Here is a 70005-nt window from a genome sequence, read left to right as displayed (position 1 = left end):
AAAATTCAGGAGCAAACAAGAAATTGAAATCAAAGATGACTAAAAATGACCCTAGAATTTGTTACTTCTCCAAATCACAGACAAAAAAGTTTAATGCAACAATTTTTTATTGACCAATGCAAGTGAGAGAGGAGGAGACAATAAAGACTAGAAGTTAAATCAAAAGAAAATCTCAAGGCAAAGGTTGATTGTTAAATCTCCCTCCGTTTCTATTTACTTGTTAAATATTTTATAATTTAATTTTCCTTTTTATTTATCAATTTTGACAAATAAAGAAAAGATAATTTTTTTCTTCTTATTATATCCTCAATTTATTAACATTAAGTTAATCTCTTTAAAAAATATAGTGAGTAAATATATTTAAAATTCTATCAAGTTAAAATTTGACAATTAAAAAGAAATGAAGGGAGTACTTGCTAAATGCTCCTTTCATTTCATTTTACTTAACGCACTTAAAGGGAAGGATCAACAAAGCGGGAAGCTTGATGCTGCTTGGTGATCTTAGTTGAGAGAAAATAATATAATAAGGGAAAATGATTGCGTGAATAGGATTATCAAAGTTTGGGTATGATAATCATATAAAACATCTACATATTCAATTAAAACTCTGAGGTGATGGATGGAATGTGGAGTAATTCGTGAGATTATAAGTTGTTGGACTTTGAAAACTGTTATCTACTGTCTTCAGAATAGTAACCCAATAAGTTTGGAATACTTTTAGGATGGAAAGAAAAATATGTGAGATCATAAAATTTACGATTTGTCCTTAAAGAATTTAATTTTTTTACTGTATTTGAGATTGTGGATTATTTTTTCCCAAAATAAAAAGGATATACTTGTTAATTAAAGGAGTAGTAATACCTCAAACTTCAAAAACTTCAGCAAACTCAAAGTTAGCAATGAAATCACAAAGACTCGACTTTATTTGTTAGAAAATATTTGTAGAAGAAGAAGAAAATTTGATGTAGAAACTAAGAAAAAAACTCACTATTTATAGCCAACGATTTGGGTTGAATATATGCGAAATTACCTGTTCAGAACAGACTCATCTGTTTCGAACATGTATGATATCTATTGAAAGAAAATGTTTGTTCGGAAGGAATAAGTCATTTCCAAAATAATTTCGAGCGAATTTATTAATTCATAACTCGTGAATTAATATTAGGAAAAAAAATTAATTACTGAAACTGATAAATAAATTTTGGTTAAAAAATTATCAATTAATCATACTATTTACCATTTGCCGATAGACGACGACACAAGGGGCACTCTCCTAAAGCTAAAGAAAGTGTTTTGCTAATATAAGGATAAAACTTTTTCTCTATTTTATCAATGAGAGAGAAATATCTTTTTTATTTTTCTTCACATAATTCCCCATATTCCCCAATTCACAAATTCAAGTACATACTTTACTTAAATCAAAACATTTTAATATTATAAAATATTACCCCCTCTATTCCATATTAACAAAATTTCTAGAACTTTTTTCATTATTCAAAATAGTTGAATTATTCAAAGTTCAAGAGTAATGTTTGAATCTTTTTCCATGTTTACCCTTTTTCATTACTAAAGTTTTGTAATTTTCTATAAGTTAAAATACACTACTTACAAAGTTATACTCTAATAAGAGACTATTTGTATTTATGATTTTACATTTAATCATTTTATGAGATTGCTTAAATAAAAGGGTAATAGATGAAAATATAATTTAAATTTTGTCTTTGAATATTTTTTTTAATATGTATGTATTATCTTAGAAATTCAATTAATATGAAATGGAGAAAGTATATGAAGTGTCTCATTTATTTCATTACCCATTTTATTAGTGCTCTTCTAATCCCTAATACATTAATCATTTATGTTCTACCTTAGGTCATATAACTTCTAAGGCATAGGATTATGATCTATCCATTTTAATACTTTATTATATTCTCTCTTTTACTATCTAGGAGAATTGTTACATTTGTAAATAATGATGGTCTTACCTTGTGTTTATGGGCTAGAAAAATATAAAATGCATGAAAACATTTTACATATTTTAAAATTAAATAACGAGTATTTGTTTGGCCAAACAACCTATAAAGACTTTTAAATTTGATTATTTTAAAAAAACATTTTTCAAAAACAATATTTTTAAAGAGTAATAATTTGCGTTTAACTAATCAATTTAAATAATATTTTTGTCAATTTAAAGTAAGCAATTAAAAGTACTTCTGAAAAAAGATTACTATTACTACTCAAAACATTTTACCTTTTCCCCTAAAAATTTTGAACACTTTTTAGAAATTTGGCCAAAAAATCTATAAGAACGATTTCTTTATCTCTCCCAATAAAATTAAAGGAAAGAGTCTGATTATTGTTCAAAATTAAAAAGAAAATTTAATTTTTGAAGCAAAATTAACGGGTGAATACGATTTTCACCCAACAACATAAGATAACTAGGGTGAATGATCCCTATGACTGCAAAAAAAAGAAAGAAAGAAAAAGAATTAAGTTAGGAAATAAAAAGAAAAGAAAATGACTAATGATGGAGGAAAGAGAGATCACAAAGTCAAAACAACCATAAAGATATATGCACATCTCAAAGTAATCCAAAAGCTTTGGTTGTTGAGAACTCTTAATGGTGCATTTAGATCACGCATGAAATAAAAATACAAACACTCTTGAGAACCCTATGCCAATATTGATTCCTTTCACTATGCGGTAAGCACCAAAAAAAGAAAGAAGAAAAAAGTTACTACTTTACTCGAATTGCCATGTTTCGCTTTTTAAGAATCAAATTATACTATAGTTATTTTTAAAATATATTTTTTGAAAATGTTTAAGTTATATTATTTTTGTATAATTTTCAAATAACTTAATTTAATTAGCTTCAAAAATTAGTAAAATTAACTTTCGTCATGTGAAATGTTATAAATAAAAATGAACGGATTGACTAGTATTTATTTATCTTTACTTAATTTTCTTAGTTTCCATTTAATCATAAATTTTGAAGCTGAAACTTGAAATTTGAAAATTTAAATTTTAGAAGTTGTGATTTTGAAACTTGAAGCATATTTGAACAAGTATTTTATTTTGAAAAATAAAATAAGTGAAAGTAACATTTATGCCAAAAATTAACCTGAACCATTGATAATTAAATACTTCCTCCGTTCTCTTTTACTTGTCAATTTTTGACTTGGTATATCTATTAAGAAATCAATTATTGATATGGTGAGTTTATCATTTTACCCTTATTAATTAATCACTAAAGCCATTATTCAAATTTTAAAATATTTTAATATCAAAGATATTAACTCTCTCAATAAATTAAGGATAATTTGACAAATAAAAATAAAAATTAAATTAAAATTTTTTTTGACCAGTAAAAGAAAACGGGGGGAGTATTTATGACCAAACCTAAAAATGCCTCCTTAATAAAATTTGGTACACTCTCTCTCATAATTTGGATTTTTGGAACCTTTCGTTTAGTCAAAGCCTCCTAAAAAATGCCAAATTATTGAATTGTATATCCCAAAAGACTGCAAAATTGAGGAATAGAATAATCTTTTTGGTGCCTTTTTCCATGCGTTACAGTTCTAATGGGCCCAAAAAAGGTCTAATCTCCTTTTTCTTTGGTCAACTCTTCAATTAATTGTGTAATGAGAATTACACACTTTTGCCCTTTTCTCATTATTTATTATAAAAAGAAAGAAAGGGAAAATAAATATGGTCTATATTTAAACCATTGGGACCAATCAAGATAAAGTTGACCTATTTGTCAAGCAGGAAATTAATTTTGCAAAGGCCAAGTGAAAATAACTCCTCATAACACATTTTCCTTTCTTAATATTTTTTTAAAAGAAAAAGTCTACAATTTTTTAAATTTAGCACAAATACATACATGTCTTTTCAGATAAAAGGAACTCTTGATTTTTCAATTATTAGACAAATTAGATTTTATCAGTTTGTGTTGCTAACAAAAAGTAAAATTACCCAATTTTTGATTGATAAGTCAAAGCCTTAAAAGGCTAAGAAATTTTCACCTCATTAACCAAATCTTTCCCCTTTTTTTTAAGTCCAACATATTCATTAGGAATGTCATTGAATATAATTTTTTGACATTAATTGAATATCAATTTTTTAATAGACGATTGAGAACATATACACATAAAAAATTAAAGTTAAATTAAAAATATCTAATTAAAATATTTAATTAAAAGTTGAGAATTCAATTAAATTATGACTTTGTTTAAATGTCAAATGAAGTATTTTGATAAATTTATGAAGCTAATTATGTATAAAACCTTAACAATACAGATAAACTTCCACCTAAAGTACCCATGCTTTACTACTTGACATCATCATATCAAGCTCCACATAAACACATTAAAAAAATCTTTAATCCAGCACACATGGTTAGTTTTTTAATTTATTTTCTTTATTCTAATAGTACATTGTTGCAAATATGTAAATGTATAATCATTCACTTAATCTTTTTAATTGCCTCACCCTATACAGGACCAAGTAATTTTTTGTCCAATCACTACATATTTGAAAATAGCATTTAGAAATTATGTTAGTTTTAACTTCATTATTTATGGTTGCTTATATTTTTTTTATATATATTTTCATTTTTTTTTTCATATTTAGAAATTATTATTGCTCTCAAGTCTCAAATAGGTATCCAATTTGTCGTTTAGTGTTAAATTAATACGTTTAGACTTAATTAATTAAGCTAAAGAGGTAGGAAGAATGAGTATGAAAGAATTGAAGAGAAAAAAACGAATGGACAAGATTTAAGAATATGGATAATATAATCCGTCAAAGCTAAGGTTCCAGCATTTTCATGGCGGCTTCATAGAAAAAAATATAAAAAGCAAAAAACCGAACAAAAGAAAAAAACAAATATTGGAAAAAAAAAGAAAAAAATATTGAAAAAAGGGGAAAAAAAGTAGAGAAATTGTCAACACACAAAATCTTATAATTACCCAGTGAAAACCCCCTTCCCAGTTCTTTCTCTTCCAGCTTTTTCTTTACTTTCTTCTTCTTCTTCTTCAACGCGGATTCACTATAGAATATACCTATATTTTCTCCTTTTGCTTCTTTTGTCAATCCATACAATTTTTGTACAAATAATAAATACCCATTTCGTTCTTGGTCTTCAAACCTTTCTTGATAAAATTTGAAAACTAGAGAAAGGTAGAATCTTGGAGTTGTTTTACAGGTTTTTCTTATACCCATATAGAAATCTGACTGAAATATTGCACCAATAAGAACAAGAAAGCAATTTTCAGTGTGAAACAAGAAAAGGGTTGGAGAATACTGGAGTTGATTATTCAAGATTTTGGTGAAATTTGTTGTTGGGAAATTGATGGCATCTGCTGCAATTTTCTCATCGTTGAGGAGACAAAGGTCGCCGTCACTGGAAGCATTCTTGGCGCCGGTGGATCTGACAGATGTTGGGTTGTTGCAAACACTAACGGCGTTATCTTCTGAGCTGATTTCTGCATATTCAGGTAAAAGGGTGCCGTCTTATCAGCGGAAGAATTGTAAGTCTTTGCTAAGGAAAATTCAAGTCTTTTCTGTTCTCTTGGAATGTCTTCTTGAGAATAACAATAACAGAAGTAGGGGTTCTTCAGATTTGCCGTTTACAGCTTTTTTGTGCTTCAAGGAGTTGTATTTATTGCTTTACCGGTCGAAAATCTTGCTTGATTATTGCTCCCACTCCAGTAAGTTGTGGCTGTTGCTTCAAAACCATTCGATTTCAGGCCATTTCCATGATTTGAACCAAGAAATCTGGACCCTTTTGGATGTTTTCCCCTTAAAGGAATTGAAGACTTTACCTGCAGATGTTAGGGAACAGGTTGAGTTGTTGAAAAAACAGGCAAGAAAATCTCAGTTGTTTGTTGATAAACATGATGAGATGCTGAGGTTGAAACTGTTCTCTTTCTTGAATGAGTTTGAGAACGGAGGTGTTCCTGACTCTGCTCAGCTGTACTCTTTCTCTGTGGAAAAATTGGGGATTTGTAATCCTAGGAGTTGCAGGGTTGAGATTGAGTTTTTGGAGGAGCAGATTGTGAACCATGAAGGAGATATTGAGCCCACATCCTCAGTTCTCAATGGGTTTGTGGCGTTGATGCGATACTGCCGGTTTTTGCTATTTGGCTTTGAAGAGGATGATATGGGATTGAGATTGGGTAAGCATAAGAAGCCGAAGAAAGGGCTGATTAGTCAAGAGATTGCAGAGACATTCATTTCTGTACCAAAGGACTTCTGTTGCCCAATATCATTGGATTTGATGAGGGATCCAGTTATTGTGGCAACAGGGCAGACATATGGTCGAGCTTCCATATCAAGGTGGATGGAGGAAGGTCATTGTACTTGCCCAAAGACAGGGCAGTTGCTTGATCATACCCGCCTTGTGCCAAACAGGGCACTTAGGAATTTGATTATGCAGTGGTGTGCTGCTCATAAAATTCCCTATGACCCTCTGGAGAGTGGGGATCCATGTGTTGAATGTTTTCCAGCTGCTTCACCTAGCAGGGCTGCATTAGAAGCTAATAAAGCCACGGCAGCTCTTCTCATCAAGCAGCTAGAGAATGGGACACAGATTGCAAAAACTATTGCTGCTCGGGAGATAAGACTTTTAGCTAAAACTGGTAAGGAGAATCGTGCATACATAGCTGAGGCTGGTGCAATTCCACATTTGAAGAATTTGCTTTCATCTCCAGATGCTGTGGCACAAGAAAATTCCGTCACTGCAATGCTCAACTTATCGATTTTTGATAAGAATAAAGGCCGAATCATGGATGAAGTAGGGTGTCTGGCGTTGATAGTTGGAGTTTTGAGATTTGGGCACACCACAGAGGCACGGGAAAATGCTGCAGCAACATTGTTCAGTCTGTCTGCTGTTCATGACTATAAGAGGCAAATAGCAAAAGAAGATGGGGCAGTCGAGGCCTTAGCAGGTCTGTTGCGAGAAGGTTCTTCCAGAGGGAAGAAGGATGCAGTAACTGCTCTCTTTAATTTATCTACCCACACAGAAAATTGTGCGAGGATGATAGAGTCTGGAGCTGTTGCTGCTCTAGTTGGAGCTTTGGGAAGTGAAGGTGTTGCCGAAGAAGCTGCTGGTGCATTGGCGCTGATTGTTAGGCAGCCAATTGGTGCTACAGCTGTTGGCAATGAGGAAATGGCAGTAGCAGGACTCATTGCAGTGATGCGATGCGGGACACCTAGAGGGAAAGAGAATGCAGTTGCTGCATTGCTTGAATTATGCCGTGGTGGTGGAGCAGCTGCTACTGAAAGGGTCTTGAAGGCACCGTCATTAGCAAGTTTACTTCAGACGTTGCTCTTTACAGGAACAAAGCGCGCAAGGAGGAAAGCAGCATCGCTTGCCAGAGTATTCCAACGGTGTGAGCATGCATCAGTGCATTATAGCGGGTTTGGTGTAGGATATGCATTTGCGGGAAACTCAGCTGCAGCTAGGGATTCAACCTTTGCTGGTGATGTCTCAGTGTCCATGTCCATTTCCGTTCCAGTATTATAGGGTGTACTTATCACCATTCATCTTTTTCTTAGTTTTTCCTATAATATCCATAAATTCTTTCATTGAAATATAAACGCGACAAACAGAGAGAGAAATCATAGGAATACTGTAAAATTCATGTGTTCTTAGCATCTTGCAGAATTTATGTGTTTCAAGTCTGTCTGCGTTTCGCTTATCAGAGATGTTAGTGAATAATAGGTTGGTTGAATCATGAATCAAAACCTATGGGAAGAGTACAAGTCTAGAAAATGCAGTCTTGGCATATTGTCTTAGATACATTTTCTAAAAAAATTGAGATTATGAGCCAACTCAACTTTGTTTGCAAGGTTCAAAATCTGTTAAGTTAAATGGTCTGCTGAACATGATAGAGATGGTTCTCCAACTTGATAACTGAAACAAACCTTTGTAACTGAGTAAGATATTGAGTTTGTTACATTGTAACTTTCAAATATAGAAATTTTACCAAATTCCTAAAGAAATAGTACATGGACACCTTCCTTTTTAGTCAAATATGTTTTTCTTTGTTCAATGGATTGGTGTGTAAGAAGAGATAATGTATGACTTTGCTTATGCAAACAATTAGTGGTGTTCAAGTTCGGTTCAACTCTCTAACAGGATATCAATGTTGACTTTGAATAAATCCACTTGGAAAAGGGGGAGAAAAAAATGAGCGAACAAGGAAAAAAGCCCAAGAGAAAGGCACTAAGGGTAGGGTGGGCATGGTACTAGTATAGTATGGTATGGTATTTGAAACTTCGATATGATAATTTTGATATTTGATTTTAAAAAATATTATATCATTATCATATTAATTTAATTCGGTATGGTTTGGTATTTTATGATATGGTAAATCGGTAATCATAGTTTGTTCAACTTTGACTAATATATACTCGTATAATAGAGTATTAAGACTTCGACAATTCAAAAAAAGATTTCAATTGTATCATACTAACACATTACACATGTAGAAATATATATATTCAAAAGAAAGTACAAACGACTCATTTTCTTAATCAATTACATTTAATATACATTTTTACAAAATAGAGTAGTTAAAATTTCAACTTTTAAACATATAGTTTATACTAATATGAGATTGCATATTTGTTAGTATTTTAATAATATATATATATGTTATTTATGTAACTATATATTTCGGTATGCTACTCGGTATTTTGGTATATTAATTTTAAATATCAAAGACTGTACCGAATTCCCAAAAAAATTAAAAAGTATACCATCTATCATATCAAATACCATAATATCAAAATCATGGTATTAAAATTTTCCGTACAGTATAATAATTCGGTATATACCATACCATGCCCATCCCTACCCAAGGGAGACATAGCAGTCAATGAGATGAATGAAACCATATCGGATTCAGAATTTGAAGTATACAAGTTATTATAACCTCCTCAAGTTAATATATAATAATGAGTGAATTTACAGTCAAATATTTATAAATATTTGATGAATTTCTTAATACATATATACATGATTTGAAAAAAAACTATTGAATTCTTGAAAACTCATAGTTTGTGCTCTTAATTTGCCACCACTGTAAAATCATCCGGTGCCAGCACCTCTGTTGGATAGTGGTTAGGTAATATTTTATAACGTAATGTATTGTATTGTATAATAAATACAATGTTTGAATAGATTGTATCGTTTTTCATTTTTATATGATTACACATTTACAATTTAAATAATAAACCTACAAGAACAATAGGATACGTGATAGGGGAGGTAAAAAATACAACAAGATTATTAAATAATAAGTAAAGACAAAATGATAAGAAAATATAATATAACGACGTGATCACACCAGCAATAATCTAAACAAATATTCTATTTAAACTAACAATACAATATAATATATATATTTTGTGAAATTATAATATATATGCAAATTGGTCTACATATCATTGTAATCGAAGAAAAAAAGGAAGAACGACAGAGATAAGTGGTACGGAAAACCAAATGCGTTCGTCACCTGTAAATGGTTGAAAAAACAATGCAAAATTTCCATGGTAGAAATGATGGCTTGGCGCACCAAAAGAAATAATTGATTCTTCGTTCTTCTTTTGAGTTGTTTTCCAATACCTATTTCTTTATTTGGTTAGATGATGAATCCATTATTCCATTGCAATAATCTCATTAATTCATTTTGATACGTTGACCTATCATTATGCCTGTATTTGGAAAAGCCTCTACTTATAAAGAAACAACAAAAAAAATTTCTTAGAAATGATGTCTTACACTTCTAGTGGGATATGCTTAATTTTCATTATAGAATATGCACCTTTTTTTCTTTTATCTTTGTGGGGTTTTAAGAGGAAATTAGAGTTTGTGCTTTTCCTTTTTTTTTTTTTCCTAAACCATTGCTCTAAAAAACACTCTTTTGAAAAAAGAAAAAACTTCTCTTTTTTCAAAAATTATTTTTGCAGAATTGCTTTACAAAAAGTTTCCTTTTGAAAAAGCCCTTGGGACTTTGGTCTAGTAATAAGAGCACAGTGGATTATGCGCACGTCACAGATTTAAACTCTTGCTGCAAAGTTGGTATTTAAGTTGAAAAATGATAGAGAGCGGATCCATTTCATCGAATTTCGAACCGTTCCCCAATTGACCGTCAAAGATTTCTCTATTATCAAGAAAAGAAGTTCCATGTTAAAAAACAATGACACCATAAATTAAATGAAAGGGAGAAAAAGAGAAAAGTTATAGAAGAAGGAATATTCAACTTTTTAACAGTCCATTCCTAGTTCAAATTTTCAGGCAATACTTTTCCATATCACAGTTTGTCTTCTATTTAGAAAATTGACACTCAATCTTATCTACATTCAAAGATTACAGCTACATGGTTTAAGGAAATATCAGCTTACAAACAAATGTCTTTCTTTTCTAAGGACTTTCCTAATTAAAATATGTTCTTGTATTAAGTTAGAATTTCCATCCTTCATATTCCTCTTCTACATTCCAGCTTCTTTTCACTTTTAATGTTCTGAAGTTGAGGTCTTTGGTTAGTCAAGGGATTAGTAAGTCATTCATGAGAAATTTTTTCACTTAAAGTGAGGTCTGTGAATTGAAGTAAGTAAAAAAAAAAGTGATCTTTACTCTTTTAAGCACAAAAAATTCTTCAAGATATCAGGAATTGATGATCTTCATACAATATAGATGACATAATGAATATGGAACCTAACCTAATGATGGTTACTTAAGTTCTAAACACCGACTCGACGCCGAGCTTACTGCATTATTCTTGATGAGTGATGACTCCCAAAACTTGAGTAGCCTTGTGTGTTTTTATTCAATTTTATCAGTAAGGTCAGAAACTAATGGAGCGACAACTATGATAAAAGAGATGTTTTTTCCTAACTCATTTGTTGGAGTTCTTTACCCGAGTTAGGCAAAGTCCCAGTTATTGTCAATCTTAGTAAGGAGAAGAAAAGTCCTATGTTAAACATGAACAACTGGGACAAAGGGATAACATTCAAAATTTCAAATGTACTTCTCTTCCCATGCAAATCGAAATTGTCCACATAGAGCATACTAGTCAAATGCAATATTTTTTATTTGCAAAAGTAGGGAAATACTATTTCCAAAGTTTTCCAAGCACAGAAGAAAAGAAAATACAACATCAGCTTCAAAGTCATCCTTACCCTATCCAGACAAGTAGTTTAAGCAGATGGGAATAGATTCATTACGATGATCGTCAAGTCATTGATATAAAATTAGAGATTTCACAGATGAACTATTCGTACGTGTAAGGATTATTTTCCCTTGACATGTGTTTTTGGTCAAGGAAAATTTTAATTTTTTTTGTCTAAAAAGAATCATGGATTTACCCTCTGTCAAACATTTGTTGAAGCTTTTGATCATTGTGCTCCTTGAGAACCTTACTTTGGCTCAGTTTCCTGTATATCACACCGTGAAAACTCCCACAACCTGGATAAACAATAATGTTTCGTCTATCAATGTTACAAAGCCCTTTATATACCCCTTTTACTCATTCAATCAATCTTCTGGACCTTTCATGCGAATTCTGATGCTCAAAGAGATAGAGAAGGACATGGGATATGCTTGTGGTTTTGCTTCAAATGGAGAAGATGATTCCTTTGTGTTTTCCATTGGAATTGTACGTCTTCATCGGGACTATGAAGGAACTCAGCGCTGGACTGACCTTGAGCTGCTCTGGTTTGCAAACAGAAACCATCCAGTTCGTGAAAATGGAACGCTGCAATTGCTGCAAGATGGAGATTTAGTGTTAAAAGATGTGGATGGAACTCTTGTGTGGTCTACAGGCACTGCGAATAAGTTTGTCTCGGGCATCAAGATGATGGATACTGGAAACCTTGTGCTTCATGACATGTATAATCAGACTGTGTGGCAGTCTTTTGATCATCCAACAGATGCACTGCTTCCAGGCCAGAAATTAAGGGCTGGTCAAAGACTTGTGGCTAGAGTTTCTTCATCCAATTGGACTGAAGGTAAATACTATATCTCTGTAACCAATCAAGGCTTGTTTGCATTTTACATATCAGACAAGCCACAGATGTATTTTAAGTTTTTGGTTAGTGGAGACAGGGATAGCTTTGATGAAAGTTATGTCAAAGCAGTGAATGGGACTCTTGCCTTGTACATATCCTCAACTGAGCCGAATGAGCCAAATGCTGTGTTCTCAAGACCTTCTAGGATGAAATTTTTGAGATACGATTATGATGGACACCTTCAAGCCTACACCGAGGGAAATGATCATCCAAACGATCTTTTGGCAGATTTCATCGGTTTTTGTGATTACCCCACAGCTTGTGGCAGTTTGGAGCTTTGCGCAAATGGATTTTGTTCTTGTCCAGGTGCATTCATAAAAAGTAATGATCGACAAAACAATGGATGTGTGGAAGTTAGTCCGGTGGAATGCGATGGACAACATTCCCACAGAATGGAGCGTGTTTCGGATGTCTATTACTTTAACTATGTCGACACTGATGCAGCAGCTCTGAGAGGAACAGATGAGGAAAGGTGCCAAGAGATGTGCTTGAAGAACTGCTCTTGTAAAGTAGTTCTCTTCCGGTACTTCACTAACTTTTCAAGTGGTGACTGCTATCTACCCTCCCCTGTTCTGTCACTTATAAATGATGGAAAAGAAAGAAGTGTTTATGAGTCATCTGCATTCATCAAATTACCAAATAATGAAGAAAAAAGTAAGTCTACAGCTGCAAGAAGACATGGCATTATAGCTGGATCAACTGGTGCAATATTTATTCTGATAGCATTAACTGTTGGCATCTTGATTGCTTTCAACAGAAAACAAACATTACAAGAAAATAATGATGATTACTCAGGGGAGATATCTGGCCTTGTAAGATTTTCATATGAACAGCTGAAGATGGCAACTGGGAATTTCCAGAAAAAGCTTGGTCAGGGAGGTTTTGGCTCAGTTTATGAAGGAGTTCTTCAAGATGGTCAGAAAGTAGCAGTGAAGGTTCTTGATGGTTTTGGCCAAGGAAAGAAGGAATTCTTGGCAGAGATCCAGACCATAGGAAGCATCCATCATGTTAATCTTGTTAGACTAATTGGAGTTTGTGCTGAGAAAGAGCACACGCTATTAGTTTATGATTTCATGAGTAATGGATCATTGGATATATGGATTTTTGGCACAACCTCTACTCAATTTACTCTTGATTGGCAAATAAGAAGAAAAATCATCCATGATATCGCAAAAGGATTGGCTTATCTTCATGAAGAATGTATGCAGAGAATAGTCCACTTAGATGTTAAACCGCAGAACATTCTGTTGGATGACAATTTTTGTGCAAAGGTATCTGACTTTGGCCTGGCCAAGTTGGTTGATAAAGATCAGAGCCATATAGTGACCAGAATTAGGGGAACCCCTGGATACTTGGCTCCTGAATGGTGTGGCGCATTCATTACAGAAAAAGCAGATGTCTACAGCTTTGGAGTTGTTGCAATGGAGATCCTCTGTGGACGCAAGAACGTGGACTATTCACATTCACAGGAACATCCACATTTGCTTAGTTTGTTTATGACAAAAGCCAAAAACAATCAACTGATCGATGTGATCGGAAACTACAGCGATGATCCGCAATGCAATACATCAGAAGTCATCCGTATGATGAAGCTTGCTGTATGGTGCTTACAGAGTGATTTTACTCTGAGGCCTTCCATGTCCATGGTGGTTAAAGTAATAGAGGGGACAATGGACATTGAATCTTACTTGGACTATAGTGTTCCAAATTCACAAACAATTGCAGCAATCAAAAGAGTGGCAGCCACCACGACTACCTTGTTTCCTTCAATTCTTTCAGGACCTAGGTAAGGATCTCTAAGCATGATGAAGAATCAATAGAGAAAAAAAAATCCTCCCTCCTCTATCCTATTTCTTGTGTGATACCTATGATCATCATTGTTATGTAGCTATTTACTGGTTTCATTTGTGTTATTTTTCTGTGAATTAGTGAGATACTGCAATTAAGAACCATGGTTGGATTTCCAGTGTAAATCCAAACAAAAATGACTGCTTTAGTTCATCTAATATTCTAATTGTTTTCTTGAAATGTCAAACGGAGGCTGATTCAGAATGTCATAAATCACAAAAGTTTTAGAGATAGACTACTGCATAGATATTGATACTCTAATTAATTAGAGTTATGAAGCATAAGAAATTCCCATAATTTCCTATAACTAGTACAGTTTCCAGGTAAAACAATGTTAGATAAAGAAGACATCCAATACATTCTGGAACAATATTAGAACAGTCTGCATGGAGAACATAACTTTTCACATCAGCGGTAGTTCATCAGCATTTTTCTTTCTACCAAACCTGTAGGCGAAGTGCAAATTCGATTTAATAAGAAGATTACATTTTAAACATGTAGTAGAATTCATATTTTTGTATTTGATGGAAATATAGAAGCAAAAAGAATATACTATGTCCATAGTTGAAGATAAGCCTCCATCTCCTCCTCTAAACCAGCAGCAGCTCTTGCAATCAAAGCTTCTCCTTCCATAGCAATCTTGATCTCCACCATCTCCTCCATCCCTGCCATAGACTTTGAACGGTTCAGTGCTTGCTCTGCCTGTGCTCCTTCATTTTGAGTCTCTGAATCATCTTCAAACAGTTTTTTTCCAGAACCTCTTGTCATTTCTGGCATCTGGTGTCTGTTCAATCCCATCTGGGAAGAACCAGCCACACCACAATATTGCTTTTCCACCAACCGTGGATTTTTTCTGGTGTCATTGCTGCTAAGAATCTCCTCACTTTGAAGTTCTCAAGAATAGCTTCAAAATGCTAGACACTTTGCCATTGCTAAATTTTGCATCCTTGAAAACTAGGAAACTGAACCCTCATGTTTTGTTGTTTAACTTCTGAAGTTCTATTTTCACACTGATAAGATCATTCCTCAACTTCTCCGATTCCTCTTCCAGATTATCCTTCACTGGATCAACAGAAAGACTCTGAATTTCCATACTCACTTTGTAAGAACAGACCTTCCAAACTTTCACTTCAAACCAAGAAGGAAACCAAACAAACATCTTTCAAGAAATTTGCAAGGTTCCAATGATTGGCTATGGATGAAGGAACAATGAGGATATTGAAAAAGGTTCCAATACCTCAAGTTAGCTTAGCCCAGTTGGAAAAAAATTAACAAGGACAGACTCCAACTCAACATTTTAAGAAACTTGAAATTGTTTAGAATGAATGCCAAAACTAATTTAGTGATCTTCCAAATTGCTCCGGCTACGAACTCTTCCTACTCTGTAAAAGAGAAAAAAATCCAATGAGTTAATAGCACAAAAAACAACTCTTTGTCCAGAATATTGAGAACTAACAAATACACATTAACAAATGACTAGACAAAGTTGTTGGCATATGAACAAAATCTCAAACATATAATAGTAAAAGTAATGATACTTTCTAATGGTACGAAGCATTTGGGGAAACCATGCAAGTTTGATCCCAAAAGGACAGTATCATACAATGTTAAAGGTCACTATGTCCAACATATGTTATGGCCTCTCTCTTTTTGGTGTAAGTTCATTGCTTGAGGAATATATTTATTTTATCGTTTTAGATCAATAAATAACAAAAATGATTTTTCACAGACATTTCAGTTCATATAACAATTCGCACATGCTTTAGTCTCTAATCCAGCATATATATTTGTTGTTACATTTCAGAAATTGCAGTTGAAAACAGATAGAACCTTACATTCCAACCCTCTTCCACCCGTGAATATAGTAAATTAATAGTAATATTTTTTCAGTAGTGTACCTGAATCAGAATTCTCATCTTTTTAGAGGATGAAGACCTTGAAACTAGAATTCTGATAATCTTCAACTTGTGTGTGAAAGATTTCCCTGGCTGAATTGACGACAGATTTGTTGCATTTCTTTACCTCAACGGACATTAGAGAGCTAATGTCACTGAAACAAGACGGGATTGCCTTAAGATATTTGCATCCACGCAATACCAAATGTTCAAGGCTCGAAAAGGCATCATCCGCCACAGTCCATTCGTGAAACCAAACACAGTCTACTAGTTTCAAGACCTTGAGTTGAAGGAACTCGTCATTGCTCACTTCCCATTGCCGTTCTTGAAAGTAAACTGCCACCAGTTTGAGCACCTGAAGATTCTGAAGCAGACCAATGTTCGATAAGTTATGATGGACCAGGTAAAAGTTGGATACCGTCAAGTTTTTGATATTAGGTGAGGAGATGCACAAAGAGAGGTGAAGCTCTGGATAATAAAGATTCCATTCCAAGTGTGGCCGGATAATCTTCAGCGTCTCAAGCCGTGATGGGAACTCCAGTACAGGGTACTGATAGCTCCGAGTACCCATAAACATGCATTTCAGTTTCTGAAGATGAGGAGTTTTTTTCAACATCAATTCCACATCCTCGACAGAAGAAAAATATGGAGATGAAAGAGTTTCCAAATCATGAAGTTTCAAGGAGGTTTGGGGTAATTCTTCTGCATTATTTATAGTGAAATAAGTTCCACTGGAAGCAGAAACGTGAAGATGTCTCAGTTTAACCAGCTTCCAAAGTGTATTTGGTAAAAACAATGTTCTTTGCCTACTCTTTAGTATCAGAGTTTCAAGGCTCCAAAGATTGGATATGGATGATGGAATTGACTTCTGATTAATTCCTGCAGCAAAGTACCTCAAGTGAACTAGATTTGTTGGCAAAGAATCAATATTGGCGAATTCCAAATCCAACACTTTTAGAAACTTAAAGCTATGAAAAATGTGGGAAGCTTGATCAATTGAAGAATGTCTATGAAAAATTACAGTGCCAACAAGTGAGCAAGACGAGCTCCATTTTTCAAGAGTATCCACTCTAGCATTAACAGACATGCGATGTTGAGCTAGTTGCTTGTGTGAGTAAACATGGGAAGAAGGACCGGCATTTTGCCCCCTGTTAAACAAAGACATTAGGAAACTCATAGGATTAATTTTCAATTAGAACTTGATTACTTTGATTAATTGAACAAAAAAAAAAGTATCACCACTTTACCATTCAATCAACATTAGAAGATTCTCTTCCTTTGCTCTCTCCTTGCAGAAATCATGCAACAGGTCATGAATGCGACATGCCTTAATCTTACCACCAAAGCTCCTCTTAGCATCCATCACTAGATTTCTTCCAATAAGATTCTCTAAATAGCATTCTGCTATATCCTCTGGACTCTTGCCTTCATAGCCTATTATAAATCCTTCCGAGGTCCATAACTTTGTTAACTTTGGAACACTGATAATGCTATCCTCTAAAAATGCTCCAAAATAAAGAAAGCAACACCTCAGATGACACGGTAAATTCTGATAACTCTGTTCTATGATGGCCTTTGAGTCAGTGTGAATGTGTGAACCTAAATTCGAAGCCACACGTTCCCAACATTCCTCTTTCTTCTCCATCTCTGCGAGAATACCTGCCACCAAAGCAATTGACAGAGGAAGTTTTCCACACTTTTTTGCTATTCTTCGCCCGACATTTTTTAAGTGAGGAGAGCAGTGTTCTTCACCAAACACTTTCTTCTTGAGTAACTCCCAACTTTCACCTTCGTTAAACATACGAAGATGAAGGGGATCACTCTGGCACCTAGTGTAATTGGCAACTTCATGATCTCTTGTGGTTATAATGATTCTACTTCCATTATTGGCATCCTGGAAACAACCTCTTAAATCATCCCACACACTATTTTCCCACACGTCATCAAGAAGGATAAGATATCTTTTGGGCAATAAAGTTTTTCGGAGCTCATCAGCTAAATCTTCTTCTTTTTTTCTATGTTGAGAATCCTCACTGGCAGCATCGTGTAGGATGGACTTGTCTCTACGTCGAGAATTCTCATCAATAGCATCATGTAGAATGGACAAAACCAAGTCCATACGTGAATATAATTGAGACACAGAACACTGTGCACGAATATCAAAATGTGCAACAACTGACTTGTCAGAATAGAGTCTGTAGGCCAAAGTTGTCTTACCTTGTCCAGGCATTCCGACTATTGAGATGACATCTCGTTCTTTTGTTCCTTCTGTTAGCCGAGCTCTTAGTTTGGCAATCTCATCCTCAAAACCCACAATTTCTTCATTCATATTTGGGGTCCGGTCCAATTGCGATGACGTATTACCAATGTTAGTATTCATTGTGTCCTGAATCATTTTCTTTTCCTGAATCTTTGGTAGCTCTGCTATGATGAGAGTAATCTCCCTCACGATATCTATAAGCCAACGCTCGAGACACCAGTAAGGAACTTCTTTGCTTATACAAGCTGCATCAACTATGTATTCAATCTCATAAACTTTGCCAATCAATAGTGTAGCATAATGTTGTCTTTCAAACATACTGTGTCGCTTTTCTGCAACTGCCTTTAGAAAAGGCTGCAAGCTCAGAAGTTGATTTTGAATTATTTGAAGTTGCTTGTGGATAGGATCAAGTAAATCTGCATAACGGGCTTGGAACTCCTCCAGTTTGTTTAAAAGGATATCAACATAGCCTAGTCCATGAATCATCGGCAAGTTAGATTGAATTGGCTTGCGAATTATGAAGTAGATGATTTCCTTGATCCGCTGAATATTGCCAGGCAAATCAAGAGGCGCTTGGTTCACTTCTCCCAAATCCATGTCCTCCTTCTCGCTATCATATAACGAGTAAACAAGAAGTCCAGTATCAACAATAAAATTGTTGATATCTGAAAGATGAAATTTAAGATCTTGTATAGTAATATGAATGATATTGGCTCTCAAGAGCTTGAGCATCTCCTGGAGGATTTCCATTTGGTCCTTCAAAGCGACGATTCGACTGGGACTACTATTTGTTGATAGCCCCACCAAATTGTGTAGGATAGTCTCCATAAAGTCGGCTTCATAGCCAGCTACATGCTCATTTTGGATGTTGGGGTGCCATCCTGATTGTATTGTCGACTTCAAAGCTTGCAGGACTGCAACATAGATCTCACGGATGCTTGGCTGAATGGGCTTAAACTTCATTTGCAAGAAAAGCAACACATTGATTTCACCTAGAGCCAAATTTTGATTTTCGAAGCCATTGCCTGTAAAATACAGCCAGAGAAGCATTGCTATGTGGCCAGCCACCACTAAAGCGTGAGTGAAGAAAGTATGTTGATTCTGAGGCTCATTGCATCGTTCTGACACGAATCGGATAAAACTTCTCAGCATCTTCAACTCCTTTATTACCTCTTGAAGTAAAGGGGCATCATGAATCTTCACTAGATCATGAAGATGCACTGCAACAAGCTCCATGAAATCTTCTACAAATTTTGGATCAGCAATGCCATCCCTTCTGGCTGAAAGTTGTAATGATGTCTTGCAGAAGGAGTAATTAGCTTTGATTTCCAGCTTAGTCATCCGAATATCATCTTCCATCTGCTGGACAACTTGTAAAGTATCTGGAGAGTTCAAGCCAAGGGAGAAGAGGGTAACTCGGGAGTTTCTAAGCAGAGTTTGGGCTTTTTGTGTGGCATATTCTGGCATGTCATCACATTCAATTTTTTGGCTCTGCCAGATCAGAAAAGTATCTAGGAATTTCAGCTCCCTCTCAAGGAACTCGATTCGCTCCTTTGAAACCTTATCGGAGGACATCTCCCTCACTCTTTTTCTCAAGTGCTAATAGAGACTATTGTTAACTCAATGAAGAAGATGGATAGTTGATCTACAAATCATACATTTGCCAGTCATTTTAAAGTCTTTTTCGCCTCATTAGTCTCCTCTTTTTCAGAATTCTATAATCTGGTCTAGCTGACATTTATCCACTCGAAGTCTTAAAATATAATTAGCTAAACAATTATTGAGTTACAGAAATAAATTAATCCAACTGGCTAAATAATGGCTGGCATTTTCCTGTCATTGATTCCTGCAGAACAATTAAAAATTTGTAGCGTATGGTGATTGGTTGATGAGGTCAGTGTTACCTCTCCACAATAATTAATAAATCATATCATGTATCATCATACTTATAGGGTGTGTTTGGTAGGAAGGAAAATGTTCTCCACGTTTTTGGAAAATAAATTGATTTCTAACTTATTTTCTCATATTTGGTTGGTGATTGAAAAATATTTTCCGATACTCGATCCGAAACTTTAATCTAACCCGAGACTCAATCCCGACCCTTGACACCCAAATCGAGACCCAATCTCGACCCCACCCGAGATCCAAGATTAGTATTGAAAATTGATATTCGAGATTTAATTTAAGATGGGAAGTTGAGGTGTGAGGTTCAAAATGATTTAGGAAAATATTTTCCTTACTTTTTTTTAATAGAAGACATTTAAAAAAAATATTTTTCAAAACATTTAAGTCAACAGAAAATTGAAAAAACATTTTCGTACCAAACACACCCATAGAATAGAGATTTGGGCATATTGAAAGATCTTCCATCAAGAAGGTATCTACGTCTAGTAATATCAAAATGGTTTTTCATCCAAGAGAATCTGGCAATAGAACTGGTGGAGTGAGAGCATCAACTCTTACAGAGAAAGAGATTACATCATTACCAGACAGGAATGGTGTTAGCAAAAATTGTGGTAATGGCCAAGCGACAAGATCACATGCCTCAGCAAATGGAAATGGAAATGGAAAACTTCCAATTGTAGCAACCAGCCCTGTAGCAGATGGTCCCCATAAAGATTCTGGTGGAAGTAATGGAAAGGCTGCAGGAAAGGATCCATACCACAAAGAGGTGACTAGATCATCATCTTTAGCAACTGGAAATGGAAAAACCCAAGTGTGCAACAGATACTTTGAGGGGAAGTGTTGGAATGTATGCAGACCAGGTCCCAAAATAGAAAAATCAACAAATGATCAGCGAATGCAAGTAATAAACAAAACAAGAGTTTTACGTGGAAAAACTCCTTGCTCAAAAGAAAAACAACCACGATCTGTTCCACCGGATTTTCCAATCAATCTTCACTAGATGCAAGAACAAAGATATCTATTACAACCTATGTAACTAGATACTAACTCTCTTCATCCCTTTGCTTGCAATATACTATCACAAGACTTAGAGCCTAAGCAATATGACAATTGCCCGCTACACAAACTACTCTTAGTTGATGTAGACTTTGACAACTTGATTCAAGGTTGACACTTAACCTAGAAACAAGCACTACAAATACATCTGACTGATCAATGTTTCTTTATAAATCAGAAACTGATCTTACAGTGATTACAAGCCCAAATACATTAACACTTAAAAGAGAAGACTCTACTAGACGTGTTTGATCATGTCCCTTAAGTGCAAATATTGTATGTTGCTCCTTGAGAGAAAATCTTGATAGACTCATTTTTTTATCTCAAAAAACACACATTTTGTTTGTGAAAAGGTTTCCTTTTAATTGCATCAATGAGAGAAACCTCGGTATCTCTTATTGGTGCAGTAGTACACACTTTGCAGAGCCGGCAGACACCTTTTCACCAACCTTGTCAGCATTAAAGCTGGCTTGCATTTCGGCAGGAATCAGTTGAAGTTGACGCGACCTGATCCTTCTGTTAGGTCCCATGGTTTGTTGATCATCAAAAAACAAAACTACAGGAAGTCTGCATAGAAATAATGGGGAGAATAGTGAAAGCCTAGCAGCAATAACTTCTGTATACAGGGATATGTCCAATGACCATGTTGAATCGTCTTCTATCTCAGGTTCAAAGAGAAAATCACCAGATCAATGCATTCTGCTTGAGGATGATGCTCAGTCTCGTGCAAAGGTGGAAGAATTAAAAAAAGAGCTCCATCAGGAAGCTTCATCATTTCTAAGAATATGTGGTTGGTCAGAAGAAGTCTATGTTTTTATGCATTCCAAGAAGTCGGGGGCACAATCAGATTTCCAAGCATCAGATGTTAATGCAATGAAGGAATTATTGATTGCAGATGCCAAATCAATGTCTATCTCACAAATTCCTCAATCGTTGAAGGGCAGTCTTATTGAACGTCTAACATCATTTTAGTCAAGGAACACCACCCTCCAGTACCTAAGCACACTCAGACATGTCCATTGACGAAGGTGCTGATTTTCTTGGCCTGTATTCTTTGTCACTTGGAGATGGGATGTTTGTTTGCGATGACTAATATTGTACGTCGCACGGTGGAGAAGGTATCAGACGAGTATAAGTTGTCCTTGATTTTTTTTTTCACTCAGCTGTAATGTGTTGCCAAATGTGTTCAATCAGGTAAAAAAGGAAAAGCAAAGTGCCAACATTTTATTCTGGTAGACATTTTCTTGAGAAGCAGGAGAGCGTATAGAAGATGCGTAAATTCCTTTCGTGCTGTATGATATATGCCCTTTTTGGCCGTAGTTTAGCATGTAATCCTCATTTTATGGATGCTTACTGTTAAAATTGACAAGATTTTAGATAGTCTTAACGTAGCAACTTGGTAGGTGAAAATTTGGTAAACTTTGACATCTTGACAAAATGTGATGTCATGGATGACATCAAGATCAAGAATTTATTTCTATAAATAGGTAGCTCTTGATTCATTTGAAACATACCTCAAAAACATTTCTCTTTTATCTTCTCATTTTCTAAGGTATTTGCAAAATATATTAGAAGAGTAGAGAATTGATATAGAAATTCTCTTAGTTGTATTTGAGATCTTTCCTCTTTCTTTGTTAATATAAAAATAATTGTTTTCTGATGGATATAAAATCATTCTGATCCGAACCATATTAAATATTATTGTTCTTCCTTGTTCTTTATATTTTCACAGTTCTGCTAACACTTGCCAATTTTTTTCCATAAAATTGTGGTCAGGGTTGTATTCTTGAATCTAGAGTTGAGGTTTTACTTCCGTACATACATACATTATAATACCATGATTCAGATAATTGTTGAAGGTTAAAAAAAGTTGGGAAGGCCCAAGTCAAAAGTTGGATTACTATCAAAAGCTGAATGACTGTTTTGCCCAATGTCTTCTATTTAATTAAAGGAAAAAAGTCACCCGAGAACATGCATATCACAATGAATATTTAATTATTTGATAATGTTGCAACGCCTTCCTGGCCAAGTTGGTGGATAAAGATCAGAGCCATATAGTGACCAGAATTAGGGAAACCCTGGATACTTGGCTCCTGAATGGTGTACCGTATTCATTACAGAAAAAACCAGATGTCTACAGCTTTGGAGTTGTTGCAATGGAGATCCTCTGTGGACGCAAGAATGTGGACTATTCACACTCACTGGAACATCCACATTTGCGTAGTTTGTTCTTGACAAAAGCCGAAAACAATCAACTGATCGGAAACCTCCAACGATGATCCGCAATGCAACACATCAGAAGTCATCCGTATGATGAAGCTTGCTGTCTGGTGCTTACAGAGTGATTTTACTCTGAGGCCTTCCATGCATGTCCATGGTGGTTAAAGTAATAGAAGGAACAATGGACATTGAATCTCACTTAGACTAAAGTGTTCCAAGTTCACAAACAATTGCAACAATTAAAAGAGTGGCAGACACCACGACTAACTTGTTTCCTTCAATTCTTTCAGGACCTAGGTAAGCATCTCTAAGCATGATGAAGAATCAATAAAGAAAAAAAACAAAAATCCTCCCTCCTCTATCTTATTTCTTGTCTGATACTTATGGCCATCATTGTTATGTAGCTATTTGTTGGTTCATTTGTGTTATTTTTCTTTGACTTACTTAGATACTGCAATTAATTAAGAACCATGGCGTGATTACCAGAGTAAATCCAAACAAAAATGACTGCCTAAGTTCAATTGTTGTCTATAACAGAACTGTTAGCATCAAAGTAAGCAACTTCAGATGTCATGACTCAGTTAAAGTTCTTAGAGACAGGCACAAAGTATTACAATAGATATTTTGATACTCTAATTAGTTACAGTTATTAAGTAGTACAAAGTTTCCAAACTTTCCTAGTATAGTTTCTAGGGTGAAATTATGTAAACAGAAACGACATTAAATAGTTCCTGGAACGATTATAAGAACAGTCTATTTGGATACAGGACCTTTACGTCAACTGTAGTTCATCAGCATTTCTCTTCTCCACCCTGGAGACAAAGTAACAATTTTGATGTGATAAGAAGATCATACTTTAAACATTTAGTAGAATTCATATTTTTGTATTTGATGGAAATATGGAAGCAAAGAGAATATACTAGGTCCATAGTTGAAGATAAGCCTCCGTCTCGTCATTTAAACTAGCAGCAGCCTTTGCAATCAAAGCCTCTCCTTCCATAGCAATCTTGCTTTCCACCATCTCCTCGATCTCTGCCATAGCCCTCGAACGATTCAGTTCCTGCCCGGACTCCTCTGCTCCTTCATTTTTCGACTCTGAACCATCTTCAAAGAGTTTCTCCCAAAACTCACGATTCTTAGCATTTTGAGCAGTTGCTTCTTCTTTCTGTTTTTCATTGGAACTCACGGAGCCACCAGCGGAGTTTGATGTCTGTACAATCCCGTCCTGGACGGATCCAGACACACGATCTGGGGACTCCACCAATCGTGGCCTCTTTCTGGTGTCATTGCTGCTGGAGTCTCCTCTGACTTCAGATTTCTCGAGAAGTAACTTCAAAATATTCCTCATATCTTTTTCCTTTCCGCATCCTAGCAAATTAGGAAAGAAAGATCTCATGTTTTCTTGTCCATCTTTCAACTTCTGAAGCTCTACCTTCAGACTAATGTGATCATTCCTCAACTTCTCCAGCTCCTCTTCCAGATTATCGTTCACCAGATCAACATGAGGACTATGTGAACCTTGTTGTGGGTTGTTCTCCTTGGATAGTTGAATCCTGCTTTTGATATTTTTCAGCCAGTGCTTTTTCCCAGCCCGAAACCATGGATTTCCATACTCACATTTGTAAGAACAGACCTTCCTAAAACGCTGAAAATTCATTCGTTCTTATCAAATCAAAGTTCCAAGTTATAACTTCAAAATCAAAAAAGAAACAGCTTCCAACAAATCGAAACTATATTTACAGTAACACCAGATGCATACTAATCAGAACGTTTTATTAAGACGAAAGAAGGGTGTCACGGTCTAGTATTTATAGATTGAAGCCACATAGATCTTGAGCTAGAAAATGAGAAAATAACATAGAAAACATATCAGAAACAGAAGTGGAAATTGCAGTAACACAGATTTTTGAACTAGTGAAGAAGATGAAACAAAAAATTCGAGTCATTAACCAACAGAAATAGGAACACAAAACAGAAAACAATACCAAAAGAGAAGTCAAATTTCAATAAATGAATACAAATGATAGAATAACATAGAAAAACATATTGAATAGAAGATGATTGCAGTAACACCGTCAAAGCTGTTGTACTAGTAGTGATGGAAACGAAATTTCTAGAACTTAATCCAACAGAAACAAGCACACAACACATAGAATATTACTTACATAGTTGTTGAGCTGGTAAATAAAGCTAGATAAATTGCTATGTTTGAAGTACTTTGGAAGAACTTCTGAACAAAACTTGTTAGGATCAGTGATAAGAAAAGTAGTTTTGCTGGAAGTCCAATGTATCAAAGGATCAGTTTCAGGATCATCCACCATTTCATATGTCTTCACTAGAAAGGGTGGTGGAGAGTTTCCCCGTAATCCGGTGAGCCTCGGTCGACCTCGACCAACAGCTCCTCCTCCTCTTCTTCCTTCTCCTCCCTTTCCACCATTTTCTTGATTGTTGATCTCCATTCTTGATTGATGATATTAATTTCTTTGAAACCTTTTGAGAAAATTTGGAAGTGAGTGAAATAATTGATCATGCATGCAAGTAAGTTATATAGTTTGTGAAACATACTAACATATATTATGAAATCAAATGATTTCAAGTACAAAAATGCATTACAATCAAGACTATAGTTGTTGTTTTTTGTACCTTTACCTTTAATTGGTCACACATAAAAAGCCAGCTGCTACAGTACAACTCACCTTTTTCCTTCTTCCTCTAAATTGTAGTTTGTGTGTTACTTTTTACTTGTCCAATTTGTATTTTTGTACTCTTTAAAAAACATTAATTTTGATTTATTTTACTAAATTTTCCTGATTACTTATATTTTTGGAATTTAAATTTGACTATCACTCCAATTAATTTGAAAAATGGTTACTTAATGATAATATAAACTATATTACATTCAGTGTTTACATCAATTATATTAATTACTATGATTAATTAAGTGAGAATATATATTTAAAAAATTATAATTAATAAAAAAACTTATGTGCAAACACGTATCATAAATCGTTTAATTTGATAGAAACACTTGTAAGGAGGGGAAATGTATTCCTCACAATAAGTGTGAGTTTTATTCTCACAGACCCCCTTCCCTTCCCTTCCCTTTTTTTTTTGTCTCCTCTATGCAATAAAAGAAAAAATTTAAACAAAAAAAAACATCTTTTTGAAGTTGATTTTTTTTTTAAAAAAAAAAGTTGAAACATTGTTAGTTATTAATAAATTACTACACTCTCTAAATGTTAATCTATCATTCTTTTTTGGAAATACGATATTGCATCTGATTTATAAAGGCCACTTGATTTGATAGTCTTAAATAAAAATAAAAATAAAAACAAAAAATTGGTTTATATTTTGCATCACAAGGGAACATAATATTCATATAGTCAACTTTATTTCTGTTAAAGATTGACTTTTAGTTGATTAGTTGGTTGTAAAATGGTTGGTTCAACCATTTCCATTTTAAGTCAAAATAAAATAATCAAATAATGATGTAAAAGAGAGTGAATTCTTTTTTTACTTTTTTTTCCATTTTTTTCTTAGCTTCTTTTTCTTTCCTTTCACGCGTTGTCTCCTCCCCAATTATTATCTTCTGTCTAAAAATAAGGCAGTGCAAAATGAAAAGAGATGCACTGAATTCTCTATTTCTCTTACTATCTCTTCTCCTTATTAATTTGCTAAATTAGTTTATTTTATAACAAATAACAAAATATTCAAGAATTGAAAGAAAAGAATTCATGATAATCTTTTTCAATTTCGAACACACCCTTTTTGGTGTTCTTTTATCTTGTTTTTACATTTAATACTTCTAATTCTACTTGGGTACAAGAATGTCAAAATCACTGACATTCTGCCACTTGATTAGCGTCTCTAAAAATTTCAGTTCCCAAATCAATTGAACTCCGCTGCCTCCTTGCTGCCGCAGTGCCTGGATCCTGCAATATTAAATATGTTTGAGTCATAAATTTCACACGTTACGTTAAACTATACTGATAGTGTAAAAAATCTTTTTACTGTCTACGGTCTGTATATATAACTTAAATTGATCCAAACCTGGTAAAAATAAAGAGATTGTGACAGCCTCCCAACATCAAGCTCCCAAGTTCTTGGATCACCAATCCAACCTTGTCCTTTCTTAGTAGGATAACCATATTCACCCCAAACAGGATGAGGCAAAATCTGCAAAATCTCCTGAGGTTGAGGATTACTGTAAGGATCACATGGTCCACTAGGCTGCTCAATATGCTGTGCATTCCCTGGTGTACAATGCAGATGGTAAGCCTCATAGGGAAAATGAGACGTGTCATTTCGATGAACTCTTGTTCCATTTGGAAATGTGTGGTATGGAGGACACAATTTTGGGTCATCTGGTTTGCACCAGGATGGTGTTTCTGGATTCAGGATTATATCACTGTATCTTGTGACATCTGAAGTCACATCTCCATCACATTCCTTTCCATTGTTCTTCCAACAACTCCCCATGTCCATCAGATAAAATTAGCTTTTATGACCTCCACCTTTGATCACATTCAATGTGAATCTTACCTTAAAATTTGGTGATTCTGGTATCTGCATAAAGATTTAAATCTTTTTGAATCAAGAAAATGTACAAAATTGCGAATAAAAAAAAAAGTTTATATGTTTACTCACAATTTTTGACATGCCCCTAGTTTGATAATGATATCCACCAGAAAAACCAGAAGTGGCATCTGATCTTAAGTAAAGCATCAACCAAGGATACTTTGTTGAGGTCCTTAAAAAACATTGTGAAAAATCCAGCTTCCTTTACCTAGTTCTTTCTGCCATGTTACAGAATAGAAAGAGGTGTCCATGTTTGCACTTTCTTGGCTCAAACCAGCTTTCAAATCCCATGTTCCATAAAAACTCCCTTTAAGCGTTGTCCCTTGTAAAGTTGTGTAATTGTGGTAAATCAATAACTGATTCATGCATTCTTTGCCAAATCATGGAAATTGGCTACCAGGTCCAAATGGACCTACTTTGTGACTGTTTTTCGGGCATTTAGCAGCATAGGTATCCATGTTACCACTCTTAAGCATGATCATCCAGAATTGCCATGGATTTGGCTCGTCATCAACTTGACATTTTGATCCCAAATATAATTCTCTCTGCTGCATAAAGGTCTACATTGAACAACGCCGGTTTCTTCAGTCCTGGAAAAGATTTCCCTATGCCTAATTTGTTGTCTTCCTCAGTCACTCTATGTTGCAGCATGTTTGGATCTGCACCACAGACAGAACAAATTCTCCCATATGAAAACATTACACATTTCAAACATAACAAAATCAAGAAATTAAAACAGAAAAGGAACAAAGGAAGTTCAACTCACTCTGTTGCTGAGAAGAGGCTATGTTTTGAACATCAAAGAAATCAGCAGCTATTGGGCTCCCCATATTGGGCACTTCCTCTCCAACCTCATTGCATTGGTTCCATGCCTCTATGGCTACTCTTAGCCCGTCGCGTCTCATCCCTGAATCTCCAACAGCTGAAATGTACTGATCACTTCCATCAAGATTTAAGGAGAAAACCCCACAAACAAACACATTGATTAGCAAAAGAGAAAGCAAATTGAACCAAGAAAATGAAATTTCAAATTGAGCGATGTCTTAAGTTTTCTGTCCTTATGTGTACACTAGCTCTCTCTATATATAATAAGTATATATTTTATGTGGAGGACTTCACAATTATTATCTTTAAATATATCAATCTATTGTAGATTACTATCCTCAGATCTTTAAAGATTGGGCATATATGACTCCCTCCCTTTATTGTTTCTTTAAGTATTAAAGTTGACTGTTAGATCAGTTTTATCCTTTTTCCAAATTAGAATTTAGAAACTCAACCAAGTTTTTCGACCAGAATTTCCTTGTATGTCTTTTCAATAATTTATAGTATTAATTATTGTTATTTATAGTACTTTTAACTCCCTCTGTTTCTATTTATATGTCATCATTTTAAATTTCACGTCTTTTAAAAAAACTAGTTATGTTTACCATTGTACCCTTATTTAGTGTTCTCTTGAAATTAGTTTTCAATAAATGAACATAAATTAATTTATTTTAATTAATAAAACGAACATGAATTAATCATTTAGTTTTCTTATGTTGGTCAAATTCGTACTTTCAAAGTTAATAACTCTTAAGGGTAAAATAGGAAAAATGATGTTATTTAAGTATTGATTTTGTGAAATGACAAGTATTACGAAACATCTATTTTTAATAAGGGCTATATATATATATATATATATATATATATATATATATATATATATATATATATATATATATATATATATATATATAGGAACGGAGGGAGTACATGCTTAAAGCTTCTATGTGCTCGAAAATTCAAATTGTGCCCAATAAATTGGACAGAGGGAGTAATGCCTTGTAGCTGGTTGGTGGTTGACACTTGTTCCATTTTCCCATAATTGGTTAGGTTTCAAATTTGATCTTGAAATCACTATCAGAAAGATTCTTTCAACCAAAACCTCCAACAATAATGATGTAATATAAGTACTTTTAACAAGCATCATCTAACAAACTAGATGTTGATTGCCTTGTTTTCCTTTGTGTATTCATGTCCTTTAGACTTTGATATTCATATATCCAACTCAAAAGAAATAAATGAAAAAGAACTTTGTTCCCTATACATATTTTTTAAATGTTTTTTTTGATGCAAGAACTTTGAGACTATAAGAAAAATTGGTATCGATTCTTGAACATAAAGTCATGTTTTTTATCATGTTTGAGGGAAGTAAAAGAATTATGCTTTTGAAGATTTCAAGTGGCAAATATTCTTTTCCAATAAATACTGCTAAAGTCATTTCAAATTTCCTTGACACTACATATGCTTAAAATCAAATACAGACCCCACAAGAAGGTAGGTTAGAGAGAAACCTTTTGGTGAGAATACATATAATTGATTATTCGTTATGGGCTACGAAAGCTGCCATTAAACTTTTCTCTTTTCATAAAAGATTAATATTCAATTATTTCTCCAGATGGAATTCAAGTCTTTAATACTATACTTCTTCATAAACATTAAATTTAAAGTTAGCCAACTTATATGACACTCTAATCGAATTTAACCGCTAAAATTATAAATTTAATTTTATTCATAGCAACAAAATCCTTTCTTTGATTATTGGGAGGCGAAAAGTAGAAATGTAAATGAAGCGGGGCGGGGCATAAATAAAAGAAGAAGAATGCTTGCACATAACATTTTCTTGATACGTATAACTTTGTAAAAAAAATAAAAAATCTAGGGAAGGGAAAGAGTGATTTTTTTTTTATGTGAGCACAATTGGATATGGTGAGATAGATGAGATTCATTTTTCATTCTTGATTAGAAGTCTTAGGCCAGGAGACTTGAGAATGGAGAAACTTTTGGTAGAGAATGTTTCTGTGAAAAAGTTAAAGATGATTTTTTAGAATATCATAGATTAATTTTTAGAATAGTCTAGTGTAGTATTTAGGATAGAAATATCTAGATATTTTAGAGTAGAAGATAAAGTTACTAGAATATTCTTGTAGATATTCTGAGTATTTATATAAAATCATAAAATAGTCTAGGTTATTGTTAGATAGTTAGAAGATAATAGTATCTAGAGTGTTCTTATAGATGTATCTAGAATAATTTCTATAAGCATCCCTATACAAGTATAAATAGGGTGGCCATAATCATTTGTAAATAATCCAAAATCAATCCAATTCAAGTAGTCTTTTTTCATAATCAAGTTCTCTTAACCAAAATATTCCTCTCCTTTCTAGGTTCCTCTTCTTTAATTGAATCTTTCGATCTTAGTTAACGATCATAGAGCCAGCAAAGGGTTTCTCCAATTATATTTTTCTTCTGCTATTCTCTACAGTCCTCTGTCCAACTGTCTAATAAATTCGGGATATTAGATGATTATACAAAAAAAAAATATTGTATAGTGTTTATGTAAAAGAATTAAAACTAATAAGTAATAACCTTTTAGATCTTGGAGACTCTTTTGGAACCTTGGGTATTGGCCCAAGAAGAAAAGCAATTATTAGTACATATTTGGCTGCCCTGCTGAAGCCAATGTCATTCTCAAAAGACAAAGCAATTATGGCCCATAATTTGCTACTTGAACTCAAAATAATGGAGGTATCAATCACACAAACTGTGTAATGATCTCTAATGAGCATCATTATTAGCCAAAGTTAAGGTGAAGTTACTAGAGACAAAGCTAAAAGCAAAAGAAGGAACCCAATCTAAAAAACAAAAGAAATGCTAAATCATGTTTTAAGGTAGAACTAAAGTGGAAACTTTTGGGCCCTACTAGTGCCCCTATACCTCCTTCATCAAACTAGTACTATAACTTTTACCCAACTTTAAATACAATTTTGAGATGCTCGTGATATCTATAAAACAACTTAGTAATGTTGATTCGATCTGGGTATTCAATCTCTTCGTTAAGGTGCTCGGTTGACTCTTTAATCCTAATAAAAAGATGATTTACTTAATAATTTCTGTCTAAAGTAAGAAACATTAATGAACTCATGTGAATGAACGTAAGTTTCACTAATCAGAAACACTCATCTTTTACAATACTTAGACCTGTGTGACAAATTAAAATACATGAACAGTGTAAAAAAATTAAAACCCTCAGTAAATATACAAGTAAAATTCAAAAAAAAAAAAATGGGGTAGAAAATAAAAGACAAAAAATAAAGTAGTTGCGTGACTTTAGGTAGGAGACCAAGTGAATTTGGTCCCTTGAAAATAGAACAGCAATTCTGCAAAAACTAGAAAGTGGGAAGAAGTGGGCAAGTGGTCACAAGATTTTCCAAATGGCGGGCCTTTCTTTTGAACTAAATAGTAGTAGTAAATACATTTCCAAAAAGCAAATACATACAACCTAAAAAAGTGGACAACCTTACTCCAACATGAATCCCACTTCCCTATTTAACAGCCTAACTGCCCCATAACTGCTTCTATTTCAATTCTTTTTTTTTTTACCTTCCAAGAAGCACAATTCTACTAGCAAATTTCCAACATGAAGTGGGGTAAAAAGAAACCTTCATCTTCATTGATCACTCATGTTTTCCCTGTTTCTTGGCTTTCAAAATTCAAGCAAAAGAAGGACGGCAGCAGTGAGCATCAAGAAGCAGCAAAGATGAAGCACAAGGGAAAGGTGGATTTGACTTCTTTCACCTCGCGGACGAATGTTAGTTTAAAGGAAGGAAGATTCTATGGTGGGGATGATGATGATGATCCTTATTGGAGGCTTTCTTTTACTGAAGACAGATTTGAAGCTCATCCTCAGCATCAACAGATTCAGAATCCACTCTGGTGTGGTTCTTATGATGAATTTGATCAAGATTCAACTTGGAATTCCAAGAGTAGTTTGGGAGAAGAGAATCATAAGTTCAATGATATGGTTTCTAGAAAGATAAGCGAAAAGCCCAAGAAAATGTTGATTTCCCAGAATAAAGCAGAATTCAGCAACAGAAAGAGGAATTCTGTCAAAGATGAGAAGTTGAGGAAACTTAGTAGAAAAGCTTTGGAGGAAAGAATAGCGGAAAATGCTAGAGAACTTGGTCAAGAAGAAGAAACAGCAGCAGAGGTGATAGAGAAAGATATATTCGAAATAGAACCCGAGAATGAGAAGGTACTGAAAAGGGGGAAGGAGAAACCAACAGCCTATAATTCAAGAAAGACGCGGAGTGTGTCTAACACGGATTCCAGTCTGAATTCAATGGACGAAAATTGCATGATGTTCAAAACTCTGAATCTAGAGGAAGAAGCTGATGCATTGTCTGAAGAAGAATTTGAATCAGAATGTCTAGAGATGAAAGACATGAGGATCAAAGAAATGTCAGAGAAAAGTGTTTATCAGCAGAGAAAATCAGTATACATAAACCAGAAGAGAAGAAGAAAACATGGTGTTAAAGTCAGAGCATATTCACCACGAACAACAGCCAAGATGGAATGCAGAATCAAAGCTCTTGAAGACATGAAGAAAGCAAAGATGAAGATGAGACACGAGACAAAGGAGAGATTCAGAGGAGACAGGACAGTTTTCGATAGCTATGCTATTATGAAGAGTTCATTTGACCCTTTCAGCGACTTCAGAGACTCGATGATTGAGATGATATCACAGAGAGGGATAAAAAACTCAGAGGAGCTTGAAGAGTTATTGGCTTGTTATCTAACACTCAACTGTGATGAATACCATGATCTCATTATCAAAGTCTTTCGGCAGGTATGGTTTGAGCTGAACCAGGTCAATATTGGAGCAGAATTACAGAAATGCTGTTGTTCTGATGACTAACAATTGCTTAGTTTGAGTTTCTTAATCCAAATGTAAATAAGTTGTAGGTACTACCTTCTGTTAAGATTCTGTTAATTGTTTTTAAATTATTATGTACTTAGATACTGAAATGAAGAAAAAAGCAATTTAAATTACAGACATCACTTTTTGAAGTTTGCAAAGAGCAATCAAGCAGGATGTTTTATACATTTTCCAGGGCAATGAACACAGTATTGTTCATCAAGATATATTAGTTCTCTACTTCTCTTAACTATGGAATTAACAAGGAATTTAATTGGGACTAGAATCTGACAGCCAGAACCCAGAACTTTCGTCTGGATACGGATACCAATGCCATTAACTAAGGGCTGAGAAACTTATCAAAATATAGAAGTACCTAAATGATAAGTGTTGGTGTCATACTAACAATAAGAAATGGAGTATAAATATAATACAGGTTTATAATTGCTGCTTCTGGGCTCTAGCACAAGTTTAGGATAGCTGTTTGTTATAGTTTAGAACAAACCTATATGAGCAACAGTTTGGTCTGCATAAAGAAAAACTCTATTCTTTACCAGATTGGATCATCTGTCAGTTGCAGGCTGTAGTAGAAGCAGGCCAGCCAAATTATAGTACCACGATCATAACAAGCACTTGTGACAAATGGAAAATACAGCTTCCTATGAAGCCCAGATGCAGCATGTATAAAACCATCACTAATTTAGATTGATGGTCTTTTACAAGAAGTATTTTGTACTTGTTACAATATTATCCCTTCACCAGCCAAGAACTCGTGAACAACTCCATCAACCTCAATCATGCTACAACCGGGCTCTTTAGTTATCCCCTCGTTCCTCATCTTTCTCCGCACTTCCCTCACATCACCCCATCTCCCCATGGATGCAAGGACATTTGATAGTTGAACATAACCAGCACTGTCACAAGGATCAAGCTCTAAAAGTTTGGTAGCGATGCGCTCTGCCAATTCGACATCATTAATGCTTCTGGAAGCACTCAAGAGGGACTCCCAAATAGCAGGAGCTTCTTTCACTGGCAATTTGCTTACGAGTTCTTCAGCCTCCTCCAATAATCCAAACCGACCAAGTAAATCAACCATACAACCATAATGCAGAAGCGTAGGCCGAATTCTATACTCATTAATCATGAGTTCAAACATCCTGCGGCCCTCGCTTAATAAGCCCCCTTGACTGCAAGTAGACAAAACGCTTACAAAAGTAACCTCATTGGGCTTGATACCATCAGCAATGAGCTCATTGAAAGTCTTTAATGCATCATCCAAATACCCATGGTTGCTGAACCCTGCAATCATTGCATTCCAAGTACTAATATCTTTTCTCAAAGTATCATTAAACACCTCTAAACCTTTCTCAATACATCCACATTTGCAATACATATCCACAAGAGCAGTAGCAAGAAAATTGTGAACCTCAATCCCATTCCTCTCGATGAATGCATGAACCCACTTTCCCTGGCTCAGAGACCCAACACCAGCACAAGCAGACAGCACATTCACAAGTGTACAATCATCAGGCTTCACTTTAGCTCTTAGCATATCTTCAAAAAGAGCCAAAACTTCATTAAACCTATCCGCCTTAGTATACCCGGTAATCATAACATTCCAAGACACAACATCTTTCACTAACATTTCATCAAACACCTTCCTTGCTTCATCCACCAACCCAACATTTACATAACCAGAAGCCATAAAATTCCAAGATTCCACATTCTTCACAGGCATTTCATCAAACAACTCACGCGCCAATTCAAACAACCCCCTTTCCGCATACACACTCAACAATGCATTCCACGCTATAACATCATCCTCAACCAACCCATCAATCATACCACGCGAAACTTCAAAACACCCACATCTCGCATACATATGAACTAAAGTGTTGTATACATACATATCTTCGTCAAGTCCATTTTTTGCCACCAACCCATGAACTTGTTCACCTTGTTTAGCATTTTCCATAGTAGCACAAGCTTTTACAATGAATGTAAAAGTGTACTTATCTGGGAAAACTTTATTTACAGAGTTTAACATTTTGAGGAAGATAATGAGTGCAAGTTGTGGGAAGGGGCTAGTGGAATAAGCACGTATGATAGTGTTGTAGATATATGAGTTGGGTTCTTCAATGTGAGTGAATACGGAGAGTGCATATGAAAGGGTTTCAGGGGAAGAAATGGGAAGAACAGTGGCTTTGGTCAAGAGGCGACTAGCAGCAAAAGGGTTACGAAAGATGCCAGTTTTAAGCATGAAAGCGTGAGCTTGGTAAAGTTCGGAGATGGAATTCGCCATTTCTAAGAAAGAGAGGATGGATGGTGTTGGGGAAGTTGCTGCCATTTTAGTATTGTGATTTGGCACTACTTGTTAGAAGCTGCATTTGTTGTGCCTGATATAAATAATACTCAGGTTTTTCAAAATGTTTACGGCCTTAAATAAATGTGTTTAGTCGAGAAAAAACCCAAAATACTCGCGTACTCGTGACTTAAGTCGTTTTCACATAAAAAATTAATATTTTTTTGTGTTTGCAATATTGATGCATTTTTTATCCTCTCTCAAATTTTTATTTATTTTTAAAAATTAATTTTCTCCACAATTTTATGTATGGAATGTTCAATCATCTTTTTATATATATTTAATAGTAATAATAACTCCATGTGAGAAAAGGTGAAAAGAAGAACACTTTATCATATTTAGAAGAAATATTATTGTAGCTAAACTAAGAAAACTTTAACATATGACGTTGCAAGAAAAGAAAATTTTGTACTATTGCACGTGAAATCAACATGATGAACCTATCGAATTATAGCTACAATAATATTTCTACAAAACAGAACAAAGTATTTTTCTTCTCACTTTTTCTCACATTAAATTATTATTTCTATTAAATATATAAAAAGACAATTGAATAATTCATACATAGAATTGTGGACAAAAACAATGTTAAAAAATAGGCAAAAGTTTTAGGGGAGGACCAAAAGTGCACCAATACTGCAAACATGAGGGACTATTAGTGCTCCATGTGAAAACTTAGGAATGACTTTGAGTCTTAACCCAAAAATAAGGGACTATTTTGGGCTTCTTCTCGGGTTTAGTCACTTAAATTTTGTGAATAACTTGTTGTAAGACAATTAAATTGAAACAAAAAGAGTATATCTTTTTCCTGTCTTATTTTCCAATTTTTTTGATTTCTCGCATATCTAATTATTCTCCACAAATCTTATACTTTTATCATCAAAAACATTGTATGCATGTTGATATCAAATAGAACGTTACTAAAATTGCAATTGAGAATTTTGGGCTTAAAATGTTCAAGCTTGGAAATGATCACGAGGTCCAGCAAAATTAGGATTTGAGAGAGTGCACGTTTACACTGAAAATCTGAAATATCATGAACTCGTATGGGTTGAAACTGCAGTTAGATTCCATAATGCTTTAAAGTTAGCAAGCAACTTTTGACCTCTGGGCAGGAAGAGTTTTGTTGTCCCCCTCCCTCCTTTTTGATCCGGCCGTAGTACGACACCAGAACTCAAACCTACGATCAATCTGATTGAATCTGGTCCTATCTGACCCAAACTCGGGAACTCAGAAGTTTGAACATCTGGCCTGTTGGGGTCGTGCCCCTTCTCTATCCAGACACTAGCAGTTTTCTTTTTGTTTGGGGGGGGGGGGGGTATGATGATGAAATTATAATGATTTCGTGGCAGAGACATGCTTTGCACCAATGGATTCTAATATCTAATATAAGAAATCACCTTATACAAATAGTGTGACCCCTGCTTTCCCAAAATCTCAAATATTTCTGAAATTTTCAATTTTGCTCTCTGGCCTGATAAGATTTTGACTCAAGACTGTATTGCACAACTTAAGACATGTAGGCTTTAGTACTTGTTATCTACACAGCCACAAGACATCTAAATCTTTGACCACAAATACTTACTTTTAAACAGGAAGACAAGACAGTGATCTCAAACAAAGAGCAGTTCCCACTACTTGGTCTTACAACCTGTCTTTGTATGCTATTTTGGAGCACAAACTGTTCCACTATGAAAAAGAAAGTAACTAAGTTACTGATAAATATACCATGCTGCCTTTAGCACCGAGAGCATCCCATATATTTTCATGCTTAGAGCATAATAAAAAAACTTGGTGCAGCCAACTAACGCATAAACCTATTGAGAGACTTTCTCATTGATCAAGGTTGATTTGACAATGAGGTCCAGACAAAATGAAGAATCTACATAGCAAAGGTAGCAAGAGCTAGCGAGAAATCACACATCTCGGATCAGACACTAAAATATCAAGTAAATGAGGACGAACCTGACAAATACATTAAGATAATCAATCACCATATCAATTTTTTTTTCTTTTAAAAGAAGATTGTGAGAAATCAACATCTCAATAATAAGTTCCAGATCACAATACCATAGCATTAAGGTAGATTTTCTAATGAGAACACTGCAACTCCAGGGAGAATAAGAGGCCCCTTAACAGAAGCTTTTATGCAACACAATAGACACGAAGCACTTTTTAGAATTATTTGCTATCAGGACAACTACAACATTCTCCAGTACGCCTCTACACCTACAATTATCTCTACAAGTCGGAGTTGTAATGTTGGACACAGGGAGGAAATTTCTCCTGATCATTACTAAGATCATGAGCAAATGCAAAGTGGGAACTCCAAGCATATTTATCGGACAGGATTATCAGTTTTTTTTTATAATTCAATTACCCAGATTAAAGTCTAGGTCGTGTTGTATTCAGCGAAAAAGGGACAGAGGGGGACTGAGCCCAACCTCAATGCAACACTGTCAAGCCAAAAAAAGTGGTGATATAATATCACCGAAAACACAAAAAAAAACCAAAATTACAACTTTCTGGCTCAACAACTATGTAAGACTAACTAGCTAATGTAAAAGTTCGCCTTACTAGCTTTTGTTCTAATGCTAGGCATTTGCCTCTTGTCGAGTTGAACCAATCCCTTAGCTTGTTTTGGTAGCTAGATGAATGAGTAGAACATGCTATTCTGCGAAGATGTGGAAGCCAGTTTTGCAAGAAAGTCAGTCACTTGGTTTCCCTCTTTGTAGCAGTGATTCACTTGCACACCATGAAGATATTTCAAGTTGACAATTCTATCTATAATATGTTTCAGTTTCAAGTTAGTGGAGCCTCCATTGTTCAACATGTTGGCAATAATTTGTGAATCAAGTTCCAACACGACCCAGATTGAAGAAATGTAAATGGTTGACATTGCAAATTATAAAACCGAAAGCATCACAGGGTATAGAGACCTAATAATTACATTATAGTCCATATTTCCAGACTAGATATAACTGTAACGATCACATTTCTAGATTTCTAATACTCAAACCTAAGCTTCTAGTTTAGGAATATAATAACGATAGTAAGTCACTATTAAAACTTCACAGACATGAAAGAGGCTTTTAAATTTGTGAAGGTTGGATGCGACTATTTTTTCTCCACTTCCCTAAGAGAGAAGTGAGGTACTTTAAGAAGTACCAATCAGGGGATAAAGGACTGGAGTGTGAAAAGAAATGGAAAAACGAGAGGAAGGTGAAAAAGGAGAAACCATATTGTTAATTGCGTCTGACAGATGGCTTGGCATCATCCAATTATATATCCAAAAAAAGGGTAAACAAGCCCCAGCTAAATATAGAACAAAGCAGATTTAAATGCTTTGAACCTTCCACCTCCTCCACACAGGAAACATCTGCTACACATACTTGTTCTAATTCTATCTTTAGATCCTCTTAACTCTCTCTTCTCCCCCCTTCCCTTTCCCTCTTTTCCTCTCTGGTACTACATCAAAAGCAAGTAGGTTCTATTTGTCTTCTAATGTTTTGTATTGACTGCTAGGGGTCGTAGGAAAATTATATTAAGATGATGAAAGAAGATAAGGAAGACAAATTGTACTATGTCCTTCCTTCACCATATTCTTTCTTTGATTTTGCTTTGCTCTTGTTGTGCTTCAGACACAACATTCATTAGCCTTCAACCCAGCGGATATATAAGCTAACAGAATGTGTGAGGCTTCAAGAAACATAATTTCTATACTCTGAAGTGACACTCCTACAACAATGTGTACACAGAGAAAAGTGCAGGGGATAAAATTAAGGGTAAGAAAGAGGAGTGTGTATTTTTTCATACACCATTGTCCTTCACTTCAAATCCGAATAGGCAATCTAACCATGTTTATGTATCCAATATAGCATTAGTTGTCTTTGCCAAACAGCAGCAGATTTTTCCTGTTTCCAGGAGAAACTGCAAGTAGAAGTTCAACCATAATTGGATAACCAGTGCATTTAACAAAAGAAACAAAACTCCAACATCTCTAAGCAAAATTCTAACTTAAGAGTAAACAATTACAATGAAAAAGGTAAAACAAAAGCCTGCATTTTAGTGATTTTGTGATTTAGAGAGCATGTGCATTCAGTGACATAGGATAATTGGAGAATAAGTTGTGCAGGCCCAATACTTTCAGAGTGGCTTAAAATAAAGTGAACTTTAGATACAAGAGACACTGCATCTTACAAGATAAACAAAAGACTGCAAACATGTGGAGATTTTAAATCAAATATTAAAGAAAAAACATTGTATCCAAATGAAAGTAAAACGAGCAAGGCTAATAAGAACAAACCAACATAAAAGAAGGAATTTATGCCAGAGAATTTTAAGAAGCTCAATTTCCCTCATATCATGCAATGCACAGCAAGAACAAAATCAATTTATACATCAACACGTATACTACTACCTGACAAAAACAACTAATACACTAGATATACAACAAGCCAGAAGGCCAGCAACATGAATAAAGCATTTATCTTATACCTACCAAATTAAGTTTTCTCTGCTGGAGTAAGATGTCCCAACTGTTCTGTCAGGCTATTTACACTCTTCATGTTCCACCAATATTTTCCACTGTCAACTGGTTTACTTTCATTCTTTTTGCTACCAATGTCTTTCCTTTCAGACTGGACTTCAGATGCATCAACTGAACCAGGATTCTCAGTTAGGAACTGTTCCCAGAATACATCATTAACCCCTGTTGGAACATTAGTAGCTGTCCCTGCTACAGCTGCTTTGTCTTCTGGTTCCGCAACCTCATGAGTAGTGTTTGCAGTAGGCTCAGAATTCATGTCAATTCCAGAAGCCTTATGCCCCACATCAACATTTAGTTGTGTGTAAGATATAGCAGGACTAACTGCACAACTTGTAGATTCATCCAATGGCAGTGAACAATTCTGTTGTATCCCAGCTGAATCAACATCTTGTAGCACATCCTCCCAGAAAGTCGAAGAAGATTCCAACTGACCTAACAGTTCTGCGTTCATTGTCAGAAGAGAGAACGGGTTCATATTTTCCCAAGTCAAAGCCCTAGATGAAATCCCTCGCATATCTTCCAGGTCACTCTCATTATAGAGGCAGCTGTTTCCTGGCAACCTTCTTTTTCTGTCATTCACTTGAAGTTGTGGCATATGACTCAAATCCATTACTGGTTTATCTAAGGTTCGAGCTAAAGCGGAGAGCATGGTCTTCTGACGATGTTCTGCATGTTGAACACGTTCAGTCAAAACCTGCATTTGCAATTCAAGTCCTTGGTGATCCTGCTTATGCCTTTGTAGGTCCAAGTGAAGTGATCCATTCTCATGCTTCAGTTTTTGAATATCTTCCTTGTATCCTTTTCTTTCTGATTCAGTTAATGGAGATGACAGGCCATGAAGATTCTGTGCAGAATGACTGTGAACAGGTTTACGTCTATGGATATTCTTCAAAAGGTGTGGCTGACCTCTAACAAAATTATCTTCATTCGCAAATTCCCATTTTTCAGAGTCAATTTTCCTGAATCCCTGGTGCACAAAAGAGGCCAAAGGCATGTGAATACTCACAAATAAGATAAAACTGATTGAAACAAAAAATTATTTCAAAAATGTGAGGGGAACTAACTCACTTACATAAGTGTTTAGCTGTCTGACAAAGCTGGAAAAATTATTGTGCTTGAAGTATCTAGGCAACAAATCCCTTGCAAAATCTGGAGGATTCCACACAATGAAGCTTCTATTACTCGAACTCCAGGAGACAATGGCATCACTGGATGGATCATCCACCATTTCATATGTCTTTGCAAGAAAAGGAGGCAGTGCATTCGTGCTGCACGTAGCTTCATCCATGATAGGTTTAAACGAAAATCACAACCCCTAGACTAAAATAACGAAATGGAGCATCTACTAAGAGTAAAAGTTCTTATTATCACACTTCAGAACACAGAAACTACTAGTGAGGATCCCGATGAGCTCAATCTCCTAGCAATACAACCAATTTGAAGCAAATCTCACCTGATCACACAATAAACTCTCAATTTCAGATCTCCATCATTTTACAAGCACATGCTTGTTTCCAGAACCCCACACTACAGACAACTAGCTCAATTGTGAAAACAGATTCTTGTTATATATATATATATATATATATATATATATATATGAGTTTCCAGGTGACAAGAATTGAACATTCCCGAATATCTATCTTCCTATTGTCAACTAAAAGAAACGTCAATTGTATCATTTAAAAAAGGAAAAAGGAAGGAAAAAAAAAAAGAACTTTCTCAGACATTCCAGAAGGTATTCACCCCAAACCAATAAAACCCAGAACTCCTTATGTCCACCGCAATCTTGACAAGTCAACCCCAAGATAAGCAGAACCTCAACCTCACAATTTCAAGAAACTCTACACCTTTTTCCACCCTGTAACCAACCAAAGACAACACTTTTGCAATCATATGCAGAAACCCAAAATTTTCCAGAGCTCAAAACATGCAAAAATTCCATTATCCTCCAAAATATCAGCCTCTTTTTCAATTTGTATCCCAGAATCACAATCAAGGCCAGATTTTTCCTGCGTTCACACTAAACAAGAGTCAAAATTGGACAGGAAAAAGTAAGAAATCAAAGAAAAAGTCGAATAACCCATCAGATAAATTTCCAAACCCATTACATCAAAGTCGTTGTTATAATAAACTAAAAAGTCATGGGCGTCCCAAACTTCACGCAAAAGCATCCAATTATATACGAACAGGAATTAAAAAAACAATTTACCTGAGAGAGCAAAACTGCTTAAAAGAATTTTCAGGACCACAAAATTGTTTAGGCTGCTTCGTCTCCTTCTTCTGAAATACTAGTGATTTCGTTATGTATCTTGGGATCCGTGAGGAATTCACAAAATCAAAAAATTGGAATTTGTGCAACTGTTCTAGGGCTTAGTGAACATTAATGATCCCAAAATAAATAACTACTCAAAATACTTACTTCATCCTCCTTTCTTGGAAAGTGGAATAATGAACAAATAATCAAAAACAAACAAAATTAATCAACAATTGCTGTCGCAAAGCAGAAGAAAGAATAATTTGGCAGAGATCAAAAAATTAATAAAGAAGTAAATATTGGGTCAGATTGGGAAAAAAACAAAACAATGTGGCAATAATTATTGTACATTCTTTTAGTTTAACAGTAATGGAAAACAAATAATGTATCTTGTTTGGCCGAACGGCGTCATTCATGTTGAATTCACTTCTTACTTTTTTTGGTTTCCCATGTAGTGATGTTGGAAATCTGTAGAATCTGATTAAATCTAAATTGTATATTGTAGAATTTATTAATTTAAAACTTTTGATCATGATTGAAGTAATTTTACTATTATACCACAATTCATGTTGATAATTCATTTCTTTCTTAATTCTCTCCCATTTTATCTTTTTAAAACTCAATCACTTACTTACATTGTTATTTTTATAAAATTATGATTCTAGTGTTATTGGTTGTTTACTTATCCAATATTTTTGTTGTTGTTTTAATAGTTTTTTTATTCGCTATTATATTTAACTTTTGAATATGTTTTACTTGATCAGAGGATCATTATTTTATCTTTATTACAATAGAATAAGATTATGTATATATCATTCTTTTCACGTAAAATTATTATTACTATTATTTAATTGTGATTTCTTTGTTCTTAATAGTTACAAAAATGAGAGAGAGTTAACTTTTTAACAAAAGCGCCTTCATATTTAAAAAAAATCAAACTCAAAACCTCCGAATTAAGAATAAAGTAGATTGGTGTACCGTACTATGTCTGTTGTTTTAGCGAGTGTTGTTAACTTGGGGATGAAGAAAATGAAAAGTATATATTTGATGACGCCACTGCTTTGGTAAGCTAACTAGAATTTCTTGGGGCCTCCGAAACCGTGTAGACATTATTTCCCAAAAAGACATCATCATTACGCGGGGATCTTTGTAATTAATTGAAGGGGAATTTTTATAAATGACACATTAGCGTTATGTTTTTTTCTAAAACATACATCCTCTTTTCGTATTTATTTATTTATTATATTATTTTAGGATGTTTTATAATATTTATCTAATTTATAAAATTAATAAATAATTTATTATAATATATTTATTTTATTTTTACTATTAAATATTATTTATTTCTAATATTTAGATGAATTGTATTTAATAAAGGTAATTTGGTAAAATTATTTTTATTATTTGTAGCTTCGTGCTAAGTCAATAGTAGACAACTATTATTGAACAAAAAAAATAATTAGCAAAATATATTGTATTTGTATGCATATATAAAATTTAATTCTAATTGAAATAATATGGATATAGTATTTGATTTTAAGTGTATGTATGTCTGACGCTCAAGGGTATATGCATATGTGTCTCTACAAGGTTGAACATCAGTAGCCTTCTAAAGTTGACACCAACTTTCACTTAAACGTTTTAATTAAGATTTATTCATTTAAAATACCTCATGTTGAAATTTGCTATGTCATTTTAACACTTTTCGCTGACATGGCATGGTGAGTGTAATACACTCGAAATTAGCACATGAATGCTTATTTAATCAATATTTTATTTTATTTTATTTTTCTCTACTTCTTCCTATCTATTCATCCATTACCTTCTAGTACCATTTTTTCAAACTTAAATTCCTTCAACAGCACTTTCAAATTCTTTCCATCTCTTTGAAAAAATATTATTTAATTTTTTTTTCATGTCACTTTTAACAATAACCCAAAAAGTAAATAATTTTTTGTCTGAAAATATATGGATAAGAAAATAAAAGTAAATACATTTTGAGTTCATTACATGGAGTATATAATCATATCAATGGAATAATTAAAAGGAATTTTCAGATATGACAAATATTTTAAGCATAATTACTCCATATGGGTATAGTTTCCCTAATTACTTATAATGACAAACATAAATTTGTCATTATAAAAACTTTGTAGCGAATTATATAAAAATTGTAGTGAATTATACAAACGCTATACCCACAAATTATTTGTATACCGAAATATACAAATATTGATATACATATGTATTTGTATATCTGACGAGCAAGATTGAGAGAGAAGAGGAGAGAGGCCAGGGAGATCGAAAGATGGAGGAGAGAGGCGAGCAAGAGGTGAATTGTATATGTATATCTGTCGAATTGTATATGTATATTTGTCAAAAAATTATATATATGTAACTGATATACATATGTATTTATATATATCGCAAGCGAGATTGAGAGAGGAGGAGGAGAAATGCGAGCGAGATCGAGAGAGGGAGGAGGAGAGACGAGCGAGATTAAGAGAGAGAGAGAGGAGAGAGGCGCGCGAGAGAGAGGAGAGAGGTGAGCGAGATCGAGAGAGGGAAGAGAGAGCCGAATTGTATATGTATATTTGTCAAAAAATATTGTATAATGGTAACTGATATATATATATTTTTATATCTGGCAAGCGAGATTTGTCATACTGCATAAATAGATAGTTATGTTTGTTGCGAGCCGTAATTATTTTAAACTATACCCTAAACGCGTAATATAGTAGTAAAATTTGTCATACCGCGTAATTTTCTCAATAATTAATTCTTAAAAAAGAAAAAGCTCATCAAGAACACACTTTATGCCACAAAAATCATGGACATAAATTTTTTGATTTCTACTTTAAACCATCTAATCCGAAATATTATTTTTTCTCTTTTAAGATTTTTGATTTTCTTTATATATGAAATTAACAATGAAATGATCCATTTTCTTTCAATTTGATTACTATAACTAAAGAGACAATTGAAGAACAAACTTGAATCGAAAAGCTCGAACTCCATTTATGGAGTTAAAGCTGGAGGATGACTGTAATGAGGGTGGGGGGCTGCAAAATAGAACTTTTTTATAAAAAAAATTGGTCAAAACCTTTTTTTTAATTATTTGGGCAAAAAAATCCACATGTCATTGATTTATTGGACACTTTGTCATGTGTTTTGGCTATTATTTTCTCTTTTAATTTTTTTTGTGTGTATAATGATGTGGCAATTAGAAATAAGTTTGCAAAATTCAACCGGTCATTTAATCCATGTTGGAAGTGAATATAACCATGCACTTGAAACTTTTACAAAAAGTGTTAAAATGACACAGTAAACCCTGACATAAGATATTTAAAATGAACAAAATCTAGTTAAGATATCTAAGTGAAAGTTGGTGCCAACTTTACAGGGTCACTAATGGGTTCAACCGTTTCTAAAATAAAAGTTGGATGTATGTTTGATTAACTATATGTGTTTTCAAAGTAAAAGTTGAATGTATGTGTATGTATGTAAGGACATTAAATGTATATGTAGCCGACTGAATCTAATGTATGTGTTTTCAAGCACATAACATTGGCCAACTGTATAGGAAGTCAATTATATGTAAAGTGTATATTGTGTATATATGACGATCTCTCACGAAGTAATGTCGATTTTTCAATGAATAATTAAACGCGACGAACGAGTGAGGTTGGGACGAATAGGATTTTTAGATATACAAAATCGTGTATATGTGTATATATGTAATAAAATTGCATAATTTGGCTATGCAGATTTTATAATTATTTAAAAGTGATCACTATAAAGAGCAAAAACAAAGTAGAAATAGCTACATCAAATAATTTTTTTAACTAAAATGTGTGAAGATTAAATTAAAATGTAATTAAGTCATACACAATGACCACATATACTGCAACCATTTCATGTCACAGCTTTCACTCAGTGTAACCAAGGTTAGAATAGAGTTTGGCAAAAAAAAAAAAAAAAGACGTAACAAAAAATCTAGTTCAAAATTTGTTTATAGTTGGATAATTTTGAATCGCTTAAGTTTTACTTTGTAAATATTGTTAAGTTACACCCTCTAAATTAAATTTCATGTGTTGAAAGTCGTGTAACATTGAATAATAATAATATTTTATCTTTTATATATCTATTTATTTGCAGTAAATATTTATTTTATTAGTAACGTTAGATATTCCTCTCACCAATTAGACTCAAAAGTCTGTTTGAATTAACTTTTGATTTTTGATTCATTTTATCATCTTAGTTTAATTTTTTATTTATTCAAGTACTAAAAAAGTATTTAAAAATTAATTTAACATAAAAACACTATAAATAAATCAATCCAAAATAGGCTTTCAAATTTGTTATTGGACTGGACTTTTAGACCCACGTCCCTGCACTTTGGGGAAGGTAAACCCAACTACTATGTTGAAAGCCCATTATTGATATCTCTAGATCTTTTTGGCTCAACTTTATCCCATCGATGAAGCAGCTTCGTATAGATGATTGTTTTTTTTGAAAGCATGAACACATAGTCACGATTTTAGTTTTCGCTAAAGCAATTGTGTCTGGCTTCCATTCATAAATAACATTTTCGCATATTCACAGGACTAGTTCAACTAACTCTACACCTGTGGCAAGAGACTTTAGGGCTTGTTGGAGCTTCTAAGAGTAACCAATCGAAGCCGAAGACGGATCAAGGTAGCTTGCTTGCCAAGCTGAATATCAAATTAAATTCACAAGTAGCTACTTTTTAGCTCTTATAACATAGTTGAAAAATAATCATTATTATAGAGATATAAAATTTATTATCTATAGTTGAAAAATAATCATTACTACAGAATTTTAAATTTTATACGGTGAATATTTGTAAAATTTTAATACTTCATAATTTTTCGAACCCTGTGCATAACGAGAGCCTTAGTGTACCGGACTACCCTACCCTTTAATACTTCATAACATAGCTTATTTTTAAAAGATAATTTTCAAAAAGTGACCAATGAACTCTATTTTTATCATGTATATCATAACATTTACACAAAATGATCCTTTTTTAGTCACTATCTAAAACTTCTTCTCGTTGACAAGGTCTGCAAAATAAAGATACATCGAAATACTTCTAAAGGTGAAATATAGCCAAATAAAATAACGAAGAGATAATTTAAGAACTGTCATTAAAAAAATGGTGCAAATAATTTTTCGTATATTTAATAAGGGATCGACGTTAAAGTTCTTTTATACGTAACAAAATTTGCAAACAGGATAAACGTTTTTGAAAATGTTATGTTGTTTCATAATCCACCACTATTGCTTTTTGGCTTAATACATCGACAGTTTCATAAATTTGTCAATAAATTTAATCTAGATATTGAAAATATTATTTATTTCAATTGAACATGTGAATATGTTATAAAATGTTTCTATTAGATATTTGCTAATTAAAATTTAGAAAAAAAAATACGAGTATTTTTAAGCATTTATAAATAGTTAAGTTAACTACATAAAATATGACATTTAAACATCTATAAGTGATTAAATTAACTATATAAAATATGATATTTTTAAAAATTATATGTATTAACCTCAATTGTAATTTAAGTGCTTAAAAATTTACTCAATAATTTTTAAAAATTGTCCACGTATTACACCTTATATTTTTCGTGGTATCTTCCTTTGTAGGTGGACTGTTTGTATAAATCTAAAATATAAGGTAGAAGCTATTCTCGCTAACACTTATCTTAATTAGTACGAAAAAAGAAAAAAAAAAGACCCAGAAAGGACATCTGCTTTTATAATTAAGGCTGGAATATGTACTTTTCAGTCCAAAATTTTCAAAAGCGTTGATTTCATACCCCCAAATTCAGAAACATAATAATTGGTTTTAGACCCTTTTTAAATTTTGACTTGGTCATCCTTCCGAAATTCCAGTTTTGCCCTCACATCCCTTTCTTGACGATTTCCTAGCAACTGTCTAATAATGCGTTTTGTTGATGATATAAATTTATCTCAATATATATCAATATAAATTTTTATTTAAATTTAATTATAAAATGCCTAATTTTTTTTCCTTTAGCTTGAAATTATTTTAATTTATTTTTCAGGTGAAATAAATTAGTATAGCAGAATAATAATCTCAAAATAATTTTATTTGTGTACCAAAGACTCCTAAAACTTCTGTAAAAAGGTTCAACACGTGCACCACCCACATTTAGAGGACTTTATTTTTAATCGATTAACAAAAAATCTCAGTGGTAATTTCGTAGTTCCCCTTATATTCAGTGGTAAAAATGTAACTTCATCTGCTCATATTTAGATGAGAAACTTGTCGTATTTAGCTGAAAAAGAGTGTCTTAAGTTTTATCATTTCTATTTCCAGGTTTTTGCCAGCCCGGTCCAGAAGTAAACCGGTCGAAGAATTTAATCCGGTTTAAGTCTTCTATTGCGGAGCAATCGGCGGCGTTGTAATGACTTCCGGCACGAGGCTACCGACATGGAAGGAGAGAGAGAACAATAAGCGGAGAGAGCGGCGCCGGAGGGCGATCGCCGCCAAGATCTTCGCCGGATTAAGGATGTATGGTAACTATAAGCTCCCCAAACACTGTGACAACAACGAGGTATTGAAAGCTCTGTGTAAAGACGCTGGTTGGATCGTTGAAGAAGATGGAACCACTTACAGAAAGGTAAACTACTTTTCCTCAAACATCGCCATTTCTCTACTCTCTCTGCAAATAATTGCAATTAGTAAAGGCGAATTAAGCAGAAAGTATCTTCTGATTTCTTACTAGTACTTTTTTTTCTTTGAAGATTAGTGCTTCGTTTACGTGATGAGAGATTCGGATTGTTTCTTCAGTCATTTGGATTTTGTGAATTAGTTCTATTTTCATCGTAAATTTAGATGAAAAAGCAGAAGATTGAAAAGACGAATCCTCCATAGATTTGTTGTGCTCCGTGTATTTTGTGCATAGTCAGAGAGCTTTCAGAAAGTCTGACCATTTCACGTAGATGCTAATTTGACGATATTACCCCTGCTGTATTGCCAGTGTCCCACTTTTTCCCTTCGAATTTGATGGGCTGTATGGACATTTCAGCTGATTCCAGGGTTTTACCAGTCCTTGGATTGCTTGCAGTCCTGAGTTTGGAAATCCTGAATCTGCAGTCTCTTTATGAAGGGTAGTTTAGAAATCTAATCTTAAGGTTCAATAGTTAATTTACGAAAGTACAACCCCTTGATTTATCAATATCGGAATCCAAATCTAAGAAAAGGGAAATATTACTCCTTGTTCTGTGATCCTATTTGACTGAGCATTGAGTTTTTAAAATAAAAGAATTTGAAATATTTGGGTCTTACATATGCAAAATATCATTTTTGTGGCTATACGACTTTTGAAACTTCATAGTTTTAAACCTGACATAATATTTTTGTGACTATACAACTTTTTACACGTGTGATTTGAACATGTATAGCATTTGTGTAGCTATGAAAGCTTGTCGTTAAGGGTAAATTGAGAGGTTTAAGTTAAATTGTTTCCTTTTTTAAACAAGGGGCAGTTTTATTAAAAATCATCACTTCATTGCATAAAGCATAAAGCAATGAGAAACGAGGGGTTGTGGTTTAATAGGTGAAATTGTGCACTTCAAATATGACGCACAAAGTAATCCCAACGAGAAGCAGTGGGTTCTATGAATATCAACTTTGAGGAGTTGGCTTAACATAAGCATATTGTGTACTGCGTGCTGAAGTTGGTTATTTTAGTTGTAATTTGATCATTATAGAGAAGTGTGGGCTTCACTTCTTGCTTTTCGCTTCAAGCGTCGACTTTATTGTTCTTTTGTGTTGTTTGCTTTTAAAAACAAAAGGAAGGTGTCATTCCATTTTGGAGCAGACTAAAAAGGAAATAGGTTCACTTAAACAAGGAGTAATATTTTTTGTGTGGTCTATTTAAATCCTTGCTGGACAGAACTAAACCACCAACATGAGGAAACAAAAAGATATCAACTCCTCTGGTTCCATTATTGTTGTTGGTTCCTTTATCTTTATTTTATTCCAATATTTATTTTCATAATTATAGTTGAGGCTGTAGAGCGTGTGGGGATATCAATTTTGGATGTGATGTGGAGAAAAATTGTTGATGGGCTAGGAGAAGCTGGGTTTGTGCTTTAATCATATAGTTGACATTATCATTGGATATGGCCACCCTTTCTCAAAAGGTGTTGGGATGGTAGGGTTACAGTTGTCTAATATTTTTGGTAGTGCCATCATTCTCTGTTTTCTATGGCTTGTTTTGGCAAAATATAGTTATGTCCAATTGTTATGTGTGTATTTGGATGCTTTTATCAGACATGTAGGGCTTAGTGGTCATGTTATCCAAGTCTTAATCAATGGGATGAGAGGGTGGACCCAACATAACATGATTGCTATGGCTGAAAGTTGAAAAAGAGCCATTTGAGAATAAGCAAGATGATGGCAAAAAGCATTTTGGATTTTTTCAAGTAAGCGTCGAGTGGGGCTTAAATTAGGAAATTTAAAGGCCGAGAGTAGATGTGGTTGGGCAGATAGATGCTTTTAAACTTATGGAGAACTATTACACTACATTAGGAATTTCAAAACGTAACTTCAAAATATTTCGGTCAAATATAAGATCGCTTTATGTAAATAGACTTGGCTCTTTTTGGACCAAGAGAATACTCTTCATCTTGCTGCAGGTAATGTGGCTTTTGCACTGCTTCGTTAGCCATTTCAAGCTACTGGAAATCTTGTCTTGGGGAAAACTAATTCACTGAAATCTCCAATTTAATAATCCATAAGTCTCGGTTTAATATTTCTAGTTTGACAGATGTATCTATTAGATTTAGGGGCAAGATTTGAATATTTGACTTGTCCGAATTAAAAAAGAAAAGAGTTGAATATTTGAATTGTTTATTAAGCATTAGTTAGAAAGATGTAGGTTCATATGTTGACTCTGTGGCTTGTGGAGTATGATGTAGAGGAAAATTGTGATAAAAATAGCAAATTTTGGGTCCCGCATAACTGTTATATGAAACTGAATGTTTAAAGACATTGCTTAGAGGGACACCGTTATGGGCATGTTTTAAAAGATTATCTTTTTGGGACAAATGATTTTTCAACTATGTTCTTTAATTTCTTGGTTGCTTCTTTGGACAGCAAACTTACTTTTAATTGCTGAGCCACAGTTACATCTGTTTGAAACTCTTTGATTGACTTTAATTGGAAAATTTCTTTAAAATTTGTAAAAAAGTATGAAATTCTGCAAGTAAATGTTGATGGCTTTTTGGTTTTCGTTCATTATTGTTTCTCTTAGTTACTGTTTTGACTTGGTAGCCGCCAATGTATTAACCGTTCTGTGATACTGGTTATCATAAAAGGTTATTACATTGTTGCTAGCTTCTTTGCCAAATTATTAGATGCATCAACTATCCTGTGGATACCAAACACAAACAGGGCATTGTACTCTCAATCTATCGACATGTTTTTTTCCTTTAAGAGAGAAGTTGGTTGGTCAGTGTGGTGGGAATTTGGTTCCCTACAGCATACAAATATGTGCACCTTTACAAGAACATAGATTTAGGTACTCATTCCATAACAAAATTTATATGCTCATTTCAAGAGCGAGAGCTTCTGATTTCGACATGGGATTTTGGTGCTGATGATATATTACTAAGTTACTGGTGAATCACTAAGCTGCATTCTTTTGTTGGAGCATTCATGTATATCTGGTATAAGTAATAACTAAGTTACACTTCATCTCTAATTTAAGCAGTTGAAGTCACGTAAAGCGCACAATTTTAAGCTTTAAAAAGATCTGGAGACATCCTTAATCGTATAATCTTTCAAGTCAGGGCATTGCAAATGTCAGTTCTCTTTCTGCTATAGTCGCATAGTTCTGGGGAAGGGTTCACTATTACTATTTGATTTGCCCCTTTGTGGCTGCTTATCATTTGTTCTCTTCTTCAGGGATGCAAGCCAGTAGAACGCATGGATATTGGTGGTTCTGTTTCTGTAAGCCCTTGTTCGTCTTACCAACTGAGCCCTGGTGCTTCGTATAATCCGAGTCCAGTTTCATCATCTATCCCTAGCCCGGTCTCATCCCATTATGTTGCCAATGTCCAAAATAATTCTGATCCCAACTCGCTTATTCCTTGGCTGAAGAACCTGTCATCTGGCTCATCACCATCCTCGTCTAAGTTTTCCCATCATCTGTGCATTCCTGGAGCTTCTATAAGTGCTCCTGTGACTCCACCTTTGAGCTCTCCCACTGCACGTACTCCTAGGATGAATGATAATTGGGAAAATCCAACGGCCAACTCTACATGGATACAGCAGCACTATCCCTTCTTGCCATCCTCAACCCCTCCTAGTCCAGGTCGCCAAACCCCACCAGATTCAGGATGGCTCTCTGGTGTTCAAACTCCACAGGATGGGCCTTCATCTCCCACATTCAGCCTTGTCTCATCAAATCCATTTGGATTTAAGGAACCATTATCAAATGGAGGGTCTCGAATGTGGACACCTGGGCAAAGTGGGACATGTTCACCTGCAGTTGGACCTTGTATGGACCAAACAGCTGATGTGCCAATGTCGGATGTTATCTCAGCAGAGTTTGCATTTGGCAGCAATATGAAGGGTGTAGTAAAGCCATGGGAAGGAGAAAGAATTCATGAAGAGTGCATCAGTGATGATCTTGAGCTTACACTTGGTAACTCCAGCACTAGGTAAAAACCCCTCCCTTCCTCTTTCTCTCTCGTCAAGCTTGTTTCAAGTATTTGTTTGTTGAAAGTGGCTGATTAGTGCATCATGTGCTGCATTGCAGATAGGAGTGTGAGAGGATGTAAAAATCTATGCTTATATGATTGTCGCAGAGCTTGGACATTTTTAACTTTCTTGTGTTGATCATCCCTTCCGAATGTGAAGATACTCTGGTATGGTGAAAAACCACAAGTCACAAATACAGGGTAGGAGCAGCAGTTAGTTTTCCTATTCTTGTTTTTTCCAAGAATAGGCTCTCATGTGGAGCCATTTTTTTTTCTTTCTTTTTCCCAATTGGGTTGGGGGAACGTTATCCTATTTTCTCTTATATTCTCCCCTCTTCTTTTAATTCTTTTTACCTTTTAGTGTCGAATATGTTTTGTAGTTACCCTGTTGTAATTGTTCACACGATATAGCAGTAGCTAGAGTTGACCAACGAGAATCTATCTTTCAATTCCTTGTTTTTCCCTCATAAATTTCCTTTCTAAACAGAGTGCTTTATTGAAGAGTAGGCTCTACCAGGTTTGCCCAAGTTATGATACTCACAAAGATTAATGTGACAATTCAAGGTAACTGCCTATGTGAATACTCTTGAATGTATGGAAATCTGAGCCTATTAAGCAATATTGGAGGAATCTTAATGATATTTCAAAGGGTTGAACAATTTTAATAATATCCTGAGAAAAGGTTGTTGAACAATTTTAATGATATCCTGAGAAAAGGTTTTAGCACCGGTGTGTATATTGTATATGTATTCAAGTTTATTTGAAGTATCCCAACGGTGTTACACCGTTGACTTCTAGGGAAAAAAGAGGAAGACTTTAAATCTCCTGTTTCAGAGAAATAAGTGGTCAGGAGGAATGGAAAAGAACACTTTATATTTGATCCCTAGTTCAGTACATAGCAATCCTAAGTGGGTCCTCACATAATGCTAATCCATGTTCCACACCGCCATGAAAACATCGATTTTTAATCTATAAGTTACTAGGAGGAACACAAAATGTAGAAAGTATTCTACTACATCTTGCTATCATTTCAAGTGATTTTACAGATAATAGAAAGGCAGGTCAATTTACTTGTCACAGGCTCGTATTGCCAGAGAGTACAAGTCCCACAAATTTTTGACATGTGGAAGCAGAACTTTCAAATACAAATCTAGAATTGGGGTTATCAAGAATAATTGGATTAAACATTGTCTAATTCTTTTCATCCATTTTTTCAATTTCCAAATTGAATTCCAAATTGCCAATTAGATTCTTGAGCTCGGGTATTCTCCCAGCAAAGATCATGATAACAATTACAATTTTATCTTTCTGCCAGACTGTACAAATCACTATATCTATATGATCATAATTCACAAAGAATAGCAGTAATCAAACTCCAAATTTCCAACCCAAACATTATGTACAACACTTTAAGACGCATGCGACCTTCAGAGGTTCTGGTATAAATCGGCGAGTGCACGATATAGGGCGGCTGCAGCAGGGGGCCTAGGCAACGAGCCAAGGAGAATTTCTGAAGCTTTCATCGATTGGCTACCATAAAATCTGGAGTTTTCTCGTGTTCGGGTAGTCACAATACTCCCTTGTAGAGAACACCCCACGAAGGCACCTGTACCAAAAAAAGAATTGCACTTTAAACATGGATATAAAGATATAACTAGGCATAGAGAGAGAGCATCAACTTTTTCTAAAAAAAAATAAAAAATAAAATAAAATTGGGGGTACGGGAAGGGGAAAGGGAGATGGGGTGGAGATCACAATGCGGGGAATAGAACTCAGGTAACCAACTGAGCTACTAAAAGCATCAACTTTAACTTCTAATAAATACAGTAAGAAAATTGGTTTGAGGTTCACTAATTTCCTAAACTCTTTAAAGTTAAATCAACATCAACAAAAATTCTATAAATTATTTTAGTTCAAACCCATAATTATTTTCTGATGAGCAAATTTTCTCATATTTGATTATTCCAAACTTCTTTCCACAGGCAAGAGTGTGGAATGATTAGATTAATATTTTCTGGCCATTTACAATCGTGTTGATATAGAAAGCAGATATACAACACAAGCCAACTCTATCTTGCAACAACAGAACATACAAATCAAAGAACAACATGCACAATATATGTGGACTTATAAACAAAGTGGACTTGATACCTTTACTGCAGCTGTATGTACAACAAGCAGCATAGCCGCCAGTACCGGCACGAAGATCAGCTTCAGCAGTTCGTCCAATGATCCCGGCAGCAGCACTCACACCAGCTCCAACTGAAAGATGCGCATCACCACCAAAAGTCTTGACAGCATCAGTAGTTCTCAGAACAATAATGAAGTCAGTAAGTTCTCCACCAGCCTACAAAATAAAAATCTGTTTTATGATTAACTGATGGCAAGTTCCTCTGAAAAGATATGATGTTTCAATTAACCTCCTTACAAAATTTTAGGCACTCTTTGAAGAAACTACACTAAAGAAAGAACAGAAAAGCTGGAGCTTTTCAACTAATTGATAATTCTCTATAGTATATTACTACTGAACAGACATCTTTCTCCGATGTTCAACTCTAAACAGAAACGGCCAGGGCTTAATATGAAACCCAGTGCAGAACTGCAAAGCACCAAAATTATCATGAAAGGAGGTCTCCTTCCCATCCCAAATCATCTCAAGATGGTATTTGAATTTGCCTAGTTACCAATGATCATGGATAACATCCAGAGGCCAATGGGTACAGATTTCACATGTGGCAATTAACCACTGTCCATGGGGAGCCATATGCAATGCTCAGATATATTATTTCTTTCTAAAATGACGAATGCCTCTCAATACAGATGAGCAAAGTGACAATTATCCTCGATCCAAAATTAGTTGCCGGCTATATGAATACTCTATATCCGCACCACTCTATACAGGTAGGAATAATCCTCAAACTACATTTAGCCGAAATATAGAAGTAAATTTATTCACCTGAGCACCCCATCCCACACCGAAAGAAGAAATGGCTGAGGGGGGAGACCACGAACCATCTTCTCTACGTGCAATTACCAATCCAGTTCCGATGTTGTAGGTTACCATCACTCCAACTTTCACGACCGTAAGTATGGCAAGGCCTCTTGCATTTTGTAGAATGGCTTCTGGAATTTTCTTCTCAGAACTCAATAAACCAATCTGAAATTTTTTGTTCAGGATATTTCAGGCAGACAATATATCATAATATGATATCAAGAAATTATTCAAAAAAGAGATCCAAGCTTTGCTTATTTTTTACATATAAGATGCATACCATTAGAACTCCAAATGGTGGATGAGAGGCTAGAAAGTTAAATAGTACAATAATGCAGCAATTGGTTTCTTTCAAATCAGACTGAAGTATATAGCAGGGAGATATACATATTGTGGGATGAGATATCAGTGTTTGCTTCAGTAGTATGAATAAGTAGATATACAAGAGATGGAACATTTAACATAAAAGGTAGAACTTCATACCTTTTCATATCCCCGAATAGTGTTAGCGGCCTTATAAATTTCGTATTCCATTGACTGTCCCCACGGGAAGTTTACCCAGGATCTCAATGTGCTCAAGTCAGTTAGGTCATGGGTTGGCAACTGAGCAGCACGGCTTACTTGATCCATTAGGTATGGTTGCACAGATTCAAGACGTACACAACATACATCACATACTCGTTGCGGTTCCCCAGTGCGAAATTTTTCAGGGAGCAAACTCCTTCCTTTAGTACATTCATTGCAAAATAATCCTCCACAAAATCGACAATGATGCCTGCTGCACATGATAGGGTGGAACCGCACATTACATAACATACAAGTGGAAGATACACTGTCAGGCAACCATTTGGGAGGATCTGACTCAAGAATTTCCTGGGCATTACCAAAATTAGCTTCTGTGAGGGTTTGAGCCATCTCTTTCCAAGCCTGCTCAATGAGATGGCTTGATATCCACGACATGTTACCTACTATATCACCAGACGCAAGAGAATGCACTTTTCCTCGTGCTGCAAGCAACATATCCAGAACCACATCCCACATGGTCAACTCCTTGTCTTCCCCCATGCACTGATTCCAATCTGTGTCACCTTCAGGGAGGTACCCCCCATTTGAGCAGAAGCCTCTACTCCATTCATCATGCTCACTCTCCGACATTGGAGGAACTGATACAGGTATCCAAGCCCCAGTTTCACCAAAAAGTGGGGAATCGTAGCAGAAATATTTTTCTTGATTTTGGTGGCACATACTTTCTTCTACATTTTGAGATGACCGAGTTTCACATTCTATACTTTCAGTTAATTGTTGGTACCGAAAATTTCTTTTTACGTCAGTTTCATTAGTCTGTTGAATTAAATTAACATTAGAGACTTCAGCTTTAACCATTCCATAAGTTGTGTGTCCCTCCTTCTCAAAGCTTTCTTTTGCGCTCAAAGGTGAATCATGATCAGTTTCTTGCCGTCCACCCACTGGCTTGCCCATGATATAACTCTTCTCGTTGTTTATGTGACCTGCAGTTTGACCAAATGATTCGGAACCACACTTTCCTCTTTCATCCCAATTGCTGCTAATAATCTTCTCAGAACACCTCAAATTATTTTTCTGTCTCAAGGTTGTAGAATCTTCTTCAAATTCCTCTTTCCAGCCGTCCATATGATACCTCTCACTAGCTTCTCGAGTGTCTTGAAATGACTGTTTACTGAAAAGTTCCTCTGCTTGAGTATCTAGACGACTCATAGAACTTGTGTTCTCGGGAATTTCATTCCTTAGGTGTACAGCTTCTCTGTTATATTCTTCATGCTTACCCGTTTTTACAATGTTTGAACCTATGACTGGCACAAAATCATCCAGGCCTCTGTTATCTCCAAACTTACTACAGTCCTATCACCAAAAAAACATGGTAAGTGTGTATTCTCATGTCAAACTTTAAAATTTTGCTTGCACTTACAAAATACTGAAACTTTCTACCTACATGAAAAAATAATTAACAGGATAACATTAGAACAAGTAACAAATAAAAATTGGCAAATATCTCTACTTCCCCCAACAAAAGAAAGATATCTGGACAATTTGAAATGGGACAGGCCAATGAAGAGACAAGAGTAACTACCAGCATATAACTAAAACTTCCAACACACGACTATTCACTTGCTTTTTGGCGAAGAAAAAATTCTCAACTACATACTTTGAGTTCAAAGAGCGGGAGTGTTCATTAAACAGTAAAAGACGCTCTTTTCTTAAGGTGGGAAAAGTTATCATACACAGACCAGCAGCTATAGATGAGCATTCTAAATATAAATTATTCAATTTGACCACAAGAATCTAGTCAAGCAAAGCGGCAGAGCAGTGTAATGTATCCTGAACAGAGTGGAAGGAAGGACCTCAAGTATACAACTTCATATGGAAGAATTGAGCATGCATGTGAAACATTGATTTGCAGATGTCAATGATGTTTCTAAATGGATATTAGATGAGAAAACAAGGTTATGTGAGGATTCCTACAATAGAACTATTTACATGCATTATTGGCCTTTTAAACGGTGAGGTATGACATTAGATTCTTGAATTTTTTCTATCTAATTTCAGTTGCATACAAGCATTAGATAATGGAGAAGCTAAATACAAAAAAAAAAACAAAAGTAGCTGTACCTTAACCCCAAAGTAGATTGGGTTGTCAATGCACAGGTAAAATAATATATAAATTGTGTATCTGTGTTTGCATGGAATCAGTCACAGGAAAAACTGAAAAGCAAGTGAAATCTCGAAAACAGATCATATTAAGGTTTTAGAGAACTTTTGAAGATGCATACTTACATACAGTTGATCTTATATGAACTGAGATCCATTGAACTTCCTTTCGTGATTACAAAAACAAACTAGAAAGTCACTTCTCCTACCATTGATGAGAGACAGCTAAGTTGTAGCAGAAAGGGATTCATCATCATCATCAGCAACTACTTTTACTTCTTATGAGTCTCAGTTATCATCTATACTTCTGATTTTAAAGTTTTTAATCACCCTGAAAGTCTGAAACTACCCCCACCCACCTCACCCGAACAAAAAAAAAAAAGAGAAACAAAGTAACTTCATCTTTTCTTTGTTTGTAAAATGACTAATTGAGATGATGACTACTTAACACCGCACTTTAACTGCCAGTTTACTCTCCACAGATACCCCTAAAAAATCCTTGATTATTTACTTTGAATAAATTAAGACCTCAAAACTATAACTTCTCCGGAGAAATCTCATTGTCTATATTACTGTATTTTCTAATTTTTATAAAGGCAAATCTCCATAAGAATGATTTAACATAACAAATCCTCATTTTTTTACTCCTGAAAGATCATCAATTCTATCCCTAAAATAACCAATTTTCTTTTATAACCTTAGTATCTAGGCCAGCTTGCGCGCACCTGAACTAATTCCAGGGATACCTGCTACTTCACACAAGGCTAAAACAGATGAAAAGAGATAACCTATTGCTTTTGTCTCGGCTGGGATTTGAGGTGCAAAATAGCCCAATTTTCTTCAGATAATTTCAACAACTAACCAAGATCAATAATTTTGAAACACCGACAATTTTACTAATAAAGACAATAACTTTATACAGTTGAAGCAAAACCCAAAACCTAGCACCAGTCAAAATTGATTAAACAGCAGCTCAAACAAATCACGGTTCTTCTGATAAAGTAAACCAAATCGAACAGCAAAGCATATTCAACAAAACAAGGGAAAAAACAATCCGAATTCAGAAATGGTAAAAGATGAAGAATTGCAGAGAGAATTACCGATTGAATAAGTGGATTAGAAACCCTAGAAAAAGAAGTCGAAGAAGGATCAACTTCTCCTCGAGTAGAAAAGTTAGAATCCGAATTACGATGGGGCTCCATTATTTAAGCATCGATTTGGTGGGTTATTAAATTAAATTTACCTCACAATCAATATATATATATTTCTTTTTTATCCTATAGTTTTATCTTCTTTTCGTAAAATTTGAGAATTTGGATGAGACTTGAAAGAGAGAATATAGAATTTTGATTGATTAGATGAATGAACTGTCATACGATGAGATGGTTATGAACCTCGTGGCGTGTCCTTCTACATTTCTCTAATTTTATTTATTAAAAATAAAATCTCTTAGGTGTGGCTTTATAATTCGTCTTCTAACATTATACTACAACAACAACAACAACAACAACCCAGTGAAATCCCACAACATGGGGTCTGGGGAGGGTAGAATGTACGCAGACCTTACTCCTACCAAGGTAGGACGGCTGTTTCCTGGAGACCCTCGGCTCAGTAAAAGCATAAATGCATACTCTTTTAATTAATTAATTTTATAAATATTTTTTATGAAAAAAATTAAACAAATAGTTTAAAAGGGAAAAAGGAAATAAGCCGTGAGACAGAAAACTATAAAACAACAACAACCATCCAGTGAAATCCCACAACGTGGGGTCTGGGGAGGGTAAAGTGTACGCAAACCTTACTCCTACCAAGGTAGGAAGGTTGTTTCCAAGAGACCCTCGGCTCAAAAGAAGCATAAAAAATGTCAGATAAAGCTAAGAAGTTCAAAACGTTATGTGAAAGCAAATAACGAATAACGCAAATAACGAAAGCGACACAGATAAAATAGAGTAATCAAAGTACAGAAAATAATAGAAAGATAATAACAGAAGTCAGAGCACAAGAAATTATAGTGCGCTAATGTGTCTACTAATACGGAAGAATAATAAGACTATGTACTAGTCTTCTACACTAATATGGGTTCTCCACACCCTTCTATCTAAGGTCATGTCCTCGGTAAGCTGTAACTGCCCCATGCCCTGTCTAATTACCTCTCCCCAATATTTTTTCGGCCTACCCCTACCTCTTCTGAAACCATCCATGGCCAACCTCTCACACCTCCGCACTGGGGCATCTGTGTCTCTCCTCTTCATATGCCCAAACCATTTCAGCCGTATTTCCCATATCTTGTCTTCCACCGAGGCCACTCCTACCTTGTCTCGAATAGCCTCATTTCTAATCCTGTCGCTCCTGATATGCCCACACATCCATCTCAACATTTTCATCTCGGCTACTTTCATCTTTTGAACGTGAGAGACCTTAACTGGCCAATACTCCACCTCATATAACATAGCCGGTCTAAACACCACTTTGTAGAACTTATCCTTAAGTTGTGGTGACACCTTTTTGTCACATAGCACACCGGAAGCGAGCCTCCATTTCATCTACCCTGCCCCAATACGATGTGTGACATCGTATTGATTCTTTTCCCTACTAATTTTATTTATTATTTACTTAAACATGTATGAATTAAAATCTCTTGAACCTACTCATGTAGGAGGTTAGCAAATTTTTATTTTATACATTTAAGTTTTTTATTGGTTTATAACAGTGTCGGAGATGCTTGGAGGCGAAATGTTTACCTGTGGCATACATTAGAGCGATTAAAGACATGTATGATGGAGCTAAGACCAGGGTAAGGACGGTAGGGGGGGACTCGGAGCACTTTCCTGTTACGATGGGGTTGCACCAGGGATCGACTCTTAGCCCGTTTCTATTCGCCCTGGTGATGGATCAATTGACTAGACAAATACAAGGTGAGGTGCCTTGGTGTATGTTGTTCGCAGATGACATAGTCCTGATTGACGAGACTCACAACGGAGTTAACGACAAGTTGGAGGGCTGGAGACAGACGTTGGAGTCTAAAGGATTTAAATTGAGTAGGACCAAGACAGAATACTTGGAGTGCAGTTTCAGTGGCCTGCCGCGTGAGGCTGACGGGGAAGTGAGGCTTGGTACCCAGGCCATTCAAAAGAAAAGAAGCTTCAAATACCTTGGGTCTATTATACAGGAAGATGGGGATATCGACGACGATGTTTCACACCGCATCAGTGCAGGGTGGATGAAATGGAGGCTCGCCTCCGGAGTGCTGTGTGACAAGAAAGTGCCACCAAAACTCAAAGGCAAGTTCTACAAAGTGGTGGTTAGACCGACCCTATTGTATGGGGTGGAGTGTTGGCCAATCAAGAAACTTCATGTCCAGAAGATGAGAGTCGCGGAAATGCGAATGCTGCGGTGGATGTGTGGGCACACTAGGATGGATAGAATTAGGAATGAAGATATCCGAGACAAGGTAGGAGTGGCATCGGTGGAGGACAAGATGCGGGAAGCGAGACTGAGATGGTTTGGGCATGTCAAGAGGAGAGACACAGATGCTCCAGTGCGGAGGTGCGAGAGGTTGGCTATGAACGGTTTCAGGAGGGGCAAAGGGAGGCCGAAGAAATATTGGGAAGAGGTCATTAGACATGATATGACACAGTTGCAGCTCTCCGAGGACATGACCTTAGATAGGAGGCTATGGAGGACTCAGACTAAGATAGTGGGCTAGGTGGCCGATCGGTTCTCCATAGTAGTCGTAGTCGCGCTCATTTGTCTTAACATAGGATTTTGCATGGGATTACTGCTTATATTAGTTGGCCCAGTCTACTTTGGGTATCCTATTTTATCTATAGTAGTTAATGCCCCTTTATCCCCGATCTTTCCTACCCTGACTTTATCGCTTTATCGCTCTCATTATTTATATCTTTATATTGTCTGTTATATGCCTGGCTTTACTGACCTATGTCTTGTTTTTCCTTGTTTCTCCTCCCTTGTTCTTCTCTCTTAAGCCGAGGGTCTTTCGGAAACAGCCGCCCTACCTTTTAAGGTGGGGGTTAGGTCTGCGTACACTCTACCCTCCCCAGACCCCACATGGTGGGATCACACTGGGTTCGTTGTTGTTGTTGTTGTTGTATTGGTTTATAACAGTGTCAAATAATATAATCAGTAAGAATATGATATGCCTACTTGTTAAATTGGAGAAGTTAATATATAATCACTAATTTATTATTAACTCATTTTAATCCATGAAAATGCAATCAAACTAAAATGCAGGCTGATTTGAGTTAAAAATAAGTGTCAACTTAATCCATATTGGTTCATTCACGTACACAATATGTGTATTTCAAATGTGTGATATGTCAACTTAAGTGTTTACAAGTTTCTTAAAATTTCTTTCATCGTTGGTGTCAATTTTAAGTGTCTATCTATGTTGTCTTTGAAGGTAAAATTCTCTTTCAACTTGAAACAATAAACATTTTCCTCGTATTTTAATATTTGAATTTTTATTATGGTTTACAACAATAGCTTTATCTATAACTAACTTCACATATAGTTGTCTTTAAAAATCAAATTACTGAATCAGGATGATTGTGAGTCGCACTTGTACCAATAAGATATGTTTAGTCTTAATAAGTTCAAGGACTTATTCAAGCGTCTATTTATATCAATTTTGAAGATTAATTTCGAGTTTTATTCAATCTACTGCTGAAAATACATGTAATTACATAAATAATAACTTTAAAGAACATATGAAAATATTTTGAGCAAATTACAACAAATTATAGTAGTAATAAACAAATGACAATTTTTAATTGGCTTTTACACTTGTAGAATTGTACTAAAATATAAGTAACTTTCAAAATATAAATAACTTGTGATCTATCACCAACCTCCACCACTAAAAACCCCAGTATCACCACCACTAAAACCCCCACCGCCGCCACCCCAACTACTACCACCGTGATCACTGCTCCAACCACCACTAGTGGTCCCACTTGTGTCGCCATGATGATGACCTCCTCCACCACTAGTAGTAGTATTTGCGCTAGCATGAGTATGACCTCCACCCATATTATTATTATTGTCACCACTTACATAATTATTATGTGTACAATCGATATTAACATCATTATTTTTGGTACTATCATTATGTTTCGTGGTATCGCCATGACATTGAGGATCTTTCCCGCCATCATTATTAGTATTGCAAACATCATCAGTGGATGGAATATCTACAAAAGTTGTTGCAATTTCTGCAGCACTAACTAATATTTCTCCCTCTGAACGGACGGGGGCTGAAGTCGCACGATTTTGTTGTGCTTTATTACTTTTACCATTAACAACAATTTTAGTGGAATCACTATATGGATTATTCTTATTCTTTCGTTTCGTAGAGGATTTGGCACAAGCAAATATAACTATCGACATCATCGAGATTGAAGCAGCTATCATGCCAACCATGAATATTGTTAGCCCAGAATCCTGAAATGCAATGCCTGTACCATTTTCCGTAACAGAAAGCCTAACCATTTTCTCTCTTTCTTCTCTTTTTTTCTCACTTGAGTTGTAAGATATATTTTGGATACTTAATTAGAATTGATCATTTTTTTCACCTTGTTATATATGATGAAAAAGAGGGGATTAGGCTTAATTAATGAAACAATTTCGACGAAGCCAAGTTCATCACGACTTTTATCAAGTCAAAATTCTAGAACTTATACTTTGATGTGAAATTAATAGACGTTATAAGTCTTAAACAGTGTGGGGGTGGGGTTTCTTGTATAGTTTTGGTTGTTTGGTGGAATATTCAATATACGAATTATGCTTGTCCTTTGTATTAATCTAAGACACGCTATTGTTAATTAGTTTACTTTGACCTCAATTATTCTTGACAAAGTATTTCTTTGTTTCATATTATTTGGCCAAATTGACTTGTCATATTTTTTAAGAAAACTTTAATTTAGAGGTGTATTTTACTAAATTAATTATATTAGTAATTTTTTGAAATTCTAAATTTGTCTACCACTACTTAATGTGTACTTCCTCCGTTCACTTTTATTTGGCATATTCATTAAGAAAATAATAATTCACGTGTCTATTTTATCACACTATCGCATATTAATTGATATTTAGTATTAGGTCTTGAAAAATAATTTTTGAGTGAGTCTAAGAGTCTTTTTTTTCTCTCGAAGGCTTGGCTTGACCCTGTGTTCTCCGGGGTCAGAGGCGAGAACTTGAACCCTAGATGCTGTCGGAGTAAAGGATCGTCAACAAGGGCGTTCTAGTGCGTTGTTTTTTGGAGAATAAATAATTAATGCTGAGGCTAAAAAAATAGGGAAAAAATAATGGTCCTTTCTTGACTTGTTAAAGTGATAAGTAAAAGTGAACGGAGAGAGCAGTTATTTAATACATAGAATGAAAAAAATATAATGATTTCACAAATTATATAAATAAATTGAAATAACTATTTTTAATATAATGATCAAATAATATGAAACAGAGGGAAGTAATTAGATTATCATTTCCGTCTTAAATGTAAAATTCTCTGAATCCGTACGTGTATACAACGAACATTCAAAAAAGAGGAACTTGTAAGAAGTTTCAGATTTTTGTCCTACATCATGATGTATAAGACCAGTTGATTAATTTTCACCGAGTAGATCTTAATGTGAAAATTAGAATAAGCTAATGAGAGGAAGTCAAATACAATTCTCTCTCTATATATATATGAACAATTTTAAAATTAAATTCTGTGAATGATCTTGGTCATGATTTATGAAGTCAAAGTTTATGTTCAATCTGCTTATAGATTTTTGTATCTATGGGCCATATATATTTGATTTAAACATAATTGAACAAGCCAATTTACACATATAAACTTAACCAAAAAGGAATAGTGAGATTATCATGAATAGATCATCATACTCAAAGGGAACATTTCAATATAAAGATCACACCTCTCATGAAAGTAACTAATGCTTAAAATTTGATGAACTAATGCTCAAAGGGATATATTCCAAATTAAATGCATGTATTGACAAGTTTACTCTATATTCATTTACATCTTCAATAAAATACCAAGGTAGTTGGGGTTCAAACCTTTAGATGTATTAGTTGTAATTCACCTAAGTTTGAGCCAGTTATTTTATTCATGATTAAATTTGACTCCAAGAATTCAAGTAGGGAAAGACTAGATCGTGCACATAACTCGTTTAACAAGAATATTAAGTAAATGTATATACAACCAAATTAAAAGTAAGTTACATGTGCTAAGCTAGATCACAAGTCAAGACTAAAGCACATAACCAGAACAAACAGACACATATATATCACAGCTAGCGCAAAGACCTATACGAATTCTACACACATCCATATTGAAATCCACACAAACTAAGCACACATCGTTCATTTTTTTGTGATGTCTGGACCAGCTTGCATGCACCTCGACTAGCGCAGGACAAGTGATGGAAGTATTTCCTTGACAAGCATAACACTGGGACAAGTTTTTCCCCTGCCACCATCAACATTATTACCCATTCTTCTTCTACTACCAATTGATCTTGAAGTAGCAGTACTTGTACTAGTACTAGTACTGCTACAAGCAATTTCTCCTCCACCAGTAGCAACACCACCCGTTGGCGGTGGTCTCGGCTTTTCGAAGCAATTAGCAGAACCAAACACGGCCATTGACATCATTGGGATCGACCCAACTGCCAAGCCAAACATGAACGATGCCCCTGAACCTTGAAGCATCGTTTAATTCATTAATTTATTTATTGATTAAAGAAACTAGGCTATTTGAAAAATCTAATATATAGCCTAGTGTATACATGGAAAGTCAAATTCTTAACCTCGAGTTTATATAGAAGTTTCAGCATGATTAATTCAGGTATTTACTGTAAGCCTGAGATCATATGTCATGTGCATACTTTTTTGTTTTTTTATGATTAATGCCCTTTTCCATGACATATTTAAGCAAGAGAGAATTTCAAAGTTATGGTTTAACATGAATGAAAGGGCGGGGCAGCCTTGTGCAATATTTATATACTCTCTGTTACGTTCCTTTTTAGTCTATTTAAAAAAAATGCATCTTTCTTTTTTTTAGACAATTCTTTAATTCTAATTCTTCACGTGATATATTTAACATCACAAGATTTTAATACATTTTATATATCTTTAGTTTAGAACCACAAGATTCAAAAGCTTTTTGTACTTTATTAAATTTTCGTATTAAATCAAAATTAACGAATAAATTGAATCGGAAAAAATATATATTTTTGTATCTATTTCCTGGAAGTGTTTTTCTATAGATGAAATGAAAGACCAGAGCTAGACAGAGTCTTTACTTTGATTATTTGTGCTGTATCATCATGTCGTGCATTTGTTTGTTCATCTTCTTACGCTACATTTTTTTTCTTCTTTCTCTTAGGCTATACTGAATCTTCCTCATCTCAATTGCGTATAGACCAAGAAAACACTATACAAATTAAAAACAATTTGATTAACCTAGCATGGCTTATATAATTTTGACTTGTGAATAAATGGGATTACAGGGATTAGGATGTAGAGCAATATCATTGGCTTGGATTTGGCCCATAGCCTCACAATGTGGACTAATCAGTGTCCTACCATAAAATATATAGCTAAGTAGGCTACTAATTATTAATCCTTTTTCCCACTATCTGAATTAGCTGCCATCTTTTTTATCTTTTATTATAGTCTGTTTTATCACATTTATTTGAACTTATTCATGAGAATGTTACAAGTTATTTTTAAGCAGGTAAAATATTTATTCGCATTTTTATTCGTGTCAAGCTAATCAATTTAACGTTAATAGTAAGTGATAAAACATTCCCTTTAAAAAAGTAAAAGATGGGATAGTTACACTACGTACTACTATTTTATTTTTTCAAATGCTACAATCTCATTCACTATCTTTAATAATCTGATCTTATTTCTAGCTTCATGTTATTTTTTAAGTAATGGAAATTCTTATATGATTCCAATAAAAATTTCAAAATGGAACTACATGATTTACATTTGATTAAATAAAATAACTACTAAAAGAAAAACAAATGGCCCATTAGCTCAGTTGGTTAGAGCGTCGTGCTAATAACGCGAAGGTCGCAGGTTCGAGACCTGCATGGGCCAACTTTATTTTCTTGCGAAAAATTATTTTTCAGTTTTCAGAGCCGCCTAAAGCTAATTTAACCCTTGTTGGAGGAATCCATAGCTTATCTTCCAGAGAAATTCTGCAGAATCAAACTTTTTTGTTGTTCTTTTGTCCATGAAAATGCTTGTTAAATCTCTTAGTACCCATTTCTCACTTGTACTACTTCTTCTACTTCTTTCATCAAACGGGTTTGTTGTGGGAGATCCAGTTCGAAAGCCATTGGGTAGTAGTAGTAGTAGTAGGAGAAACTCAAATCGGGTACCCAAGTGCGGCAATATCGGGTCAAAATCTGATTGCTTGCAGAACCAAAATTGTCGATGGTGCAGAAGCAATGTTCTTGATGACGCCTGTTTCTTCAAATCTGAAGCTGCAAGATTACCCTCTCAGATCTTCACTTGTCATCTTGTTAGATTGAGATAAAAGTTGGGGAAAAAAAGCTACTTTTTTGCCAATTATGTTCTTTTTTATCCCTTGAACTTTGAGTTTTCGGGTGAAGTTCATTTGAGCTGTTGTATGAGTATGTTTTCTGTTTTTAGGCCTACCATTCGGCTTTGAAGAAGTAAAATATATGCTTTTGTAGATGTTGTGTTTGGCAAATGAAGGAATTGAGTGATGCTTTCTGATATACTAAAGAGACCAATTAATTTGCAGTAATGTGCTTGTTAATTTTTGGATGACATATTTGATTTCTGCTTGAGCTAACATCGACAGCTTAGTGTTCTTCTTAAGCTAATAAATGATTCACTGGTTTACTGTTGCTGTCTATCAATAGCTGTTGCTGTCAAACCAAATTTATTATAGCCAGAGCTGCTTTGTAAGCTTTCTGTTTTTCAGCTTTACATTAGATGGTTTTTTACATGATTTGAGGTTTAGCTATTTGGCTGTGGTGAAGCAAAGAATTTTGCATTTGGGGTGATGGTGGAGAGAAATAGGTATGGAAGGAAAGGCGAAAAAGTGAGCTTTTTTTTTGTAGGTGGAAAGGGGGTAGGTGTCTTCTGAATACTTTGGAACTCCAGCGCTGTTCCTCTTAAACTATCTTAAGAATCCCTTAACCTTGAGTTATAAGTTTGGACATGATTGACTTATTTTCTTGTGAAACAGATCTATTGAATCGGTGCTAATTAGTAGATCAGTAAGGTGATGTTACATGATTGACATAGTATTGGAAGGGGCTAAGAGAATAGGAGGCAATGCTACTGGGGCAGAGTAAATTTTAGCTTGTGTTTTTCTCAGAAAACATGTCCACCTTTGAGCTGTGCATGATCTGCAAACTTAGATTTTTAAGGAGATTGATTGTTATTAGGTAGCAAAATTTATTTCAAGAACTTGGAGATGCGCTTTACAGCTAGTAATAATTCATCCTGAAGCTCTGTGCCATCTGCTCCTATGTTTGCTCTACAAAGGTTTTCCTTGCAAATTCTGAGAGCCACACCATCAGCTGCTATTTTAACTATAGACCATCATTCCTGATAGAAAAGGTAGTTCCCTTCTATTTATCCATAAGCTATTTTTCGCTGTTTTTGTGTCTCCTAAGCGATTCACCAGATATGTTGGTGATATCATGTCATGAGTCATCAGTGAGGGAAAATGAATTTTTTACGCCAAACCTGCTGTGTTCCCCATTCTGAGCTTGTGTATATTGCTGGTACGCAGGATTTAGCA

The 70005-nt window shown here is 34.8% G+C and overlaps 11 protein-coding genes, 1 non-coding gene and 1 pseudogene across 20 annotated transcripts; 5 read left to right on the top strand and 8 right to left on the bottom strand.

The window, feature by feature from the left end:
* The first annotated feature begins 4925 nt into the window (after positions 1-4925).
* LOC129873055 (U-box domain-containing protein 17) lies at positions 4926-7686 on the top strand. Its single transcript, XM_055948051.1, has one exon. The coding sequence runs from the start codon at positions 5354-5356 to the stop codon at positions 7526-7528; it is 2175 nt and encodes a 724-aa protein (XP_055804026.1). The 5' UTR covers positions 4926-5353; the 3' UTR covers positions 7529-7686.
* A 3088-nt stretch (positions 7687-10774) lies between these two features.
* Positions 10775-14098, top strand: LOC129873941 (G-type lectin S-receptor-like serine/threonine-protein kinase SD2-5). The gene has a single exon (XM_055949138.1). It carries the CDS (start codon positions 11367-11369, stop codon positions 13866-13868), a length of 2502 nt encoding a protein of 833 aa, XP_055805113.1. The 5' UTR covers positions 10775-11366; the 3' UTR covers positions 13869-14098.
* Positions 14099-15224: 1126 nt separating this feature from the next.
* On the bottom strand, positions 15225-20075 carry LOC129873940 (putative late blight resistance protein homolog R1B-23). Its single transcript, XM_055949136.1, has 3 exons — positions 17069-20075; positions 15825-16969; positions 15225-15308 (listed from the first exon to the last, which is right to left on the bottom strand). The coding sequence occupies exons 1-2, from the start codon at positions 19654-19656 to the stop codon at positions 15847-15849; spliced, it is 3711 nt and encodes a 1236-aa protein (XP_055805111.1). The 5' UTR covers positions 19657-20075; the 3' UTR covers positions 15225-15308; positions 15825-15846.
* A 3795-nt stretch (positions 20076-23870) lies between these two features.
* LOC129874306 (heat stress transcription factor A-7a-like) lies at positions 23871-25822 on the bottom strand. Of its 2 annotated transcripts, XM_055949568.1 has the most exons (3): positions 25428-25822; positions 24183-24907; positions 23871-24074 (listed from the first exon to the last, which is right to left on the bottom strand). In XM_055949568.1, coding segments are annotated over exons 1-3 (1020 nt in total). In that variant the 5' UTR covers positions 25722-25822; the 3' UTR covers positions 23871-24073. The 2 variants fall into 2 exon arrangements, with proteins under 2 accessions (XP_055805543.1, XP_055805541.1); XM_055949566.1 differs by having other exon boundaries at positions 23871-24907.
* Positions 25823-27073: 1251 nt separating this feature from the next.
* On the bottom strand, positions 27074-29697 carry LOC129872626 (uncharacterized; annotated as a pseudogene).
* A 2301-nt stretch (positions 29698-31998) lies between these two features.
* Positions 31999-33605, top strand: LOC129874552 (transcription repressor OFP5). Its single transcript, XM_055949850.1, has one exon. It carries the CDS (start codon positions 32303-32305, stop codon positions 33578-33580), a length of 1278 nt encoding a protein of 425 aa, XP_055805825.1. The 5' UTR covers positions 31999-32302; the 3' UTR covers positions 33581-33605.
* A 305-nt stretch (positions 33606-33910) lies between these two features.
* On the bottom strand, positions 33911-36042 carry LOC129874551 (pentatricopeptide repeat-containing protein At4g18840). The gene has a single exon (XM_055949849.1). It carries the CDS (start codon positions 35925-35927, stop codon positions 34320-34322), a length of 1608 nt encoding a protein of 535 aa, XP_055805824.1. The 5' UTR covers positions 35928-36042; the 3' UTR covers positions 33911-34319.
* A 4237-nt stretch (positions 36043-40279) lies between these two features.
* On the bottom strand, positions 40280-43188 carry LOC129874140 (heat stress transcription factor A-4c-like). Of its 5 annotated transcripts, none has more exons than XM_055949378.1 (3): positions 42704-43188; positions 41564-42514; positions 40280-41458 (listed from the first exon to the last, which is right to left on the bottom strand). In XM_055949378.1, the coding sequence occupies exons 2-3, from the start codon at positions 41777-41779 to the stop codon at positions 40448-40450; spliced, it is 1227 nt and encodes a 408-aa protein (XP_055805353.1). In that variant the 5' UTR covers positions 41780-42514; positions 42704-43188; the 3' UTR covers positions 40280-40447. The 5 variants fall into 5 exon arrangements, with proteins under 5 accessions (XP_055805353.1, XP_055805354.1, XP_055805352.1 ...); XM_055949379.1 differs by having other exon boundaries at positions 41564-42503; XM_055949377.1 differs by having other exon boundaries at positions 42914-43188.
* A 5868-nt stretch (positions 43189-49056) lies between these two features.
* Positions 49057-53964, top strand: LOC129875136 (BES1/BZR1 homolog protein 4-like). Of its 2 annotated transcripts, XM_055950569.1 has the most exons (3): positions 49057-49425; positions 52719-53476; positions 53575-53964. In XM_055950569.1, the coding sequence occupies exons 1-3, from the start codon at positions 49210-49212 to the stop codon at positions 53576-53578; spliced, it is 978 nt and encodes a 325-aa protein (XP_055806544.1). In that variant the 5' UTR covers positions 49057-49209; the 3' UTR covers positions 53579-53964. The 2 variants fall into 2 exon arrangements, with proteins under 2 accessions (XP_055806544.1, XP_055806545.1); XM_055950570.1 differs by lacking the exon at positions 53575-53964 and having other exon boundaries at positions 52719-53480.
* A 687-nt stretch (positions 53965-54651) lies between these two features.
* On the bottom strand, positions 54652-60552 carry LOC129875135 (uncharacterized). 3 transcript variants are annotated; one of them, XM_055950566.1, is made up of 5 exons: positions 60293-60551; positions 56991-58385; positions 56472-56672; positions 55667-55862; positions 54652-55121 (listed from the first exon to the last, which is right to left on the bottom strand). In XM_055950566.1, exons 1-5 carry the CDS (start codon positions 60392-60394, stop codon positions 54943-54945), a joined length of 2073 nt encoding a protein of 690 aa, XP_055806541.1. In that variant the 5' UTR covers positions 60395-60551; the 3' UTR covers positions 54652-54942. The 3 variants fall into 3 exon arrangements, with proteins under 3 accessions (XP_055806541.1, XP_055806542.1, XP_055806543.1); XM_055950567.1 differs by lacking the exon at positions 60293-60551 and adding an exon at positions 59319-59499; XM_055950568.1 differs by lacking the exon at positions 54652-55121 and having other exon boundaries at positions 55748-55877; positions 60293-60552.
* Positions 60553-63847: 3295 nt separating this feature from the next.
* Positions 63848-64877, bottom strand: LOC129874401 (abscisic acid and environmental stress-inducible protein-like). The gene has a single exon (XM_055949687.1). The coding sequence runs from the start codon at positions 64698-64700 to the stop codon at positions 64053-64055; it is 648 nt and encodes a 215-aa protein (XP_055805662.1). The 5' UTR covers positions 64701-64877; the 3' UTR covers positions 63848-64052.
* Positions 64878-66386: 1509 nt separating this feature from the next.
* LOC129874811 (uncharacterized) lies at positions 66387-67151 on the bottom strand. The gene has a single exon (XM_055950176.1). The coding sequence runs from the start codon at positions 66921-66923 to the stop codon at positions 66618-66620; it is 306 nt and encodes a 101-aa protein (XP_055806151.1). The 5' UTR covers positions 66924-67151; the 3' UTR covers positions 66387-66617.
* Positions 67152-68247: 1096 nt separating this feature from the next.
* On the top strand, positions 68248-68321 carry TRNAI-AAU (transfer RNA isoleucine (anticodon AAU)). Its single transcript has one exon. It is a non-coding gene; the product is annotated as a tRNA-Ile (tRNA).
* Positions 68322-70005: the final 1684 nt, after the last annotated feature.

Source organism: Solanum dulcamara, chromosome 11, assembly GCF_947179165.1.
Source record: "Solanum dulcamara chromosome 11, daSolDulc1.2, whole genome shotgun sequence".
Lineage (NCBI taxonomy): Eukaryota > Viridiplantae > Streptophyta > Magnoliopsida > Solanales > Solanaceae > Solanum > Solanum dulcamara.
The sequence above is the reverse complement of the archived record's forward strand: the minus strand, read 5'-3'. Positions and strand labels throughout refer to the sequence as shown.

Bases quoted from the DNA above. Each gene is read 5' to 3' on its own strand.
- LOC129875136 (XM_055950569.1), top strand. From the start codon at position 49,210: ATGACTTCCGGCACGAGGCTACCGACATGGAAGGAGAGAGAGAACAAT. The intron at 49,426-52,718 runs GTAAACTACTTT...TCTCTTCTTCAG, and splicing joins ATGGAACCACTTACAGAAAG to GGATGCAAGCCAGTAGAACG.
- LOC129874306 (XM_055949566.1), bottom strand. From the start codon at position 25,721: ATGGAGATCAACAATCAAGAAAATGGTGGAAAGGGAGGAGAAGGAAGA. The intron at 24,908-25,427 runs GTAAGTAATATT...ATGAATTTTCAG, and splicing joins TTTACCAGCTCAACAACTAT to CGTTTTAGGAAGGTCTGTTC.
- LOC129874811 (XM_055950176.1), bottom strand. From the start codon at position 66,923: ATGCTTCAAGGTTCAGGGGCATCGTTCATGTTTGGCTTGGCAGTTGGG.
- LOC129873941 (XM_055949138.1), top strand. From the start codon at position 11,367: ATGGATTTACCCTCTGTCAAACATTTGTTGAAGCTTTTGATCATTGTG.
- LOC129874401 (XM_055949687.1), bottom strand. From the start codon at position 64,700: ATGGTTAGGCTTTCTGTTACGGAAAATGGTACAGGCATTGCATTTCAG.
- LOC129875135 (XM_055950566.1), bottom strand. From the start codon at position 60,394: ATGGAGCCCCATCGTAATTCGGATTCTAACTTTTCTACTCGAGGAGAA. The intron at 55,863-56,471 runs GTGAATAAATTT...TTTATTTTGTAG, and splicing joins GTGTGGGATGGGGTGCTCAG to GCTGGTGGAGAACTTACTGA. The intron at 55,122-55,666 runs GTATCAAGTCCA...TTTTTGGTACAG, and splicing joins TACATACAGCTGCAGTAAAG to GTGCCTTCGTGGGGTGTTCT.
- LOC129873055 (XM_055948051.1), top strand. From the start codon at position 5,354: ATGGCATCTGCTGCAATTTTCTCATCGTTGAGGAGACAAAGGTCGCCG.
- LOC129874552 (XM_055949850.1), top strand. From the start codon at position 32,303: ATGAAGTGGGGTAAAAAGAAACCTTCATCTTCATTGATCACTCATGTT.
- LOC129874140 (XM_055949378.1), bottom strand. From the start codon at position 41,779: ATGGATGAAGCTACGTGCAGCACGAATGCACTGCCTCCTTTTCTTGCA. The intron at 41,459-41,563 runs GTAAGTGAGTTA...TTTGTGCACCAG, and splicing joins TCAGACAGCTAAACACTTAT to GGATTCAGGAAAATTGACTC.
- LOC129873940 (XM_055949136.1), bottom strand. From the start codon at position 19,656: ATGTCCTCCGATAAGGTTTCAAAGGAGCGAATCGAGTTCCTTGAGAGG. The intron at 16,970-17,068 runs GTAAAGTGGTGA...TTTGTTTAACAG, and splicing joins CTTCTAATGTTGATTGAATG to GGGGCAAAATGCCGGTCCTT.
- LOC129874551 (XM_055949849.1), bottom strand. From the start codon at position 35,927: ATGGCAGCAACTTCCCCAACACCATCCATCCTCTCTTTCTTAGAAATG.